This window comes from Leopardus geoffroyi, chromosome C3, assembly GCF_018350155.1.
Source record: "Leopardus geoffroyi isolate Oge1 chromosome C3, O.geoffroyi_Oge1_pat1.0, whole genome shotgun sequence".
Classification (NCBI taxonomy): domain Eukaryota; kingdom Metazoa; phylum Chordata; class Mammalia; order Carnivora; family Felidae; genus Leopardus; species Leopardus geoffroyi.
Genome location: NC_059338.1, coordinates 136,867,547 through 136,928,494, shown reverse-complemented (window position 1 = coordinate 136,928,494; position 60,948 = coordinate 136,867,547). Strand labels below are relative to the sequence as shown.

Below are 60,948 nucleotides of genomic sequence, written 5' to 3'. Positions count from 1 at the left end.
TAGGATTTTAACATGAATTTTGGCGGCATAAACATTCAGACCATAGCAGCTGGTTATCATCTGTCTCTCTCAATAGGATGTAAGCTCCATGAGTTTACACTTCATCATCCTCAGGGCTTGATGCATTGTAGGTGTTCAATAAATAGCAGTTTGGAAGAATGAATGAATGAAATGTGGATGAACTTCAAAAAGTTTATGCTAAATGAAAGAAGCCCGACACAAAGCTCACAAATTGTATGACTTCAGTTATATGAAATATCAGAATATATAAATTTGCAGACACAAAATATAGATTAGTCATTGCTAGAAGCTGGAGGAAGGGGGACTGGGGAATGACTATTTAATGGGTGCAGAGTTTCCTTTTGGGGTGATGAAATGTTTTGCAACTAGGTAGTGGTGATAGTAGGGATGATAGCACAACATTGTGAATATACCAATGTATGCATGCTTTAAATGTATGCTTTAAAATAGTGAATCCCAGGGGTGCCTGGGTGGCTCGGTTGGTTAAGCATCCGACTTCAGCTCAGGTCTTGATCTTGTGGTTCGTGAGTTCAAACCCCATATTGGGCTCATGCTGACAGCTCAGAGCCTGGAGCCTGCTTCAGATTCTGTGTCTCCCTCTCTTTCTGCCCCTCCCCTGCTTGCTCACACACACACACACACACTCTCTCTCTCTCTCAAAAAATAAACATTAAAAAAAAACTTTTTTAAATAGTGAACTTCATGTAATGTGAATTTGACCTCAATAAAAAAAAAAAAGCAAAAATTCAAATATGAATGAACAGTTGTGGAATGGTGAGGGAGGTCTGGACATCTCAGGATTTTGCTGTCTTCAGTACTGAATGGGGAATGATGAGAGGTGTTGTACCTTCCTCAGGCCACAGGAGGACAGCCTAAGAACCATGGTAAAGCTCATTTTCTTTTCAGGGCAGGGAGAACGCTCCCTGCAGCAAGTGTGGGACCTTCTCATTCATGCCATGTTTCAACAACCATATTAAATGTCTACCAAGTCGAGGCATGATCCACTCTGAATTGTACAGAGCCCTGTGACAGCACCCCAAAGAAGAAATCAAGCTGCAATAACAGGTCATGCAAAATCTCTGCATATCATTTTCAAATGATTTTCTTCCAAATAAATGTGATATGATAGATTTCTCATGATTCCTGAACTTTTTTTCTGGATGAAATTGTTGCAGTGTCTCAGAGCACAAGCTCTGGGTTTCGATCCTGGCTCAACATCTGAACAGCTAACAAACCTTAGATCAGTGGTGCTCAACCAGGGGTGAATTTGCCAGCTGCCCCTCCCCCCCCAGGGGACATTTGGTATAGTGTCTGGAGACAAGTTTAATTATTACAACTGAAGGAATGCTCTATTGGCAGCTAATGGGTAAAGGCCAGGGATGCTGCTAAAAATCCTGCAATGCACAGGACAGACAGTCCCCACAATAATTACCTGGCTCCAGATTTTGATAATGCCACTGTTGAGAAACCCTGTCTTAGAGCAATCAGTAAGCTATTTGGGGCGTTGGTTTTCTCATCTGCTAAATGGTGATACTAGCACTGGGCCTACTTACGGGTTTGTGGTAATAAGTAAAAAGTGAGCAAAAGGCTCAAGCATAGTGCTTGGCACATAATAAGTGCTATTTTTTTTTAAAGTATTATTAGGCTAGGCCTATGTCTGATTATCTTGATTACTACAGAACCTAATAAGACTGGGTGAATTTGTCTTCTGCCCCTCCTCCAGCCTTAGCTGCAAGCTTCTAACACAGGAGCATCACTGATCACTAGGAGATGGAGTACGTTCATCACCAGGCCAGAAAACCCACTGCGATAGTTGTGCCTGATTTAGCAAATAAAACTATAGGATGCCCAGTTGCATTTGAATTTTAGTAAAAAACAATTTTTTATGTAAGTATGCCCCATGCGATATATGGGGCATATGTCTTATGCTAGAAAACCATATACTTATACTATACTAGAAAAACTTTTTGTTATTTATCTTAAATTAAAATGGAACTGGGTAACCTGTATTTTATCTGATCACCCTACCCTCCAAGCACCTGCCCTCTGACAAAGAGAGTCTTTTACACACACAAAGAACGTCAATTTGCATAAGTTAAAGATTGAAACCATCTCTCTTTCCCTCAGAGGAACTGAAAGGTGAATGTTACACCCGCTAAAATTACAAATGTACCTCCAATTTTACAAAATGAGCCACTGAAAATTGAGCACAGAGGCCCCTCAAGTCTGCACAGAATAGCACTGTGGGGTTGTAAGGAGTCATGACTGACCTGGATTAGGGACACTCTACTGAAAAGTGGTAGTAGGTCCGCCTTGCCAGATTGCGGTAGGACTAACGTATAAAGCGCCCGGTACATAATAGGTGTTCGACAGTGATATCTTCAACATGGTGTCGACACATAATGGGGTTCTTAAATGTGGAGTGAATGGATGAATGCTGTACAGCATGAGCCAGGGACCATAGGCCACCATTCATGTTGAGGGGCTATCACCCCTCTGCCAGCCACTAAATCCACATCCCCTGGGTGCCTTTAATGCCACATACTCCTAAGAACCACTCCAGATCTTTGGAATCAGAAAAAAATGGGAGTGCAGCCCAGGCTATATCAAGTGGCTTAGCAGGTCTGATAGGCAATCAGGGCTAAGAACCACGAGTCCAAAATTGGAGGATGGCTCTGTCAACAGTGGTTCTCAAACTGGAGAGAAGATCAGAGGCCCTGGAGAGCTTTTTAAAACACAGATTGCTGCATTCTATCTGAGAGTTTCTGCTTTAGCAGGCAGGGTGGGCCTGAGAATTTGCATGCCCCCAGGTGATGCTGCTGCTGCTGTCTGATGACAATTTGAGAACAATCTCACTCCATCCAAGCCCCAGCTGCACATTATAATCATCAGGGGTGTTTTTAAATACCTACGCCTTGGCCCTGGAGAATCATATTTAAATGGTCTGGTGAGGGACCTGAGCCCCTCATAATTCTAGTGCCTCTGGGCCAGGGAATATCCGCTCTCTTAAGTGAGCTTTCTGCTCTAACTCCAAAGCGTGCCCTGGCACCAACAACAAGGGCTTCCCAGGGCCCCTTAGAAACTCAGTCTCTCAGGCCCCAGCCCATCTTAGACCTGTGGAATCAGAATCTGCATTTTAACAAGGCATTAATTCCTATCACATTAAAGTCTGAGAAGCATTGCTTAGGATTCAACCTAAATGAAACTTCTTCTAACAGGACTCCTCCTAGTACCTTTGTGAAGGTAGATCTCCAGAACTCTGAGGTTGGAAAAACACAGAGCTAGCACCACTCAGCCCTTCCCATCAGCCAGATAGGTAGTCAAGCATGCAAAAAATAAAGTCTTCCAGTACACTCATTGCCTGCCCTTGGAGTAAGTGTTGAAGCAAAATTTTTAAATGAAAGTAAGTAGGCGTCCAAATCCCAGGGGTGTAGAATCCTCATCAGTGACTTCCCAGAATCTGAGAGAAGCGGATTCCAGACCAGGACAGACTGCCTTACTTAGGCTTAGGGGCAGAGAATGCTACCAGTATTATAAGTGCAGTGTGCACTCGCGTTGCGTACAGATTATGGAGTTTATGTCCCAAAACGAGGTCTCAGCCACGCACCCCTTCATGGATTGGAAAGTACCTGGGCTAGGAGCCCCATAACTGTCTAGTATGATCAAGATTCTTAGCTCAGAGCCCAAAAGCCAAACAGTATCATTAGCAAAAATTTAATAAGTATTGCCTAGGGTGTGGGGAATAAGCCCCTCATATCCAATTGGTGAAAGTGTCAACTCATACAGAATTATTGGAAAGCAATGTGGAAAAATCCCTCAAAACTTCAAATGCCCATATGCTATGACCCACACTCCCACAACTAGATATGTATCCTACCAAAAAAAAAAAAAATTAGAAGATATGTATAAAGATATATACATAAGAATGTTCTTTGCAGCATTGTTTCTAATTTTTTTAAATAAGCTATAACATCTATCAAGAAAGGAATGGATAAATTCTTATAGAGCAGTAGTCTTCTGCACATTTATTTTAAAAATGGAAACTATAGGGGCACCTGGGTGGTTCAGTCGGTTAAGCATCCAACTTCAGCTAACGTCATGATCTCACAGTTCATGAGTTTGAGCCCCACGTTGGGCTCCATGCTGACAACTCAGAGCTGGAGCCTGCTTTGGATTCTCTCTCTCTCTCTCTCTCTCTCTCTCTCTGCCCCTCCCTTGTTCATGTTCTGTCTCTCTCTCTCAAAAATAAATAAGCATTTTAAAAAATTTAAAACAAGGGAACTATAGAGGCGCCTGGGTGGCTCAGCTGGTTAAGCGTCGACTTCAGCTCAGGTCATGATCTTGTGGCTCGTGGGTTCAAGCCCTGCGTCAGGCCCTGTGCTGACATCTCGAAGCCTGGAGCCTGCTTCAGATTCTGTGTTCTCTCTCTACCCCTCCCCCGCTTGTGCTCTGTCTCTCTCTGTCTCTCAAAAACAAATAAATGTAAAAACTAAAAAATAAAAATAAATTAAAAAAACAAGGGAACTATAAATGTTCACACATGAACAGATGCACGCATGCATGTGTGTGTGTAGTACAACAAATCTGGAAATGCACCACCAATCTGTAAACAATGATTGCTTTTAGGAAGTGAGGCTAGAATAGGGGAAGTAGATTTCACTTTTTCTGTATACATGTCTATAATTTTTGAATGTGTTATAAAAAGCATGTATTATTTTTATTGTTTAAAAAACATTTGCAACAGGTAAAAATGATTTCTTCAGAATTGTTTTTCTCTAGGTGTGTTTCCTTACATTAGCTCATTTAGTTCTGTGTTTCAGGCTTATTCATTAGACTTAATACAACATACTCTAATTGACTAAATTTGGGCTTTTTTAGAAAAAAAAATAATCCAGCCTGGATTCCTTGAGATTAAATCCAGGTGACCCTGATTGGCTTCTGGGTACCTTAGAGGGTTCTTAATTTTAATTTAGTATCAGGTCTTTGAAACTACATTTGTGTCTTTTAGCCCCTGCCCTTTACTATTACCTCTTAATAAGCATGTGGTTAACCAAAACTCCAAATTTCTTTTTAATAAAATAGTGCTAAACCAGGTCACCCCAATTCTGTATAATTTTTTAATATAAAGGTAAATGTTTACATTTAGTTTTATTAAATGTATGTTTTATTACCTACAGTCTGTTTTATTACCTACAGTCTGTTAACACAATTTCAGTCTGTTAACATAATTTTGGACCTTACTTTCAATTGCATTATATATTCCCCTAAATATCTGTTATTCAAAAATTTAATCAATGTGGAGATTATAAAATTTATAGACATGTCTTTTAGACAGTACTATTTTTAGCTTAAAGTGACCAAAACCTACTTAAACAAAAAGGACCTTTATCAGGTAGAGACCTAAGTATTTCATTGACCCCAAAGTAGGAATGACACTAGGCCAGAGAGAGAGAGAGAGAGAGAGAGACAAGGCAGGAAATGGAAAACTATCAAATTGGAGCATTTTACTCTCCCTCCCTAATCTCTGTCTCTTCATGCTCTTTCTCAATCTCCCATACCCACCCCTTACTCTCTCAATGCTTTCCTTACCCTCAACCCCCCATCTCTCCCACTGGCTCTCACCCACCTGTGCAGGTAACAACAGACCCACCAAGTGTAGGTCAAGGTGAAAGTACTTGCTTCCTTCCCCCACAAAAAACTCTTTACCCTGGATTTGCATTGAGGCCTCAGGCCCCTTCCAGACCATGGGCTCCATTTATTTCCACTGGCTTCCCCTCAATGTCATCCCCATTGACCCTGAGAACCACCTAGATATTGATAGTTTATACCTTCCCTCTAGCCCCAGGTTAAGGTCCAATTTCTGTTTCCAGGAAGTAGCAGTCTGGGTTAGGTGTCTACCTGGTCCAATCAAATGTGGTCAAGGGGACAAATTCTGATAGAATAAACATGGTTTCCCAGAGCCATCCTCTGTGGCTGGGTGCAATTTTCAAACAATTGTTATACTGACAACTAACTGATGAGTAAATGCCCCTAATTCGTCTACTCTAGAAATAGCAGTGGACACCAAGTCCAAATCTAAGAGGGGCTCTGAACCCCCAGATTCAAACTAGGGGGCAAGGCTTTGGAGGTAAAGAATGGAATATAATTTAGTGATTAAGTACATTGACTTTGGAGTCAAATTAGTTATTACATCCTAATTCTGCCATGAACTAGGTATTTTAATCTTGGACAAATTACTCAATCTCTTCAGGCCTCAGTTTCCTCACCTATAAAATGGCAAAAATAATAGCTAATCTCATTGGGTGGCTGTAGATATTAAGTGAGATTAGGGGCGCCTGGGTGGCTCAGTCGATTGAGTGACCGACTTCGGCTCAGGTCGTGATCTCACAATTTGTGAGTTCGAGCCCCATGTCAGCCTCTGTGCTGATGGCTTGGAGCCTGGATCCTGCTTTGGATTTTGTGTCTCCCTAGCTCTCTGCCCCTAACCCACTCACATTATGTCTCTGTCTCTCTCAAAAATAAATAAAACATTAAAAAATAATAAGTGAGATTATATATCATGCTTCCTAACTCCTAACAAGCATTTGATAAATATCAACTGTCATTATTTTTTTATTTTAAATTTTTTTTAACATTTATTTATTTTTGAGAGACAGAGAGAGAGACAGAGCATGAGCAGGGGAGGGGCAGAGAGAGAGAGAGAGAAGAAGACAGAATCTGAAGCAGGCTGCAGGCTCTGAGCAAGCTGTCAGCACAGAGCCTGATTAGGGGCTCAATTCCACAAATTGTGAGATCACGACCTGAGCAAAGTTGGATGCTCAACTGACTGAGCCACCCAGGTGCCCCTCAACTGTCATTATTAATATGATTACATCATCATTACCAATATGAAGAAGTAAGTCTGTCACCGTGTAATGAAAGGCAGTGGGTTTGACATAATACACATACATCTCAGCCATACCTTGTTTGTGTGTGTTTGTGTGTGTGTGTGTGTGTGTGTGTGTGTGTGTATATGGAAACTATAAGACAAAATATAGGCTATATATATATTACTCTATATAAATATAGGAAAATAAAATATATAGGATAAGATATATTAGTATATTTAGGATAACAAAAACATAATCTTCCTGTAAATCTAATCTTCCTGTAACACCTTGAGTGTCGGGGCACTGCTTGTCACCATGTCTCTGCAAGCACCTGCAAGGTTGTACACGGCTCTCTAGAACTGTCAGCCTTGTCACATACGGGCATGAGGCGAAAAGGCTCTGGAAAAATAGTCCTTTTGTTTAAAATAGAAACATAGAAGGAAGCCAAATTAACACACAAATTACTGAATATCCTGTTATTGGGAAGGGGGGGCAGGGGGGGAGCCCCTTCATTTCTAAAATGAAGAGAGTAATTGCTGGTACCAAAATTCATGTTTCCTTTTGGGTGAAATTCTCCAGCCAAGCTTGGCGTTAACAAGTCGGCAATTTCACTTCATCATTACTTCACAAAAGACTTCCAAAATCACTGCGGCAGACAGGCAAAATAAAAATGTTAAATACATCCTGGCTGGGAGGGGACTGAAGCCTCCACACTCAATCAAAGGTTTACAATAATAGGATTCATAAAAAAAAAAAAAAAAAAAAAAAAAAAGACAGATGGGATTAGAAAATGTTGCAGTGAAGACTCTGGAATGAGATGAGATCACAGCACCAGCCTGTCTTTTGTGGACCGGCACAATGATCCCCGAGCCAGACTGGATTAGGAAACCTCGCGACTAGGGGTTCAGAGAGAGGCTTCCGGTTCCCGGCACTTTGGGGGAGAGAAGGCTGAAACGATGCATCAGATTTACAGCTGCAGTGATGAAAATATAGAAGTTTTCACCACCGTGATCCCTTCCAAGGGTGAGTAAAATTGCCCTTGACTGTTTCCTTAGCGGCACCTTATGCCGGAGGGTAAGGACAATCACGTGCTGTTTTACTATGGTTTTCCTCGGGTCTCTCAGAGGGTTTGATGGGCTCTCTGTTTTGATGGTATTGTTATTGTTTAAAATAAGGTACATGGATAGACATTAATCATTGAGAAACAATTGATCAAGGGGGTGGGGTGGGAATGAGGGCGGTTAAATACTCCCAGTTTCACTTAATTGAACACTGGCAACCCAATACGCCACCAAATGGAAGTAACAGCAAGCCATTGTTTTAGGAGAGATGAAAACAAAATTCCCAGGGCAGCCAGAGAGATTCTTTCATGTTCTCCAATGAGCAAGTGGATTTTGAAATGAGAACCAGCTGGCTCAAAAGTATGATTCCGAGCTATGCTGTGAAATGTGAGGGGAAATACTCCCAGCACTGGCCTAAAGTCTAATAAAGTGGTCAAATCGTGCCCTGACCCAGGGCTGGCCTCTAACACAGATCCCAGGGCCATGCTCCCAAACTTCACCTCGAGCTAGCATTGCCAAAAAGTGTGACTCTGTAAGCCCTTGTGCTCCAGGGTGAATGGTGTCAAGTCCCAGGAAGGGCTTTGTGTTCGAGCTCAGAGGACAGCAGGTGTCTGGTTACTGGACAGTTCCCCCGTCCATCCCCTCCAAAGCTCAGCCCTCTCTCCTGCTCCCTCTGTCCCTCCCTGCAGCCCCTGCCTTGCTGGGAGAGCCTGGGACTCTGGCTTAGCCCTGGTTTCATTGTCAGACTTGAATGAAGGGGGCTGGATGTTTGCTGGTGTTGTGACCCCCTGTTCAAACAATTCCTTTCTTCTTCCCGTGTCAGCCACTGACAGGGCCACTGCTCAGGGGGGGGAAGGGAGAGATTCAGCCTGGTCACAAAGAGACAGCCAGCAGAACATAAATAAAGCTTTTGACATCTATTGCCACATACAGAGAGAGAAAAAAGAGCTAGGAGTCTGCCCACGTGCAGGAGTTGGAACTCTAGAGACTCTGAAAAGTACCTGAAAGTCAAAGCCTACCCTCTGACCCGGCAGTTGCACTGCTGGATACTTTTATCATGGACGGTCACAGTGGCATTGATTCTAGGAGAGCAAAACTGAAAATAAATGTCCTTGAGGAGGAGAGGGGTAAAATGTGGTATCATCATACTATGGAATATTCCACAGTTGTCAACAGGGATGAACTAGATCTATGTGTATACACAGATCTCAAAAGCATAATGTTGAGTGAAAAAAAAAAGCAGGCTGAAAAATTTTATATGTATGATAACAGTTACTACATCTGGAAATAAAAAACAACACTATACATTATTTATGGATGTATATCCAGAGAAAGTATGAAAACAGGCTGGAAAGATGCAGATAAAATTAGTGATCTTATTAGCCCTGGGGAGGGACGGAAGCAGAATTGGGGGAGAGTAGAAAGGGAATCTAAACTTGCTAATTTTTTTATTTCTTTTACACGAAAAAACAAATTGGAAGCAAATATGAAAATGTTAAAATGTCAATTTTCTGTAATTTTTTCCCATTTAACAATTTTTAAAGGGAGAAAAAAACCAAAGCCCAATGGCCCTTTTTAATTAAAAACTTATTCAACAATTCAAGAGCAATGTCACACTTCACCTGAATAAAATAATTTAAAATATGGCCTCTGATCCCATTTGCTTAGCATAGTGGTCAAGAGACAACTGCCACTTCCACACTGTGTGACCCTGGTCAGGCTACTTCACCTCTCTGGGTCTGAGTTTCCACTTTTGTAAAAGGGAGAGCTAGAATTTATCTCCCAGGGTTATTATGGAGGGAAAACTGAAATACAGATAAAATATATAATGCATCTAAAACAGCATGTAGTAAGCACCATTAAATATATCACTTACAAAATGATTTCTATTTTCATTCCATATTTAGAGCAATGAATATTCAGTCAAAGATAAATGTTTAATCCTATATTCCTTTCTTGCCATTTTCATTCATGGCCATCTCCGGGTAATAAACCAAATATTCGTTAGTATTCATGGACATGTCACTGCTCAGGAAGTTCTCTAGAAAAGGAGTATTTGCAGTTTTACATTGAACCATACATGGAAGAAGTTCACCTCTTTTATTTGTTTTTATTTTTTGCCTCATCTTGCCTTCTCCAAAGCTATCAAGCAGAGGGCTTTCAGTGAGAGAAGACTGTGCTAGGTCTTCTTAAGTCACTGCTTACAAGAGAGATTGGTAACTCTTCATTATGTCCCCACATTCTTTAACAGCAGAAATAGAAGTTGGCTTAATTTTATCTAACAAGTGTTACAGTCCTCCCTGGTATGCCCTTTTCCAAATGCTATCGTTTAGCATGACTAAAATGACCAAAACAGTTTCTGAGCACAGCTTCAGCAGCATGGGCAGTGTGGCCAATGGTTAAAAGTATAGGGCCTTGTTCCACAATCAGCTGTGCGGCCCCTAACCTTCAGTATCCACACCAATAAAACGTAGTTAATAAAGAATACCTAGCTCACAGAGTTGCTAGAAGAGTGAATGAGATAAGGCAAATTAGCCATCAGCTGGTAAAGCTCAATGCGAGCTATTATTACATTTATGTTATTGTATTATATCCTCCTGTCCAGCACACACATACATACATATATTGGGTTCAGCTTAAAGGATGGGATCAAGTCTATGACTGAGAATAAGTGTGGATTTTTACTTTCTGGAGAGAAAGAACCTTACTTGAAGGGAAAGATTTCATAGACAAAATTCACAGTAAATACCAAAGATAAAAGCTGTGGTTTTACCAAGAAGTTATACCAGAAGTTATTTCCTGAGCAACACACTAAAGTGGGTTTAATTCTAGGGTGAATAATACCACAGCATTCAAAATAATTCTTCTGAGGATAAACAGCAATGGGGAGGCATTCGTGAGGGGAGTCAGGGGACAGTAGGAAGAAATGGAGAAAACTCCAGAAAGAGAAATCCTGAAGGAATGCTAACTTAGAAGTTATCACCTATTCTTTCCACCTGCCTTCAGTTTGCAGAGATAGAAGAAAGAAAATCGTAAAAACCACTAATTCTTGAGAACTTTCGCTTTGCCGGGCACTGGACCAAGGGCGTTATAAAAATTAGTTTATTTAATACCTGTCACAGCCCTCTGAGATGGTTGCTATTAATTACCCTGTCTTACAGATGAGGAGAGTAAGGTGTGGAAAGGATGGGTAATTTGCCCAAGTCACGTAATTGGCAAAGGGTCCTGTTCCAATTCATCCTCACGTGAAAGGAATCGGGAACCCTGGCTATAAACCAGCACACCGTACTCCAGGTTTCCTGGCTGTAGGTGCTCTGCAGAAAATACCACCAGCCAGCACTCCTCTGATCACTTATCTGGTAGGTGACAAGAAGTCATCTCAGTTCTAGGCAGGGCAGTGACATGGAAGATTTCAGTTCCAAGTATATCATTTTAGCAGCAATATGGAAAACAGATGTCTGAGTATCTCCATTTCAACAAAGTACACACCTTTTCTCACCAACTAACATGTTTTAATGGTTGATTTTTTAAGCTTTTTACTGTGGTGATAAAACATACATAATATAAAATTTACCATTTAGCCATTTGTAAGTATACAGTTCTGTGGCACAAAGTACATTCACATTGTTGTGCAGCCATCACCACTATCCATTTCCAGAACTCTTCATCATCCCTGTTAAATAACAACCCACATTCCTTTCTTCCCCCAACCCCTTCGTAACCTCTATTCTACTTTCTGTCTCTGAATTTAACTACTCTAGGTATCTCACATAAATGGACTCATACAATATTTGTCCTTTTGTGTCTGGCTTATTTCACTTAGCTTAATGTTTTTAAGGTTCATCCATGTTACAGTATGTATCAGAATTTTACTTCTTTTTAAGGCTGAATAATATTCCATTGTATGTATATACCACATTCTGTTTGCCCATTCATCTGTTAGTGGACATTTGGGCTGTTTCCACCTTTTGGCTATTGTGAGTAATGCTGCTATGAATTTTAGTAACACCTAAAATTGTAACCACACCCCATTCTCCCCACTTGCCCCTCCCCACTCTAGGTGCAAACCCTCTCTGAGGCTACATCAGCCTCACCAGTGTTCTCTAAAACTATCCCTTTCTCTCTCTTTGCAGTGTCCAGTCCAGCCAGAAGAAGAGTCAAAAGTTCTCAACACCTCTTGACCAAGAATGTAAGGACAACTTCAGTTTTGATCCCTTTTGTTGGTTTTCAGTTCAAAAGCAGCATATAGCTTCTTCATTCCCTCTGCCCTGCTCTCAATAACCATGAAGTTTTTCTCTATCGCATACTGCTGTTCTGTATTTCCTGTCCTCCACTTCACCAAAATGATTGACAAATGTCAACTAGGCAGCAAACAGCCCCGTATTGGACTCCACCACCCCAATTCTGCCATTTTCCCCAGACACGTAGAGTAAATCTTACTCTCTTAAAAAATTGTTGTTCTTATTGAAAGAGAGTCCAAGAGGGGCGCCTGGGTGGCGCAGTCGGTTAAGCGTCCGACTTCAGCCAGGTCACGATCTCACGGTCCGGGAGTTCGAGCCCCGCGTCAGGCTCTGGGCTGATGGCTCACAGCCTGGAGCCTGTTTCCGATTCTGTGTCTCCCTCTCTCTCTGCCCCTCCCCCGTTCATGCTCTGTCTCTCTCTGTCCCAAAAATAAATAAACGTTGAAAAAAAAAATTTAAAAAAAAAAAAAAAAGAAAGAGAGTCCAAGATGTGAGTATAGCATCCCTGACCTAAGTGTTCTTCTATTGTTGGCAATTGGCTATGTTCCATTTTTTCACTATTATAAATAGCAGTGCAATTAATTTGTAGTAAATATTATTCTTTTGGATTAATTCCTTGGTGAATTAACAAGTAAAAGGATAAGAATAGTTTCATTTATCCATCCATCCATCCCATATTTGCATTCCTACTATGTGTAAGAGACACTGCTAGATGTGGAGAACAGTGATTTTTTTTAAAAAAATGGTTTCTGCTTTCAGTTTTGTCACATATTACCAGGAATTCTGAATGGCTGCCAGGCTTCCAGCAATGCTTTTCCATTTGCCTCCAACCTCACTAACATCAACTTTCATTTTTTTTGTATTATCTTTTGCTACTCTAATAAGCATATACATTACCTTAAAATTAGTTTACATGTCATTAAAGCCAAATGGTGCTGTAAATTTCTCATTTTACTTACAGATTTCTTTATACAAAAATTGTCAATACATCTTTGTACTTTCATTGTAAAGGTTGAACTGCTGATTGTTTCCCCTCAGTTATGCTGGAGTTTCTATTTCTATCACAATTTTTCATAGAACACCATTTTGATCTTCTAAGTATCTCAATTTTTTAAAGCCTCTTCTCCATTAAAAAGAATTTTGGGGGGCGCCTGGGTGGCGCAGTCGGTTAAGCGTCCGACTTCAGCCAGGTCACGATCTCGCGGTCCGGGAGTTCGAGCCCCGCGTCGGGCTCTGGGCTGATGGCTCAGAGCCTGGAGCCTGTTTCCGATTCTGTGTCTCCCTCTCTCTCTGACCCTCCCCCGTTCATGCTCTGTCTCTCTCTGTCCCAAAAATAAATAAACGTTGAAAAAAAAAAAAAAGAATTTTGGGAGGGGCACCTGGGTGGCTCAGTTGGTTGAGTGTCTGACTTCGGCTCAGGTTATGATCTCACAGTTTGTGAGTTTGAGCCCCACATCGGGCTCACTGCTGTCAGTGCAGAGTCTGCTTCATATCCTCTGACCCCCTCTCTTTCTGCCTCTGCTCATGCTTTCTCTCTCAAAAATGAACATTAAAAAAAAAATTTTTTTTAAGTGTCCTGGGAATGAGACGGGGTTTTAGTCATTGTTTTATAAACATTACTTTTTTAATTCCCAAAGTAATATGTGCCCATTATAAAATTTCAAATAATATGAACATATAAAGTATAATATCAGAAAATTCTAAAAAGCTGTAGAACAGAACAGTTAGGTATACAGACTTTGAGTCAAACTGCCTGGGCTTAAATTCCAGTCCTATCCATTTCTAGCTAGGTAACCTTGAGCAAGTTGCCCACCATACTGGACTCAATTTGAATGCTAAAGAGCATTCAAATGGGAATAATAGGAGCACACATCTCAAGAACCATTGGAAGGAGCAAATGACTTAATACATGTAAAGTGCTTAGCCCAGAACCTGTGACACATTAAGCATTCAATTAATATTGGCACTTTCTTTTTAAACTTTTTTTTTTAATGTTTATTTATTTATTTATTTAGAGAGAAAGGGCACGAGTGGGGAAGGGGCAGAGAGAGAGAGAGGGAGGGAGAGAATTCCAAGCAGTCTCCATGCTGCAAGCACAGAGCCCAACTCAGGGCTTGATCTCAAGAACCTCAAGATCGTGACCTGAGCCGAAATCAAGTGTCAGACATTTAACCGACTGAGCTACCCAAGGACCCCAGAGTTGGCACTTTTTAAGTGAAAATTTCCCATATACTAGCATATCATTATTGTGCTTCATTGCTCAATAACATACTGTTGTGCAATTTGCTTTTTTCACTAAACAATAAATCTTGAATATCTTTACATGCCAATTAATACATATAGATTTACCTCTTCCTTATGAAGACTGCATACCATACCATTATATGAATGTACTATATAATTTTCTACCCAAATCAAATCTGAAGTCTTCTAGATTATTTAACCAAATTACCAACAAATGGTAATTTTTCTCTCTACTAAAACAATGCCACAAGCAATATCTTTGAACGTATCTTTCATGCTCTTATGCAAATATTTTTGAGGATAAATTCATAGATATGAAAACGCTGGGTCATCACATCAACGCATTGTACTCCTTAAACTTACATAATGTTATATATCAATTATATCCAATTTTATTTTTTTTTAATTTTTTTTTCAACGTTTATTTATTTTTGGGGGGACAGAGAGAGGCAGAGCATGAACGGGGGAGGGGCAGAGAGAGAGGGAGACACAGAATCGGAAACAGGCTCCAGGCTCTGAGCCATCAGCCCAGAGCCTGATGCCGGGCTCGAACTCACGGACCGCGAGATCGTGACCTGGCTGAAGTCGGACGCTTAACCGACTGCGCCACCCAGGCGCCCCAATTATATCCAATTTTAAATAAGAAAATGCTAAAAGGATATGAACATTGAAGAAAATGTATAGTCATTGCCAAATTCTTAGCAACTGTTTTGAAGTACTCTTACCAGAATACCCAAGTCAATACTGTATGTCACAATGTTTTTAATCTTTGACAATCTGATAGGTGAAAATATCTTGCTTTAATTTGCATTTCTTTAATTATTAATATCATTCTTCATATTTTCAGGGATTTGAATATTTTTTCTCTATAGATTCCTAATTCATGTCTTCTGCCCATTTTTCTGTTGTACGTCTTTCTAAAATGACTTTTAAGAATATTTTATATATTAAGAAAGAAAAGGACTTTTAAAATTTTTTAGTTTTTTTTAATTTTATTTTTGAGAGAGAGACAGAGAGACAGGGCCCAAGTGGGGAAGGGGCAGAGAGGGAGACACAGATTCTGAAGCAGGCTCCTGGCTCTGGGCTGTCAGCACAGAGCCTGATGCAGGGCTCAAACTGACAAACCACGAGATCATAACCTGAGCCAAAGTCTGATGCTTAACCAACTGAGCCACCCAGGTGCTCCAAAAAGGGCTTTTAATGGATGGAAAATTTTCTTTGTGGTAGGGCAAGAGATTCTTACCTTTTTCCTGGTCCTTGAAAACTTAAGCCCACAGTCTCAAAGAAAAATGCTCCTGACTTTCAAGGAGTAGTGAATGTTACCAAAAATGGAAAGGGAAATCATTGTCTGCAGGTAATTTAGAATTTAAGAAAAGTTTCACAACACACTTTTCGCTCAAGGGGCATCTGGATTTGAAGGAGACACAAATCATTCAAGAATCAGAGCAGATCTCTTGGGAATTGGGAATCTTTGGTTCTCAACCAAGTTCTTGCTTTGAATTTCTAACCTTAAACAATGTCCCTGTCTGAATCACTCCTAATACCAACACCTACTGGCTTTATAATGATAGAACAGTATTTACAAAAGCTTTTAAAATGGAAACTAAATCATTATGCTTTCCAATAGTTAAGATTTAGAACCTAAATAAAGGAGACAACTCTCAGTAGTGATGATGAAGCCACACAGGCCTAAGATACACAAAAGAACCAAAACATGGGGCACAGTCTCCTGGAATATCCAATTGACTTCAACCGGGCACTGTAGAACCAGGCTCTCAGGTTTCTTGGGAGTGGAAATTTTTGAGAAAGACTGTTATGTTTATGGTTTACGACTTTCCCTCTCCAAAATATTTTTACTCAGAGAAAAAAATGACTCAAGTATATGAATACATATTAAAATTTGCTTTCGATTAAAAAAATAAAATCGGAAGCTAGGGTCTTGTTTTCAACTATGCAATCTTCTGGGTGAGACAACTTAATAAGACCCTCTGGCCTTTGATCTCTTCTCTAAATTTCTCACTTCCCCTAACAGCCTGACTCATCCTTTGCTTGCAAAACTTAGCCTAGCTGTACAGAACATTCAAATTAGAAAAGACAAGAAAGGTTTTAGTCTACCTAAGATGAGGAAAGTGAGTCCTAAAGAAAGAACTGTCGGATTTTTTGTTTCTTCATCCAACCGGCTCTTGGCTTCCCTTTGAGTTCCCAAGAAAAACAGTATTTTGCAACTGCTCAAACCTACCAATGTCTATGACTTTCTTTGTCCTGAAATTCTTATTTGTATCTATTCCCACTCCTGGGGCTACCATGTGGAGTCAGGTTCCTTCCTTTACAAATCTCTCTCCTCTCTAAGCCATCCTTAGTGCCACAGCATCACTAAGGTATGGTCAGTTAGGCCTCCCAGTACAATGGAGCCACTGCCACTGATTGCCAGTCCCAGGATAATGAGCAGCATAAGTACCACCACCAGGAAAGATGGAGAAATAAAATGTGTAAATGTCACATTCTTCCCAGATTTCAACCTTGCCGGGGAGAAATTGGTCTAGAAATCTACTGATTTTTCAAAATGCACTGAGCAATCAATTGTACTTGAAATTTCTTATCTGGATGTAGGCATTTCTACAGGTTTTACAAAAAGCACTCACTTAGAAGTCATGAAATCATGGCTCTCATCCTTGGCTCTGCCCCTTATAGCTCTGTGACTTTGAAGACACATGACCTCTCTTGGCCTCAGCCTCCCTATGTATAAAATTAGGGAGTTGGCTAGAACATTGCTATGGATCCCATCAGCCCTAAATCATGATGATTCTCCATCACTTAGGTCTCACCTATCTTTCCAACGCCCCACCAGCCCCCTAGACTTCAAACAGAAGTGTGAATCAAGGATGTCAGTAGATGGAATCCTGAGGCTTCGGTATTAGCCCATGCCTTCTGTTCTTCCAATCTCTGACCCAAGACCAGCAGGGGATCATCAGCATACTGCACTAGTACATTCCCCTACTTTCAGAAGGCAGTTTGCTAACTAGGAAAGGAAAATCCAACATTTAACCTGGTCTCCCCCTTCCCTCTCCTCATTCCCCGGTCTTACCCCTGTACTCAGGGTGCTAAAGAGCCTGCTCTCAGATCATTTTTTTCTAAGACCAGCAGCAATAGCAAGTTCAAACTGTGCCCTACAGACCAGAAAATAACCCAGGCTTTCAGAAGGCCACAGCCATCCATTCAGCTGTCCATTCCCTGGTATGGGCCCAATGTACTCCTCTGGAGCCCTCTTAGAGCTGAACACCTCTCTCTTTCCTTTCCTGCCATTGGCATCCTTTGGGGGCTGTAGAAGATACCCAGAAGAGGCACTTGGCCCTAAGTCATGACCTGGGAAGTAACCAGCCTCATCCCCATCCCCAGGAAACCTCCTGCATCCAGCAGAGGGCTGAGCAGCTAATGCCTCTATCCTTCCCAGTTCTCTTCTTCCCACGGTGCAGAGAAGGGACTGCAGAGGTGGTTTCTTGTTCCTGAAAGGGAACATTTGCTTCCCTTTCAGAGGAGGAAATGTTGGGTTTCCCCCATGGACTCCTCAGGCTCTCATTACCTGCCTTACTTTCTCCTTGTACAAAGTAGATCTGAAAACATACCAGTTTTCATTCCTCCTCACTTAGAAGAATGCTGACAGAATGAAAATAAAACCAGAAATACCACTGACAGCTGAGAGCCCTGTGTCAGTAATGAGGTTCAGGTCTCTCCTGTTCAACCTGGAGGTTCATGTTCCAGAGGAAGGCCTTTAGGCCAAAGATTACGTGTCCAGGGGAATGGAGCCCTGAACAACCATTAATCCAGAAATTTCCAGTATTCTGGGGCAACATCATGGCTAAGTACAGTGCCAAGGGTAAGGAAGGTAAGGGGAGCACAGAGGGGACTGTTACTACAGGGTGGTCAGTGCTGGACACCCACTGCTGTGCTTCACAGTCCCCAGTGAGCTGGTGCAAGGTGGATCCATGCTGCCCCCAGCTCAATGGAAACACCACCTTCTAATCATACTGCAATTTATAAATGTACAAATCAACACATTGTATACCTTAGGTACAATGGGAGGAAAAAGGAATAAATATTTGAAGTTATTGGGGACGGGGGGGGGGGGGGGTGGAGGGACCACCTTCTGCAGTGCCCAGAGGAGAAAAAGGACTAATCCTACATGCTCCTCAATTATCAGCTTTCTCCAAAGGCACAGAATGAATGAGTCTGGGCCCTAAAATGGGTTTGAGAAAAGTTAATTTCCTAATCCAGATAAGACCAAATTTGGGATATATTAATTTTCTAAGCAAAGGACTATTTGTGGTAAACTGAAGCAAAGAGTGACAGCTTCTCCCATTTTACTCTTTGGGAGATATGAACTGCTCTCTGATTCTGTAGATAAATATGTGGCACAAAGAGACAGCGCAAGCCATGCTAATAGAATCTCTACAAATGACAGGCATTTACCATGCCCCAGTACAGCAAGGACACACAAGAATATCGATCTCCTTTTCACATAACCACAAAGTGTCAAAAGTCAGGTGTGAACTCCAGTCTACATGACCCCAAAGGGAGTTCCCTTCTTCATCACTGACAATCTGAGAGGAGAAAACAAACAAAAAACAAAACAAAACAAAAGAACTTTGTTTTCAGTTGCATTTAATTATTATTCAACACCTTTTCATGTTTATCATTTGTATTTCTATGGTCAATTGCCAGCTCATGTTTTTTGCCCCATTTTTCTGTTGTTTTCTTCCTCTTTATTGATTTGTAAGAGTTCTACATACATGGGATAGATAATTCCTCATATGTAACAAATGTTGTATTGAGCCATATTCAATTCTAGTGTTTGTTGTTTTGTTTTGAACATGTATCTTTATCTGTCTGGTATTTACTTTAGTATGAGAAGTGTGAACACAGATTCATTTCCTCCAGTGACCTGACATTTATTCTAACACTATTAAAAATCCAATTTTTCTCCACTAAATTGAATTATAATCCTATTAAAATATTTATAAATTTAGTCTTATTTGCTTCAGCATCCTCCAAAAGCAGCACAGTTGTTCTGTATGGACAACTGAGGGGGATCTATCACAGGTCAGACTACAGGGCTGAGGTGGGTCCACCTAATTCACAGATGCCCCCAGTGCCCAGGATCTGGCACAAAACATGCCCTCACAGGATATCTGCTGAAGGAGCAAGAGAATGAGTGTATGCTAACCTCAGAGAAGCCATGGTGTACTACTGGAGATAACTAACTAGCTTCAAAGAAGTGAAGAAATTCAGAATGAATGACCCCAATGTCCTAGATATGTATAATACTATGCAGGGTATGAGCCAAGAACTGCTAAGGTTCCCTTCATCACTCCTGGTATTAAGATAAAATACAGTATTATTTGTCTCAACTTTTTACATTTAAATTATTCCAGTGATTTAAGTATGTTTGTTATAACTTTTAAGGCCCATTTTGGTGGGTCCTGATGAAAGGGATGTTTCTTTTTAATGCACTTCCCAAGATAACTATTCAGCAGGTGATCATTACTGAAAACACCTTAGCTCCTAGCATTCTGTCTGGCTTTCTGGAGTTTCCACTTAGTGAAGCACACACAGTGGAACTTCATCTCCCAGCTCCACCTAACACAGGCGTTCTGCAAGGAGGGGAAACGCGAGCAGGGGGGCTGTGCCTGCTCCGTCTTGCCAGCAGCTTCTTTCTTTTTAAAACCTCAGAATCAGTTGGGCTCCGAGTCCTCTCCCTAGCTCTTCCCTCTGCTAGAGCATTCAGAAAACTGTCCTCTGTGAACAAGGGTGTCTGCCTAGCGCAAAGACTGGAAGACCCTGATTTCCAGAACTGTTCTCATTTCAAATAGCCTGTTCTGTTACCAAACCAGGTGATGGCTCAGGCTCCTGACTCTGTGAAGGGCTGCTGGTGAGGAACCCCCAGAACCTTCATTTTCCTACACCATGGCACCATTTGGCATGCTGAAATTCAATAAAACAGTTGACTGTTGGAGGCCAGTTTACCCAAGTTCTCTCACTGCTGGTAGCATTCGCTGGAGTAAGGAATACTCCAGTAATTCACTGTTGGCACAAAGTGCATCCGAAGATCGGAGGAGAGGAACAAGCTGACTGTCCTTCCTCCTCCCGGCAGGTGGTGATCGAGTCAGACCTCTACACTCCGAGGCCCCTGGAGCTGCTGCCACATCGCAGCGACCGCCGCGACGGCGAGGGCCGCAGGTCGGGCAGGCTCCACGGTGCTCGGCAGCAGGGACCCCACCTTGCCAAGGCCCCAGCCAGACCCGGTATGTGCGTCCTGGATCGAGTCCCTAGAATCTCCCTGGGGGGCAACGACGCGCTTAGACCAGCAGCCACAGTGTCTGTGGCCTGGCTTGCATTTTGTCCAATAACCTCACGATCCTCCCTGGCGTCCTCCATCACGCCAGGTGAGCGCAGCACCTGTGGCGTGGGGCGTGCGCTTCCCCCGCCCCCGCCTCCCCCGCCGCCGCCGGGGCTGGCGCGTTATGTTCCTGCTCTGAATGCACCCGCTCTCGGGCCCCACCTACAGCTGCAACACTCCTGAAAAACACTCCTGGCTGTGTGTAATGGGCAAATGCTTTCATCTACCATCTTGCTCCACAGGAAGTCCTGCTGGATTCAAGAGGAGATGAAAATCATTATGTTTTGGGGAGAGAAAACCAGTATAGACATGACTCATGAAGAAACAGAAGCTTACATTATTTTACAGGCTGTGTGTGTAAATTATACAATCCTTCATAAACTGCCATCTTAAGATCTCAGAATTGTAAATGTGAATGACTTAGGGCTATTTCAACAATCTCTACAAAGAATTTAGGGCCAAATTTGTTTTGGAAACTGGAAACATTGTAAGTCTTAACCTTAAGCACTATTTTGAAAAATGGCTTCCACCCCAAGCAGTTAAACAGGATTCTGCATCTAGCCCACTGAAGTCTGATGGTATTTCACCTTCAATCGCTGGTTTAAGTTATTTATGTTATGTCCACAGCCTAAACTAATTCATAATTTAACTCCAAAAATACACAATAGAAAGTCTGGGATGTCCTTCTCAAGGCTTTTCAGTGTCAGCAATTTTATATAAGAACTGAAATAATACATCATGGAATATGTATCTTTATCCATCCATCTACTCTCTCCATAGATGCTGGACTGGATCTCTAAGATTTCTTTGATCACTAACACCCTGATCCTGTTTTTATTATCCTACATATAATAACAGATAAATCAAGCCATATTCTCTAGCTAAGTGATTACATATACACATATGTAGAGTGAAAGCATTAGGAAAACCACAATCTGCCTTGCAAATTAAGAGATAAATTTTTCTCTGTGTCTATATATAGGAGGGTGGGTGGGTGCATGTGTGTGTAGAAAGAGAAAAAGAGAATATCTTCGCTACAAAATCATAAAATGAATTTACAGCCATGCTTCTCGAATTTTAATGTGCAAAAGAATCACCTGGGAATCTTGTTTTCATGCAGATTTCAATTCAGTAGGACTTAGCAGGGCCCCAGATTTCTAAGAAGCTTCCCCATGATGTTGATGACGTTGGTCTGAAGACAATATATTGATTAGCAAGGATTTAGAGATGGTCTAATGGGTGGTTCTTGAAGTGGGGTCTCCAGAGCAGCAGAATCACCTGGGAACTTGCTGTAAATGCATATTTTAGATCCCACCTAAGACTTACTGAATCAAATTCTGGGCTACAACCCAATAATCTCTGATTTAACAAGCCTCCCAAGTGATTCTAAAGCACAATGAAGGTAGAGAACCACTGATCTGCAACCACCCCATGCCCATTTACAGAAAAGGAAACTGAAACCATAGAAACTGTTTGACTCAAAGTCACACTGCTTATTAGCAATAGAACTGAGAGTAAATCTTAGGTCTTCTAATTTCCTAGCTAATGCCTCTATACCCCCCTCATTTCCACCCCTAGAGAACAATGTCTTCCCAACTGTCTAGCTTTAGGGGCCACTTTCCTTCCTTTTTAAGTAGCCTGTGGAAGTTTAACTGCCCAAGTCAGTCTTTTATTCTGAAAGAAAACAGTAAGTAATGAAATGGAGAGAATCTGCCCAACATGTGACAGTCAGCTCATGCAGGGAATGTGCTAGTCAGGTTTAAAAAAAAAAAAAAAAAAAAAAAGATCGAGCTGGGCATGGATTCAATTCCTTCAGCTCCCCCAATCTGATAGACTCCAGAGGGGGTTGGGGGAGACAGCAGGTTTCTGAGTCAAAGCCAGACCCAGTGCTTTCCACGGGAAAGGCTTGGTATTGGCCTTGGGCAAGGAGTCTCCCATCCTCCCATCAAAAGGATGTGTGTCTCCAGGAATCTCAGATCTGGGGGCATGCTTCTTTTCTGAGCTACAGGAGAAGGTTCCTGGATGACATAGCCTTCTCACATGGGAGAAAGATTCTCTGAGGATCTCGGAAATTGCAGGAACTCTGAAGGAAGACGCCTTCACCATGAGGCCCTGAGCAGGTGAACCTCAAGTGCCTGGAATAGGGACACCCACCTCCTGGGCCCAAGAGAATTGGCTGTCTCTGGAATGTCTCTACCAGGATGTCCTCAGGCACCTGAGAATCAACTTGTTTAAATGGAATGCATCCTCCTCCTTCAAACCACTCTTCCTTCCTCAAGTAGGATGTTTTCCTTAACATCCCCTTTGTCCTCCCCATCCCTACTCCACCCCCTATGCCACATACTAAATACTGACAATGTCAATTCCTGGATGTCTCATCTCTCCCTCTTGGTACCTACCTCAGGTTACCTGGACTCAGACCCCTTCATCTCTGGTGCCTAGCACCCCACCCTGGCCCTCAGCCACCAGTCCCTCTCCCTATACAAGGCTACCAAAGGGGTCCTTCTAAAGCAGAAAAATCTGCCTCTGCCATCCTTCTGCTTCAGTGTCCTTCCCATCCCCACTGCCCTGCAGACCATGCCCAAGGCCCCCCAGAACCCCTCCTCTGCTGACCTCTCCAGGGCCACCTCCTGTGACACTCCTGTCCCTGCCTGTCCATACAAGCAGCAACCCTGAGCTGTGGGGTGATTCCGTGACTACTTCCTTATATTCAGTTTCCTGGTCTTTCCCTGACCCTGGATTGCCCTCCCTGTCTCTACCTGGCAAACACCTCCCAGAGTCCCTCAGTCAAGCTTCCCCAGCCCTGCAAGACCCCCAAAGCAGTCTGCCATTCCCTAGATCATCCTCACCTGGCTTCCTCTAATTGTTATGTATCTCCAAAGCCTCCATTTCCTCATCTAGAAAGTGCGGACTATTATGATATCTACCTGACAGGGTTATATGGTAAGGATTAAATGAGACAATGTTTATGTGTTTTACACTCCGCACAGTGCCTGACATAGTAAATACTCAAAAATATGAGCTGCTGTTATGCCAGAGCACTGTACGTTATGATGTAATCTTGGGAGTCTTGTAACTTCATTTTATTGGCATTGAAATGTTTTCTTCCTTGGGTTGGGGAGTGTTTTATCTCTATCCGCTATAGTGTGAAGAATGGGGCTTGTTCTGGAATGTCTGCCCAAGGAGAGAATTATATTGAAAGGCAACTTTCCCCCACCTGTTATTGGCTACCTCAGCTCAACAACTTGATTCTCAGAAGCTGCAGACGTCAGGGTAGAGATTATTCAGAAGTAGGTTGGGCCTCAGGAATAAAGGCCTAGCAAGAAGGTTCTCATGTGTCTTCCATAGCCAATGGCTCAGAACTCTGATAAACTCCAACCCTCCCACATTCTGAAGCAGTGCTTCCCAACAAAGGCAGGACGTCACTGCTCATTTCCACAGAGGGGTGTCCAGGATCAGCAGGCTGAATAGATCCCAGCTGTAAAGACTTAACCCCTGATAACCTCTTGTGATGTTGCACCCTAGGAGGGAAGGACAAGCTAAGGGCACATTCTCGGAGTACCTACTGCACACACAGTAGCAAAAGCTTCCACACACGTGATCTCATTAGACCTTAGTTTCGGCACCCCCTGGAAGAGTGCCAGGGGTGCAGATTACCCACTCAACAGTTGCCCCACTGCCTGACCCTACTGCCTGATTTTGCTGCTTGGTACGAAGGTCTTTAGAAATTCCCAGCTTGTGATCAGTTAGCTAATGAGATCATCGACACAGAACTGGGTGGGGGGGGGGGGGGGGGGGGAGTAGAACACAGAGTTCCACTGACTAATGCCTCCTCTGTTCATCCTTGCAGTGGGGATTTCAGAACCCAAATCATCAAATCTGTGTGGGAATCGAGCATATGGAAAATCTTTGGTAAGTAAAATAAGCCTGGTTAGTTCTATCTGTTGTGCTTCAAACTTCTTGCCCTGCCCTTGGTTCCAGGCCTGAAGATGGTCAGAAGAGCTTCCCTGAGGGCTCTTTGCTCCCCAAGTCTATCATCTTATAGCACACCACTGGATGTTGCTCTCTTTCTTGCCAGAAATTCAGCTTTTAGGCAAACAGAAGATATTACCTAGTGGACATCTCAAACATGGTGGGGAAAGGCGTGGTTTCTATGGTAGGCACATGCCAGGTGGAAATGCCTGACAGATTCCCAGGGGCAGCTGCAGGGGTAATGAGATGTAAGGGTCTTGAACATTGTGAAAATACAAAACACCAGCCATCTTAGGTCAGGACAACTCTGGAGGACATCTGCTCCATGTGAGGTTTTCTGGAAGCAGACTCAGATGTGGGGTATGGGGTATGAGATGTACATTAGGGGTCAATATGTGTGATAGGAAAAGGGAAGTAGGATTGAGCAGAGTCAACTGCTAAACCACCATGCACACCTGATACCTGCTGGCAGGAGCTCCAGGGCAAGTGTTACCCATCCAGATTGTCCTGAGTTGGGCCCAACTGGCCAAGCCTTTGTTTCCTCCTTGCTTTGTTATGGTATGTGAGCTGCCCCCCATGGAGTGTGGGTCAGGGTCAGCAGGGAGGGCATCCCCTGGGGTGAGAGGCCCTCTGCATCCTAGGCCCACCCAAAGGAGCTGAGAGCCATTTGCTGCCTGCCCCCTAGCAGCTGGGCAGCTTGTCTTTCCCTGAAGGGAGATAAGGTGGTGCATGTCCAGATCTAGCACAGAAGACATCTACATTGTCTTCTGGGCATGAATGTGGGTACTCTGCGTTAGCACAGTAGGAGTGGAATTCTGGCTAGAGGTGAGGTCAGCTCAGGCATCTTGGGCTGTGTGAGCATCAGCTCTCCAGATTGATAGATCATTCCATGTGAGGACCAGAAAAGATCCTGGAGATTGTGTGGGCCAGCCCCCTCGTCCTTAAGGAACAAAGTGGGCAGTGAGCACTTCATTCCCAGTGTGAGGAGAAAAATCTAATCTAAATACCTCACTTAGGTCATCCCTGTACTAGGAAAAACCCTACAAAGGGTAGGGATGGGACAAGCTGTTTCATCAGGAGCCCCCTGCCCCCACCTAGTACTTAAGAGAAACTGAAGATGGCTGAGCTACTACCACAGAATGCAGACTGTCAGGCTGCAACAGTTCTAACAGCTGCCCACAGCTCAGCCCAGAAAAGACTAAGGTTAAGGGGTAGAGGATGGCTCACAGTCTTGGATTACCTGCCCCCAGACTCTGGGCTGCAGTCAGACAGTACCCTTGGCAGAGAGGTAACTGCATTTGAGAGGCCAGAATGAGTTAAGACGGAATAGGGTAGTAATGGGGACACAGTTTCAAAGGAGGAGGGCAATACTAATGCAGAGAACAAGGAGGCAGGGCAGCATGACTGACCCTTTCCTCTGAGCCTGAGACAGTGCTGCTGGGGTCATGCAGCTCTTAGGAGGCCCCTTATCCCAGGGTGGGTGAAAGAGTGATTCAGAGCTTGCACAACTAAATCTGATTCAATGCTGCCATGCACTGGAGGAGGACTAAGGACAGTGGAAGAGGAGGGATGTATGTATGTATGTTCCCAGGGCTGGGCTGTTGGCCTGATGGGGAGGAGAGCTCCTGAGAGGCCACAAGGTGGCACAGTAACTCTGCCCACACATTTGGCCTGCTCAGGAGAGAAAGGGACTGTGAAATCATGATGTCCTTGACCTGGAATTTCCCAGCAATTCCAGGAATGTGGTGACCCTGAGCTTTCAATGGGGCTGGGGTGAAGGAACAAAGCATAGTGTATACCCATTGACTGAGCAAACTCTGGAGTTAGCCCTGGTTAGGCCCTCAGTTACTTTTCAATTCAATCCATGTTTCTTGAGCACTCACCACCTTCTTTAGGAGGGCTGCAGTGGGCCACCAAAGGGATTAAGTCCCAGACCCTGAAACACACCATGCCACATTTCTGGGGATCAGGAGACTAGACAAGCACATGACACAAGAAGAGAACGGTAGAAAGATAGAATTGGTAAAAAAAAAAAAAAAAAAAGAAAAGAAAAAAAAAGAAAAAAACAAAGACAGAATTGGTGAAATGCCAAAACATGTCACATAAGTACCCAGAGCTGCGAGGACACGGGACACAAGGGCAGAGAGAAACCATCTTGGGCCACCAGCCTGAGGAAAGACTTCCTGGAAAAAGTGGCCTTGAAGGACAGGCAGAGATGAGGCTCAATCCAGAGAGCAAGGAAAAGCTAAGGGAAGATGCAGAGCTGTGCATGAGCATGAGGACAGACAGGACCAGCCCTTCTGGGACCAGAGCTGTCACAGTACCCACAGGCATCCCAGAAGCTGGAGCCACATAGATGAGGTGGAGCCCAGTTTTGAGGAGCCTGGAAGTGTGGGCTGCAGAGCTGGCCTAGGTATGGCCTGCAGTGGGGAGGCCCTGCAAATCCAGTGGGGCTGGGATAAGTGGTGGGTCTGGTTGGAAGCAAGGAGGTCCCGGGTGACAGGATCTGAAGGCTGCAGCAGAGGAAATGGAGAGAATGGCACTGATGTAGGCAGTCTTTCAAAGCAAGAATCTGCAGGATTTGACAACAAAGTGGACACAGGCAACGGGAACATGAGGGGGGACAGGTTCTCAGGTAAGAACTCTCTCAAGTTCTCTAGGTCAGTGGTTCTCAAAGTGGGGTTCTGGGACTAGGAGCACCTAGGAACCTGCTACAAATGCAGATTCTCAGGCCCATATCAGACCTGCTGAATCAGAAACTGGGGTAGGCCCAGCACTGTGTTAACAAGCCCCACAGAGGAGATTTGATGCTTGGCAAAGTGTGAGGACCATTGTCCTAGGTGGTGGATCAATTTAGTCAACTGGCTCCAGTCAGTGCCAGAGTTGGGACCATGGCCACAGCCTCACATTCCCTTCCCCTTCCACACAACCCAGATTCCTCCGGTGGCCCGGATCTCCGTGAAAGCCCCGGCCACGCTAGAGGCAACAGCCACGGGCTCAGAGAACAGAGCTGTTCTGACAAGAGGGTAAGTGCTGTCTCCCCGCCTGCTGCCTGCAGGGCTCCCCACACAGTCCTGGTCCTGCCACAGAACAGTAACAGGTGGCCTGGTTTACAGACTCTCAAGATGCTAAAACAAAATCCATGCCAGCTTTAAATTACCTTTTAATGAGGGCAATAATCCTGGGTCTCTGCAGTGTCTTCTCAACTGTTTCCCTAGGATTAAGCTGAAGTGTTTTTGATGGTTTCCACTTCATTAACACCACTCTGTAGACTTAGAGAAGTGTCATTTGGGAGGGTTTTTTGGTTAATTAGATAAATGTAATTACAGGTCATATTCAGAGCCTGCTGGTAGGCACACTGGTCTCAGAAATGCTTCATAAATAAGGTTAAGGGCTCCTGCCCAAAGGTAAAGAGGTATGTAAGAAAAGTTTCTAATCGAGTTTATAACTCCCACGATTTAACTGATCCAGAACCAGCAGCTAGAATAGCAGGAGGGGATAATCCCCCCACCAGGAACTCCCTCACTGCCTTCATGTTGCATTAAGATGGCAAGCATGTATGCAAAACTCAAGTCAACATGTACATTTATGCCCCTGCCACTATCCTCCATACTGCACATAGCGGAAAAGTGAGTTAGGGAGTGATGAATGGGGTCTACTCCTTGAGGGAAAAAATTAAGTCTGGCTCTGTGAAATGACGGTCCTCCCTACCCACCCCTGGCTTTTCTCTTTAGATCCAGACATCTCAAGAAGATGACAGAAGAGTATCCAACCCTTCCCCAGGGGGCAGAAGCCTCCTTACCGCTGACAGGAAGTGCTTCCTGCGGTGTCCCTAGCATCCTTCGGAAAATGTGGACAAGGCACAAGAAGAAGTCTGAATATGTGGGAGCTACTAACAGCGCCTTTGAGGCTGACTAAAGGTGACCCTCCCTAGGTGCCCTACATTGGCCAAAGTTCACCGTACAAGGGAAGAAAACTTCCAGATGGGAACTGAGCCACATTCACCTCTGCTAGTAGCTGGTCCAAACACATCACCGCCCCTTACTAACCGATAGCCCCGGCTTAGGATACAGGCAAGGAACTTCCCTCGAAGGCAAAAGAAAAGTGTGCCTTCTTAGAATCGATAAAGCCATTGGTCTGAAAGTGGCTTTGGGAGGTCATGGAGTTTATATACCTATCTTTAAGCAAACCACACCACAATCAAACTTTCTCAACCCATTTTAAAGACCTCCAAGGAAGGAAGCAGGCAATTCTTCAGTCTTCCTTGTGAGTTGTTGTAATGTGTGTGATTTCTGGTATAAATATAAGAGCTTGATGTTTGAGGCACTTGTGAACACAGTGGTTCTTACTATTCCTCTTATCACATTTATTTCATCTTGACAAAGTACAATTTTTAATGACAAAGCACTATATATTTACTTCTACTTCTAATATCCATTTGACAGTATTGTCAAGATTGATATTGATCATTTGGCATGATTGCATGAATTCTCTATTCTTTTACATGCAGTTTTTCTATAGAAAAACATGATTAAAAATTAAATGTTGAATGCTAATGTTTTCTGAAGTGGCATAGTCGAGTGAAATTAATAATACCTTGCATTGGTATAATGATTTTGACTTTTAAAGTGCTTTCCCATCCAATATCTCTTATCTTCACAAAACCCCTGTTAAAGAAAGCACAATTAATCCCAATCTACAGATGGGGAAGCCAAGGCCTTATGAAGTTATGTGACTGGATATAGTTAGTGGTATTAGATACTAGGTCCTTAAGTCCACCAGACTCCTTGCTTTGCTTACTCTAGTAACTGAGTAAGGTTTTGAGGGACAGAAGTATGTCTCTGGGGGCAGTGTTTGAAAGGAAAATTTTGATCAAGTTGGAAAAAGTGACTTAAATGAAACACATTATGTAGTAGGTTGAACTAGAAGAAATTGCCGTTTCTATAGGTCAAAAACAATTGATCATTTATTTCATATGGTTCAACCTAATATGTAATATTGTGCTTTCCCTCTCTTAATGGAAATGTTGTCATCCCATCTTTAATATCAATAGACTTACAATGATAATGTGATAATGACAGCTCTCATTTGTTAAATGCCTACCATGCACGAGACGTGACACTGAGCACTTTACATACATCCTCCCTATCTTTCTAACAACTCTAAGTTAGATGGCCTTATCTATCTACTGGATGACAGTTTAAAGCAGTTACATGATTAGTCTGAAGGTGCCTGACCCATATGGGTGTCAGGCATCAGTGCCTGTGCTTGTATCCCTTTACACAGAATAGTTCAGAACAGAGAGAAGGATCATGGTTAGCAAACAATTTTCGTCTCAAATGCTAAACACAGCTGATGGGCAGAGGCTGCCTAGAGTGCTGTGTGGGGAGGAGTCTGAGATGAAGGAGTGTGGTGGTCCATTAGAAATGCCTGCCTGTGGAGGGCATTAGTTGCACATGTCCTGAATATCTGTCATCTGTAGCGTCAACTCTACCCCCAAAAGGCTTGTTTTCTAATTCAGAAGCTTCAATTAATCCAACCCATTTAACAAAATCAGACACTCCATGATGAAATTTAAGTCCAAGACTGGGCTGGAAACTGTCAGGTCTTGGTACAATGAAGAATTTGGCTGCGTTACCGGTCTCAGACTCAATGGTTATTCATAGGCTACTGCTCTGTGGCCACATGTTGCCTTTTGCTGAGTTACCTGTTTCCATGTCTCCAGGTCAACTGTAAGGAGGCATGGAGGAATAAAAGCCCTGGGCTTCTGGGCTTTCACCTTGCTGATCCCTGCCCTTCAGCCATTGTTTTAGACTCTCAGCACCCAATCCTCACGTTGGAACATGACTTGAATATTTGGGCATTGAGTTCTCTTTCAGTGAGGGCCTAGTCTCAATGGACTAATAGTCCATCACAGTATAGATAATGGGGGGGGGGGAGGGGTGGTGATTTATGCTGGACCTATCAGAGTATCTATTCTACTATTTATTTTAACTTATTTAATTTATAGCTGATGTTCTCTATTTGTATGTGGCACCTGGAGATTTCTGTAGGATCTAACTTATAAGGAACTAACTTATTTTTAATTTAAATATTTCATGATTAAGTGTTTGCCTGGCATAAAACATCCTAACTGACCAGTTCAAATAAAAATAAAGTATGCTTTGTTTGTGACCTCAATAAACCACCACAAGAGTATGAGGCTCCCTCATAGACTGAGAAACTTTCACCAAGGGAAAGAATTATGAATCTGGACCTCACTGCTCCTTTACCTAAATGAAAAGGATTGTGAGAAAGAATCCAGAATGTTCTTTCCATCCTAAGGCAGTGTCTGGTTTTGATATTACAGGCCCTGCCCAACGGTCAACACTAGGGCCATTTCTGACAGGGCTTGGCCTGGCATGACCCATCCTCTCTGGGCTCACCCTCCTCCCTGATCTTGAGCCCTCAGTCCCACCACAAAGTCCAGGGGGGGCCAGTGGCCATCCTAGCCTGCTGGTCTCTCTCTCCCCTGAGGCGAGGGAAGAAGAGCCTTTCTCCTCTGTGCCCACCTCACGTTCAGCCTCGCTGGAGACTGCCCCATGACTCACGTTGCAGCCACTTGCAGGACGCTGAGGCCAGCTGCAGACTGCTGTCCAGGATGACGGAGCCCGGAGCCTTCCTGTGCCAGAGGCAACAGGGTTTCCAGGACATTTAGGGTAATAAAATCGCCTCTGTTAGGACCAAGTCCAGTCAAATATTTCAGTTCTTACTTGTGTGCTCTCTGGAAGTCCCCCCACCCCTCCCAATACTTGGGTTGCCTTCAGAGCAGGCAGATGGGCAGTGGGCAGGCAGAGCAGCAGCAGCCAGAGCCCAATTTTAAAAGGAATCATGTGATGTGTTGTCTCTGACTCTAAATTGGCAGAGACCTAGGGACAAGCAAGGAAAAACACACGAAGATAACTCGCCTAAGGATTCTAATTCTTAGGAATTGCATGTAGTTTTTAACATAAGAAATGTCAGCCTCTGTTGAGAGGCTGGTGGTGAATGCATTGCCAAAGTGCAGAGGAAGAAAAACTTCATTTTGCAGACAGGCCATGTGCCTAGAAACAAAGTTTTTTATTTTGGGGGTTTTTTGGTCACTTTGAACCTGGCACAAGACTCACACCTATTAATATCCTTTGTTGGGAGGGAGCATGTAGTTTGGGGAAAGGCCATGTGCTATCAAGGGAGTGGCAGCAGAAGAAACCTGACATGGGACTTGTTCACTGACAGGACCCATGTCAACCTGGTTCCTAGCCCCTAGTCAGGATCTGTGGGGAAACCAAGTAGATAGACTCATAGCATTTCACATCATAAGTCCTTCCCACACCCCTGGTGCTCCTAGAGACCTCATAAATCTCGAGTCCTGGGCAGAGCCACTGGAGCACAGGTTGTCATGAGGCTAAACTCTCCTCCCAGGGGGGCAAGCAGCCAGGCCTTTACCTGATACCCTAAGAAGCATATGTGCTTTTCCAGGAAGAATGGGGAGGGGAGGAGGAATCTGGACCCCATCTAGCCCCCGAAATAGCAGGGCTGGGGGGTGGTACCTAGAATTCTGGGCAAGTGCTGATCAGCATTTCAGACTCCATCCACAGAGGAGCAAATTGAGTTTCCTAATCTTTGACAACCTAGGACCCAGCAATTCTTCAAAGAGAGGCCCTACTCCAACATGAACCAGGTTTTTGCTTGCATCACAATCCACAGAGCTCAGGATTCTACGCAGCTTAGCAATTGCAGGGAGTGGGGGAGGGGTTGGGGTGGGCATCAGGAGTTAATCAGCAGCCCCTGATGAACAAGACACAGCTATTTCTAAAATCAAATGCCACAGCTAATGCTCCAAATGTGATCACATTCTCTGGGTGACAATCTTCCCATATAGGGCAAGAAGCAAAGCCAACAATGTCTCCCATGTCTGCCCACCTCCACCCCCCTTCATCTTCCCAGCCAGCATCAAAACACACACACACACACACACACACACACACACACACACACCCCTGTTCTTTCTGTTGTTTCCCCACAATCTGCTCCTTGACATCTGGGGTTAGAGCCCGTGTGGTGCCCTCTGCCAGCCCAGGGCTCCCATCTCCTCTGTCTCACAAGGAGCCTCCCATCTTGGATACCCCATGCTCTAAACTTACCCAACTGCCAGAAACTCACCAGCTGTGAGAGCTTGAGAAGCTGTTGAACCTCATGGATATCGTTTCCTCAGTGTTTGAAAAGAAAATGTAGTATCTTCCTCCAAATATCCTAGAAAAGACTAAACAAGACAATTGGCATCAATATACAAAGGTGCCCCCAAGCATGGTGGTACAAGTGTGGAAATATCAGAGCGCTTCCCCACTAGCTGGCAATGGCCAATGCCCAGAGCTCCCCAAGGCGCCACACTTGCCCTGGTTGCCCAGCCCCCTCCTGGGATTCTTGCAGACCTTCCCCATGGATCAGCAGCTGAGGTGGTGCCTGGTGCTACGGAGGGGGTGACAGAGGCTTCAACACCCACTCCGTGCTCTAGCCGCTGTTTGTTCTCGCTAGTTGTCTGCTTAGGCTATGCCAGTCGCTAAAAACTTATACTTTCTCTTGGAGACTAATAACCTTAAAAATAAAACTTCTGGTTCTTTAACCAGCAAAAATGCGTTTATTAAGGAATAGCAGAGAACTACAAACTGGGACACGGAAGCCATGCGAACAACACAAGCAAGTTTAGGGAACAAAGGAAAGGAACGCTCTTTTATAGAAGGCGGCTGTTATAAACAGCAAGCCCATTGGAATAAACTGGGAGTTTGAAGTATAGTGGCTTCTCATTGGCTGAGTTATCACTGTCCCTCATTGGCTGGGCTGTTACCGAGGGGGAGAAGAAAGCTTTCCTTCCTCCTGCTGTTGTAGTGAAGTGGTATCCACAAGCAAAATCCACCTTTTCCTATTGAATTTGCAATTGAAGAGAAGTGGAAGGGTGTGAGAGCCTCCCCTCCTGAACCTCCTGACTCCATTTTAGTGACGCTTTCTTTAATTCATTTTCACAAGACCGTGGGTTTGAATATGCTTTTCTTGTAAGTTGAGGCATAAACTACATAATTGTAAGGTAAGCTAAGGCCTGGAGCAATAGCCCTTTAAACTGTAGTCAATCATTTATGCCTTAGGAGAGTGAAGGAAGGGAGAAGAGGTTTTCTTAGGAACCTGGAGGTAAGGTGAAAGGAATGGGTAAAATGCTGAGGAAGGAGTGAGCATCTAGAAAGGGCCCCTCATGGGGGAGCAAATTCAGGCTACTTCCTCTACTTTGTCTATAGTCCTGCTTATCCCCCACCAGCATTTTAAATACCTTGGGTCCAAAGTGCAGTGCTCCCCAGAAGCAAACTTCCTCCATCAAGAAGAAAAGAAATGGCCACCACAGGTGGTCCTGCAGTGTCTTATTTGCCAGTGCCCTATATCCTGGACACACCTGGACAGGTAGAGTGGTAGGGATGAACACCAGACTCAAGACAGGAAGCCTGGTTCTTAAGACTCAACTCCACACTGACTTGCAGCGTGCCTGTGTGCATGGGTGTCTTGATCAAGCTGCCTGAGTTTCTTTGAGCCTCCATTATTGCTCATCTGTGAAACATAGATTAAATTACCTGCCTGGTGGACCTCACAGGCTGATGAAAGACCAGAAGAGAGCTGGTGCATAAAAAGGCTTTATAAATTGTGAATTGCTCTTCTAACATATGGTGTTATGCTAATCCACTCCATTCAGAAAGAAACAGAGCCGGGAGTGAGAAGTGACTCAGGAAGCTCAAGACAGGAATGAGGGCTGAAGAGCTAGTCAGCAACCTAAAATAGAATCATGTTCAGAGCCTGGGGCCAGACTGCAGGGCCAGGCCCACCAGCAGCTGGCAGCCAGGAGCTCCAGGCTGGCAGGGGCCCAGGCTACCTGCTCCCTCGACATGGCCTGTGGGGCCAGTGCTCGCAGCCCCGTGGCTGTGCCTCGGCCAGGTCAGTGCAGGCCAACGGCCATCGGCCATCGGCTCACAGGCAGGAAGTGAAGGGCAGTGACAACTTGGGTGACTTCACTGTGAATTCAAATGGCTTTCCCTCTCTAGATGTCCCCTTGCTGCCAAATGCTGCCCTGGCCTCTTGCCCATATTCCCTACCAGCGAAATTAGCCTGCAAATGAAACCTACAAAGTACATTGGCCCAGGGGACCACAGGCCCTGCCCACATGCTCCCGCTCCAGGAAGGAAGCTGGCCCCTGCCCATCCTGCCCCAACCATGTTCCAGCCCTTTTGTTCCAAGGCAGGTAACAGACACCTGTACCCACAGGACTAAAGACTGAAGACCTACTGAGGGATTGGGGTCTGGAGGCAAGCTGGCCTGCTTGGATGTAACTAGGCAGGGATTTGATGTTTCACAAACAAACACTGCTCCAAGGCATTCCTGCTGCTGGCTCAGGCCAAGGAAAGCAAGGTAATAACTCAAGGAACAGTGACCTCATCAGGAAAGCAGGCTCCCCAGTGTTTCACACACACCCCACATCCCCAAACAACCCAGGAGACTGTTTGTCATGAAAAGTCCCACAGAGGCCTACCCTGTAGAATGAGCAGGTGGCCAGTCTGGAAGCAGGCTGGGAGCAGGGAGGGAGCTTTCTTTTCCTACTGTCTGGAGAAACCACCATTCCAGGGCAGAGGGGTAGGGACTGGAGGCTGGGGCAGGGGGGTCATTTTCCACCTCAGGGTCCTCCCTCTTGCCACAACATAAAGAAACCAAAACAAAGCCAAAGCTATCTGTCATCTGGGCTCTCTAGGGCCCTGGCCAGGCTCTGAGCCATCATCATGCTGCCTTGGGCAAGCTTGGGGAGCGGGTGCTGTTGAGTGCATTCAGCCTAGCCCTGTCTCACTTCCCCCATCTGTTGCTACTTTGTTCTTCCTCAGGATGTGGCGAGAGGTGGAGATTAGGGGAAGAAGTAGGAAGTGGGCAAGAGAAGGAATGCCTGGATGCTCTGGCTGTTTACTCTCTATTCCTCCAGCGGGAGGAGAGGAAGGGCGGAAAGCCATCCTGGCTTCAGAAACTGGAGAAACTCACTTGCAGTTGCCCAGGGCTGTGTGCCAGGGTCTACCTGAAGCCACAGGCTAAACCTACATATCTCCCTAAGCCCTCCAGCGGGGCGTGGTGGACTTCATTACATTAAGATAAATACAGGTGTATTAGTCAGAGCAAACACTTATTGGGTGTTTACCATGTTCCAGGCACTGGGCTAAGTGCTTAAAGTACCTCAGCTCCTGCAGTGCTGCAAACAGTGCTATAATATAGTTCTTTCCTTTACTCCCTCCCTTTACAGAGGCTTAGAGAGTTCCCACAGCTGTGGGTGGCAGGCCTGGATATAAACCCAGGCAGCCTGACTCCAGAGCCCACTACATGCACATGTCCAGTCTGTTCAGTGCTCTAAAGGGCCTTTCTAGGGGCGAGTGCCATGTGTCCTGGCTCAGGAGCCTGACACACAAGCACCTGTCAGCTTGCCTTGAAGGGGCACCTGCTCAGTGGAGGCAAAGTTCACTCAAATATTTCAGTTAAAGCCTGAGGTCTCTTTGAGTGTGTTGTATCAAACAACAATATAAATTATATATGTTATATAAAACATCCAATCTATATAATTTATTTTTTAGATGTAAAGTAAAATATAAATCATGTATATATATGTATATGTATGTGTATATATATATTCATTCTTCCTCTTGCTCTTCCCTTCCTAAATAACTCAGTCCTAATGTAGCAGTTTGGCCCCTTAGAGCAAGCTAGGTATCCATGCAGGGTGAGGGGGCAGAGCCACAGTGACCCAGTGAGAAGGCAGGCTGGATCCTTTTGAGGTAAAAGACACTACTGGGTCAGTTGGAGAAACTCGAGTGGGGTTTGCAGATGGCAGTCATGTATCCATGTGAGTTTCCTGATTGGATGAGTCTTTTGGGTTTTATACGGTAATGTCTTTTGGGGGGGGGGGGGAGGAGGATGCCAGAGACTTACTCTTTTAAAATGTTCTTCTTTGGGGCGCCTGGGTGGCTCAGTCGGTTAAGCGTCCGACTTCGGCTCAGGTCACGATCTCACGGTCCGTGAGTTCGAGCCCCGCGTCAGGCTCTGGGCTGATGGCTCAGAGCCTGGAGCGTGCTTCCGATTCTGTGTCTCCCTCTCTCTCTGCCCCTCCCCCATTCATGCTCTGTCTCTCTCTGTCTCAAAAATAAATAAACGTTAAAAAAAAAATTAAAAAAAAAATAAAATGTTCTTCTTTACTATTTTTACCTTTTCGTTTACTTTTTTTTTCCTTCAGCTAAGACAGCCAAAGAGATGATTTGTTGTACGTGGGTTACATTCAGCCACAAATGAAAATAGAATTAGTCCTGAGAGTCACAGGTTCAAGGTAAAGGACCAAAATGGACTCTTTTAGTATGAGGAAGGTGGATCTCTCAAAGGTGGATGGATGTTCTAGATGCATTGAATCAAGTTCTAGAAAGTAGGCATGCAGTCCAACAATTTGTCCCTCTGGCTTTCCTTATTTCTGCTGGCTTCCATGGGTGCACAAGCTAGCAATTTACTTAGACTTCTGCCCCATCTTTCTTCTTTTTAACTTCAGTCTGCACATTTGCTTCTTCCTCCATTTGGCTCTCATGGCACAGAGGTGTCCAATAAGATGGTGCTAAGGCCAAGAGAACCCTTTTTCATTTATTGTTAAAACAAACTAGTAATGTATGCATATACTCTCACTGTGAAAAAAACATCAAGCAATACAGAAGTTATTCATTAAAAAAATAAAAGTACCATTCCCTCCCTTTCAATTATCAGTGCCTTTGTCAGAAGCTACCACTATTATCAAGGTGATATCTTCATAGAATACAAATATATAAGGGAGAGAAAGAATCTTCAAGTCCTAATCACAAGAAAAAAATGGAAACTATGTGAAGTGATGGATGTTAACTAAGCTTATCGTGGTGATCATCTTGCAATGTATGCATATATCAAATCATTGTGTTGTACACCTTAAATTGATACCATGTTATATGTCAATTATATCTCAATAAAACTGAAAAAAGTAAAATAGCCAAGTAAAAATAATAAAAAAATTTTTTAATTCTCACTACACACACACAAAAAAATACTGTTGTGAAACTTTCATTACATCGGTTGTTAAAGTCAAAAAAGGTTAATAAAATATAGTTTGCTTTTGAAAAAAAATATATAGCCAGTTGACTTTTACATGTTTCAGAGGAAAGCAGTTATTTGCACTGTAATGCAATGTGGTATGTGTGTAATGCGTGTAATGCAATGTAATGTTGGGATTGTTTCAGCATATCTTAAAAATTAACAAGAAAACACACACAAACCAAACATAAGCCTTGAAAGAAAATTTGCTCTTAGGTTGGAGACCCCCAGGGCGTATCTCCATGGTCTTCTGCCATTAGAAGCACTAAAGTAAGGGTATTTGGCGAGTCTGGCCATACCCAAGCCAAACTGTCTAGAAATACCAGGTGCTCTGAGTGTCCCCAGGGAGTGGAGGTTTCCTTCCTGCTGGATCTATGCTCCCTGGGACAATTCATGCCCTCCAGCCTCCACTTCGGAGTTCCAGCAGAAAAGACGACCTAAACAGCAATGCCTGCAGGTTCTCCACTGCCCAGACACTCGCACCCCTGCCTCCACCCACCACTCCCGCAGCAAAAATGCCTGCAAGTTCTCATCACACTTTATTGATTGCAACAATCACCCTAAAGAAGAAGTGGTCATTGTACTCTGGGTTTCCTCTCCAAAGGCAGGAACTTTTCTGGAATTAGTTAATATTGATGGAGAAATGTCTTGGGAGGGAGGGAGGTATGAGAAAGTGCCAGGTCTAATGATGATGTCCCCAGCCTGGGACTATCCAGGCTCCTAGAATGGTGTCCCTATCCAGTTTCTACACCATGAAGATCATGCCTACCTGCTCCTCTGCGTTCAGAGCAAAGGGCATGGATATTTTCCGCATTTCCAATAATCTGTTTCTGTCGGATAGTCTTTCATTTTAAGGACCAAGAGAAGGGTAGAAACTCCAGCCTTCCTGACCAGAACCACAGCTAATTTTCAGAGGAAGGAAATGCTGCCTGATGTTCCAGCCTGTTACTCAGCAGGTGAGCTGATTACGAAAGACAGTTGTCCCAGTGTCCAGGGCAACAGCACAAACAGTGCGGGGGGTGTTCAGGTCAGTATTCCTTCACATAAAATTCCTACCTCATGTGTGCTGAGAGGGGGCAGAGCACAGAATAAAACAGGTACGCTTCTTGATGTGAGAACACTTCTCCAGTCTTGGAACACTTCTAGGCCCCTTACTTTGCCTAGAAATACAGTTAATAAGAAACCGTGGGCCCAATTCCCACCTAAGTCATTTATACAAGACCTTCAGAATGACAGCCTCTCCCTCACATGAAACTTGGATTTGTGACAGGGATTTACGAAGCACATCCTCCTCCACAATTTAATACTGTTTTGAAATGCAACCCCTGCCTTCCTATAAGACAATAAAAAGCAAATTTATCCTAAGGAAACACCAAATTTAATGGTGCCTATATAGGAATTACTGGGCAAGCAAGAGGAAGAGGAAGTTAGGAGATATGAGCTAGCAGAAGTGAGCTCAGGGAATCAGATGTGAGAATGTGGGAGGGCAGGTAGAAAGAAAAGACAAGGAGTTTAAAGAAGTTTAGAATCAGAAAGCAGGATGATTTCAGACAGGAGAAACTGACCATTCAGCAAACTATCCTGGACATGGAGAATACAAAAACGTAAAGATAGTCCTTGCTTGAAAAATGAAACAGTCTAGTGGAAGATACCGACCTAAACCAATTCAAAAACCCCATGATCCTAGTCACAGTTGAGAATTTAGAGGCCAAGGAAAAATAAAGGAATAAGCATCTGGCTGGGGGAGTCAGGGACATTCAAGCTGGGATGAAAGGAAAGGATGATACAAGTTTTGCCAAGAAAGGAAAAGGGCCTGAGGACCTTCCAAAGGTAAGTCAGTTACAAAGAACTTGAAGCAAAGGGCAAAGAAGTCAGTTCAGGGAGACTCCTCTTACTATGAGAGCAGATAGCATCCTGGGCAAGATGTCTGGACTCTTTGTTAAGGGCTTTGGAAAATGACACTACAGATCAGTCTAAACTGAAAAAGCATGGTGAGCAGGGGAAGCGAGGGAGAATGGTCTTAATTATACTTTGCATAAAATCTGAGGCTTTCACCTCAGATTACTTGCCTATAAAATAGAGATAATAATATACGTGGTAAGGATACCCACTCCTCTAACATGTTTTGGGGGGAGTGATCACTACTCTTTTTTTTTTAAGTAGGAACCCAATAAATACTTGTTGAACTAAAAGTTAACTATATCAGTTTACCTAGAGGAAATCAAGACAATCCATCGCTCTCCTGGAAAATAGAATTCCTAAGAAAGTGGGGTTGGTACTATGCCCTCCAAAGGAGGGAATAAGAGCCTGCCTCGCCAACCACTCCTTTTAACACTCCTGCCTTGCCAACCATGTGAGGGGAGCTACAGTAGAGGCATTGGTGGTGGCCTCACAGACATCCATGGGAACATGAGGCAGATTACCCTGGAACTGCCAAGATCATTCCTGAATGGAGAGGTGGGAGGCTGAGAGGCATGGTGCTTGTAGCTGCAATGATGGAGGCTCTTGCCCAGAGTGTGCCACTCCATGGCACCCTGGCCCAGGAAAAAAACGTCACCCCATGGCTGGTTGTGCCTCTTAGTAGAAGAAACTCTGGGCAAAAGACATGGAACCAAACTTCAGGGGAATGATGCTGTTATGGGCTGAATTGTGTCCCCCCTAAAAAGTCACAGATTAGAGTCCCAATTCCCAGTACCTCAGAATGTGACCTTATTTGGGGATAGGGTCTTTACAGAGGTAATCAAGTTAAATGAGGCCATTAGGGCGGACCCTTCTTCAATACATGTCCTTGTAAGAAGGGGAATTTGGACACACTTGAAGGGAACAGAGTGCAAAGAGATGTGGAGGGAAGACTACCATCTACAAGCTAAAGAGAAAGGCCTGGAACAGAGACTTCCCTCACATCTCTCAGAAGGAATCAACCCTACGGATACTTTTATTTCAGGCTTCTAACCTGAAGACTGTGAGACAATCAATTTCTGTTGCTGAAGCCACCTAGCCTGTGGTACTTTCTACAGCAGGCCTAGCAAACTAACACAGGTGCCAGCCCTGCTCCATTCTCTACTGCGGCCCCCTTCAAGTGGTGCTCAAATTTCAATAATGCACAGATAGATTCCTTTTAAGGGTGGAGGGGGACATTCTCTTGCTCCATACCTATCCCATGGCAATTTAAATTATTTTTTAATTATCTCTAAAGTAGCAAAAATAGTGGTGCCTGGGTGGCTCAGTCAGTTAAGCATCCAACTTCAGCTCAGGTCGTGATCTCACAGTTCATGAGTTCAAGCCCCACATCCAGCTTAGAGCCTAGAGCCTGCTTCAGATTCTGTGTCTCCCTCTCTCTCTGCCCCTCCCCCACTCATGCTCTGTTCTCTCTCTCTCCTCTCAAAAGTGAAAAATAAAATTAATAAATTAATAAATAAATATTAGTAAAAATAGTTACAAACATAAAATCAAGCATACATTTATATTTTCTGCTCTTGTAGAATTAAAAAAATCAAAACAAAATGTTCTCTGCATTAAGATTATCAACTGAAATAAAATCCCAGAATTTAAAAATTCTTGTGGCGATCTTGGTGGTGTCACTTTAAGGAAAACTACCCTGAAGAATTTATATGCTGGGAAGACTCTGTGTCACTATAAAGCAATGCCAGTGGGTGGACATGGATGAAAAGTCCCAGGAATCGTAGAATCAGATGGACAGCTGGATGGATTGTGCACTAAAGCTGGTATATCTCTAAGGAAACAACTTCTCTGTTCCCCTGCAGAGAATCTTCTAGATGTTAAGAAACTGATAGCTTCCTACAGTTCAGGGCCTGTAGTCAAATGTTGAAGCCCTGAGCAAGTAGGAGGCTATGGAGGAGATATTTGGGATGGAAGTAGGCAGGCTCCCCATGTGTGCTTGTCCCCTTCCATATTCACTGTGTCTGCTTTGTAGCAGATTCACAGGCTTGGTTTATTAGAATAATTAGATAAATACTTTTTAAAGTGCCCCACATGTTAGGGGCTGAATTGTGTTCCCCTAAATTCATATGCTGAAGTTCCAACCCCCAGTACCTCAGAATGTAACCATATTTGGAGATAGGGGTTTTACATAGGTGATAAAGGTTAATTTAGGTCATAAGGGCGGGACCCTCATCCAATAGGACTTATGTCCTTATAAGAAGAGAGAGAGAGAGACACCAGGGGTGTACAAGCACAGAGGAAAGGCAATGTGAGGGGCGCCTGGGTGGCGCAGTCGGTTAAGCGTCCGACTTCAGCCAGGTCACGATCTCGCGGTCCGTGAGTTCGAGCCCCGCATCGAGCTCTGGGCTGATGGCTCAGAGCCTGGAGCCTGTTTCCGATTCTGTGTCTCCCTCTCTCTCTGCCCCTCCCCCATTCATGCTCTGTCTCTCTCTGTCCCAAAAATAAATAAACGTTGAAAAAAAAAACTAAAAAAAAAAAAAAAAAAAGAAAGGCAATGTGAGGACACAATGAGAAGACAGACACCTGCAAGCCAAGGAGAGAGGCCTCAGGAGAAACAAAACCTGTTGACAACTTGATGTCAAACTTCTGGCCTGCAGAACTGTGAGAAAACAAATTTCTATAGTTTAAGCCACCCAGTCTGTGGTGTTTTGTTATGGCGGCCCCAGCAAATTAATCCCCCTACCCCCTCGACCCTCGCATGCCACATGGATGATCTCTCCAAGCCAATATCCCCCAGCACACTATTTGTTCATGATATGGGTGGGTGTCTGACCACCCTGCAGAGAGCATCATGCTGGCTGCTTCGGGAGTTGTGGAAATCAGGGTTGGATATTTATGGAAATGTTTTATCTCCTCTACCGAACTGTAATTCCTGAGAAGCCAGGACTGTGTCTCACTCTGCTATGACCAAGAGCACACAGGGGTCTCCTATTCAGTATGTGCTGGATATATGAATGAAAAACAGAAACATATGAGATCTAACTTCATATTTAGAAACAAAGAATATACACCAAAATATTTATAGAGATGGCCTCTGAAAATGGGATTATGGATGATTTAACTTTTATTACTTTCACATCAGTGTTTTCTTGATCTCCTACAACAAATGTGTATTGTTATAATAACATAAAATAGGGAATGTTTTATTTTGCTTTGCTTGTGGTGTTTGAATATCAGAACTGTTGCTCACTGAGACTCTGACAACAGAATTTAAACTCATTCCCTTGCTGATTGCACCTAGAAGAAAAGAAGGACCCTCGAGAAGACCTGAGCCACAGGGACTTTTCCCTCGGTACCCCTGAGACAAGGGGATTTCACTTAGAATAAAATCCCCAAATTATCTGCCAGCCCTAGTCCTGCTATGTGAAGAGAAGATCCAATATCCAAGATCGGCTGAGAGGGAGCAGGCAATTTGACACCAGGGCCTGGGTGGTGCCTGCACTGGAGGCCACAGACCAGCTTTCTAGACATTCATGTTGGGTGGTCCAGGGAAATGAAGCCTGTGTCCATTCGTGGAGCTTCATAAGGACTTGGTCACCCTGTCTTCTACAGAACACGTCAAAGTTTTGCACAGACCACAGTTCACTCTTAGGCAAATTCAGCCTGTACTGTGTAACGTAAATGGTCCAGAGACCCTCCAGCCAAAATGATCTCTTACTTTGTCCAACAAGAGGCCCTCAAATCCCCACCACCAGTAGCTGCCCATAGTCAGGCATCATCTACAAAAGGATTCAAGGGTAACAGCTTATTAAATATTTTTTTTTCAACGTTTATTTATTTTTGGGACAGAGAGAGACAGAGCATGAACGGGGGAGGGTCAGAGAGAGGGAGACACAGAATCGGAAGCAGGCTCCAGGCTCTGAGCTGCCAGCACAGAGCCCGACGCGGGGCTCGAACTCACGGACCGCGAGATCGTGACCTGGCTGAAGTCGGACGCCTAACCGACTGCGCCACCCAGGCGCCCCTCAAGGGTAACAGCTTATTAATCCATTAGCACATAAGTGCTCAGCAAGGAGTCCCAGGGGACTGAGATGAAGGCATTACATGTTGTGATACAAGGAAGAAGTTGAGTAGTATCTATTACGGTTCTTCCCAAACATGAGCAATGCACAGACTCCTTTTAAAGGAAAAAAATCACTTGTATCCCCAGGGCTGACTCAATTTAGTGTTATTCTGGGGCAACGTAAATATGTGCAAACATATAATTAGGTAGGAAAATAGACCTTAAAATATGGAAATGTATGTTGAATATGGAAAATGTAAATATTAACAAAATCCAAACTATTCCATACTCTCATGTGACACATTGAACTGTTCTGCTGAAGCTAATTCATGGCACACAACAGGAATGCAGTGCTGGTCACAGCAGCAAAGTTATGCTAGAGAAACTTGAGCGTGCAGGGCTCCTACCACTTTCTACTTGAATCACCACGAAGCCTCCATTGTACCAGCTGCTGTCCAAACTCTTGGCTCCAACACATCATTTACATATTCCATCTTCCTCCATTCTTTTTCTATTAGACAATTAAAGATATTCTTACCTACTTGACACTGATGCCATTATAACATCATCAACAAAAGCCTGACACTAAGAAGGGATGGTCATAACTTCAGTAACAAGACAATTACCCAGATCACCAAGGAGGTGTTAGATTATCACAAATGAAAGCACATATTTGAAAATTCTCACTGATGCCTCTGTTCGACCTCCAGTTTGAGAAACTTTTATTCATAAGGCACACTACTATCCAGAGAAAATAAATACAGGTGGAGAACAAGGTTGAAGGAAACTTTTAAAAGAAAGCAGCAAAAGACTATGATTAGGTGCCTAAAAAAGGTTGAAAAAAGAGCAGAAGGAACTGAAATAAATTGGGAGATGTAAATGAAGAGAGAAAAACAAACAGAAGCTACCTGGTTTGATTCTTGAAGATGATCATGATTTTTGGTCTGGTTTTGGCTAGGGATGCCTCTGGATTTCTCCTAATCATCTCGTTATAAAGTAGTAGTTAGAACATGTGGTTGAATCAGACACCTCTGAAACAAGATTTCAGTTCCATAATTTCCCACATAAACTCAGGAAGTAGCTTGGCTTCTCTAAATCTCGGCTTCTTTCTCTGCAAATAGGGATAATAATTTCACCCTCCTCAAAGGATTGTTTTGAGGATTAAATGAAATAATCCTTGTTTAAAAAAAAATCACTAATAGGGCGCCTGAGTGGCTGAGCTCATTGGGCATCTGACTCTTGGTTTCAGCTCGGATCAGGATCTCACAGGGGTTCGAGCCCTACATGGGGCTCTGTGCTGACAGCATGGGGCCTTCTTGGGATTCTCTTTCTCCCACTCTCTCTGCCCCTCCCCATTTTGTGCTCTCTCTCTCTCTTTCTCTCTCTCTCAAAAGAAATAAACTGAAAAAAAAATTTTTGATCTTATATTTTAAAGAATTTTTCTTAATAAATACCTATTCATAAAATAAAATGTTATAAAAGACATTGAAGTTACTTATTAAAATTTGTCAACAAACAACTACTATCAGTCATTATCTAAAAGATCTATCTAGGGGTGCCTGGGTGGCTCAGTCGGTTAAGCGTCTGACTTCAGCTCAGGTCACGATCTCGCGGTCCGTGAGTTCGAGCCCCGCTTCGGGCTCTGGGGCCTGGAGCCTGCTTCCGATACTGTGTCTCCCTCTCTCTCTGCCCCTCCCCCATTCATGCTGTCTCTCTCTGTATCAAAAATAAATAAACGTTTGAAAAAATTTTTCATAAAAAATAAATAAATAAATAAATAAATAAATAAATAAAAGATCTATCTAAACTTATACCATTTTCCAATGATTGGCTCCTCACCTATCAATTCACTGGACCAGATCTCCTGAAAACCACATTTTAGAATTGTATGAAATTTTTTCTTAAAATTACTTCACTTTGTTAAATACATTTTAAATATTCAGCAGGAGGGAAAGATAAAACTTCTTCTACATGGTTTAAAGAATTGGTAATTGCTGGGTTATTTAAGCAATTGCAAGTGATTTGATGCAAAGCAACTCATACAGAAAAGAGAGATGCCAAAATTAGCAGAAACTTGATTTCCAAGGAAATAATTTTTGGTTAGAAAAAAATAGTCATTGGAACTAAGTCAAGAGATAGGCTCGTGTGTGTGTATGTGTGTGTGTTCTCCTCCAGAAGAGGAAATATGAAGTAGTCCTACATCTAAGAAAAGAGAATTTAAGGGCTTCCTTGAGATGAGCAAATTAGTTTTATCAAGAGTGCATTAAGTGGTTGGAGGAAGCTAACCCCCAAGTGCAGTCATGAAGCAGGAAGGCCATCAATGCTTGTCAAGAAGAGCAACACAAAAACTGAAATCCATGTCACTAGCAAAGAGGTCATAGGCAGCCAATGGCCCAGGACTTACAGGCAATGAGAAAAATCATTGCTGGCTAACCATCTGATTTCTCTCCCAAACCTACACACTCTTGAAAGTAAAAGTGAACATAAAAATAAATTAAAATTATATACACTTCGAAATATTTATTTTAATGGACAAATTGAATTTATTATATGAGTGGACCTATATAATAGTTATATTCTGAAGTAAAATTCTTTCTTTAAAATAAACAGCCAATGACCATGTATATTAAAGCAAACTAAGAAAAAAAATGTATTCATATGGATTATCTGAAGACTAAAAATAAAATCATTCTCAGTACATATTTGTGTAATCAGTTACTTAGTCATATCTTTCTCATTGAAAAAATTTGAAGAGTGTATTTTTTATTACATTCTTATAAGTTTTACTTGATGAAGTTGCCTGCAATTTTCTGCAAAGTTGTATTTTATGATTAACAAATTTTAAACTGTGTACATCTTCAATTGATTCCTCTATGAACAACAATATTTTTAGCTGGGAAAATACTCTCTACAGGTGCTCAAATACCTGGTAAACCAAGAACAAATTCTGCTAATAGAAGGATTCACTGTTCTAATTTTCTCTACATTGAAATGTATAATTTCTACATTGAAATGAATAATTCAGACCAAATATTTTCATGGATATTATCATCTTTCCTAAGGTCAAAGTACATTTCTTTCACAAATATTTTAATAAATGTTGCAGAATTATAGGCCTTCTAGCTATCATTCCATTCCACTACAGAATCTAAATTCATCCAATTAAAAGTAGGGGTTTTGTCAAAAGACTGCACAAGTCAAAATTCTCCAAAGCATCAGCACAATTATAGATTTTTTAAATTAAAACTTCTACAACATTTAAGGCTTCTATGTTTAATTGTTAAACTTCTCCTTTGCCTTGTGAGGGTAAATTTCACTATTGTCCTATTTGCAACTTTGTTTTCAATAGCTGCAATTTGTTATAAATTTCCAATTCTGAAGTTTTTTGGTCCTTCATTGAATACTTTGATTAAACATTTAAAACTTATTTTAATCTAAATGCAAAGGACTCATTTACCAAAAAACATTTCTTCTGCTACTAAAGAAGCCACCACATTAATATCAATGGTTTCACTTTTTGAATACTTACATGAAACTTGGAATTAAAAGTGACTGAAATTCATCTAGAAGAAATGGAATTTGATCTAATGAAAAGTCATGCTTCACTGAGTGATCCATAAATGCATCTTCTACAGCTATATCATCTTTCTGCCCAGTCTTAAAATTAAAAAAAAAACTTTTGAAATAGATGCTGATGCATCCTCAGTAGACCTGTGTCTTCTGTTTTTCCTGTGGCCACTATGGCCTTCCATTGTGGACAATAAATGTTGACACTTTGTTCAAGTTACATGTTACATCAGTTACATGTTAGAACATGTTACAAGTTACATCAGTTATCTTGAGACACATAAATTGGAGTGTCTAATTTTTCATAAAACGTGAACTTTTCATTTTTTAGTTGACTATGGCAGAATGATTTATTGCAAAAGCAAAAAAGCATTCCAAGTGTATGAGATTTCCCATGCTGGTATAACATATTAACACAAACTTAGTGGCTTAAAACAAGACGAGTTTATTATCTTGCAGTTCCAGAGGTCAGAAGCCCAAACTCAGTCTCACTGGGCTAAAGTCAAAACATCAGTTAAACTGGTTCCTTCCACCTAATTAAAAAATGGGCAGAATACATTAACAGACAAATTTTCCAAAGAAGACATACAGATGGCTAACAGACACATGAAAAGATGCTCAACATCACTCATCATCAGGGAAATGCAAATCAAAACTACAATGAGATATCACCTCACACCAGTCAGAATGGTTAAGACACAAGAAACAACAAATGTCGGTAAAGATGTAGAGAAAAAGGAACCTCATGGGAATGCACACTGGTGCAGCCACTGTGGAAAACAGTATGGAGGTTCCTCAAAAAATTAAAAATAAAATTGGTGTGCCTGGGTGGCTCAATCGGTTAAGCATCCAACTCTTGATCTCAGTGTAGGTCTTAAACTCAGGGTCATGAGTACAAGCCCTGTTTTAGGCTCCACACTGAGTGTGAAACCTACTAAAGAAACAAAAAAATTAAAAATAAAACTACCATATGACCCAGTAATTCCACTAATGGGTATTTACTCAAAGAAAGCAAAAACACTAATTCCAAAAGATATATGCATCCCCATATTTATTGCAACATTTTTTATAATAGCCAATTATGGAAGCAACCCAAGTGTCCATTAATAGATAAATGAATGAAGAAGGTGCGTGTACACACACACACACACACACACACACACACACACACACCATGGAATATTACTGAGTCATAAAAAGAATGAAATCTTAATGATATCTTGCCATTTACAACAACACAGATGAATCTAGAGAGTATAATGCTAAGTGAATTAAGTCAGAGAAAGACAAATACCATATGATTTCACTCCTATGTGGAATTTAAGAAACAAAACAAAATGAACAAAGGGGGAAGAAGAGACAAAAAAACATTCCTAACTATAGAAAACAAACTGATAGTTACCAGAGAGGAGGTGGGTGGGGGCATGGGTGAAACAGGTGATGGGGATTAAAGAGTACACTTATGATGAGCCCTGAGTAATGTATAGAATGCTGAATCACAGTAGTATACACCTGAAACCAATATAACACTGTATGTTAACTATACTGGAATTTTAAAAAATTAATGTTTTTAAAAAATTGGTTCCTTCTGGAAGCTTTGAGGGAGGATCATTTTCCTTGCCTTTTTCTATTTCTGGACTCCACTTGAATTCCTTGGCTCATGATCCCTTCCTCACATCATTCCAACTTCTTTTTTGGTGGTAACATCAGTTACTGACTCTGAGCTCCTCCCTCCCTCATGTAAGGATCTTTGAGCACATCAGGCCCACCTGGATAATCCAGAATAATCTTCCCATATCAAGATCCTTATTTAGTCACATCTGCAAAATTCCTTTTGACATGGGAGGTGATATATTTACAGTTCCCAGCGTTTGGGACATCTTCAGGAGAAGGAGGGCATTACTCAGCCTACCACACTAAGCAATGTAAAAACTAAATGCAGATTCACACAGTACAATAAATGACACAGCCAATGTAGCAGGAACTTTCAGATACTCCCTATATGCTCTGAGTGGAACTTCTTAGCCTTTATTTCCTAAACACATCTCAAGTGCACCTATGTTAGCCTGTATTTCCCCATACTTCACACTGGCCACATGGACTGTCAGCCTGGCACTTGGAGCATACGGCATCCCACAGGCCAAAGCATGGGTCACAGCACAATTGATTCGCACACCAAGGGACCAAGAGTGATCAATAGCAGGTACAGCAGCAGCAACGACCACCACCTGGGGCAAGAGGGCGTTAATTATCCCTAGCTGCTGTTGTCCAAGAACACTTCATGTTCTCAGCAAGCATGCTGCACACTGTCCTTGAAAACAAGCTGCTGGTTATGCTGCATCTGGAAAACTGGAAGAAAAGTGACCGGTGTGCCTTGCCGTCTTTCAGATTTAACCACGTGTTGAAGGAAGAACTCTGGCTGCTGTGCTGTATCTCACACACTGCTTGCCAAGGCCAGGCGCCACGGTAGAGGCTACCAAAACCATCCCTTCTTCTCTTGGAACCAGCAATATTAATACCTCCTTTTTAATAAGGAAAATCCGGGGGCGCCTGGGTGGCGCAGTCGGTTAAGCGTCCGACTTCAGCCAGGTCACAATCTCGCGGTCCGTGAGTTCGAGCCCCGCGTCGGGCTCTGGGCTGATGGCTCAGAGCCTGGAGCCTGTTTCCGATTCTGTGTCTCCCTCTCTCTCTGCCCCTCCCCCGTTCATGCTCTGTCTCTCTCTGTCCCAAAAATAAATAAACGTTGAAAAAAAAAAATTTAAAAAGGAAAATCTGGAGGCACCTGGGTGGCTCAAGTTGGTTAAGCGTCCAACTTCGGCTCAGGTCATGGTCTGATGGTTTGTGAGTTTGAGCCCCGAGTCGGGCTCTGTGCTGACAGCTCGGAGCCTGGAGCCTGCTTCAGATTCTGTGTCTCCCTCTCTCTCTCTGCCCCTCCCCTGCTCACATTCTCTCTCTCTGTCTCTTGTCTCCCTCAAAAATAAACATATTAAAAATAAATAAGGAAATAAAGTAAAAAGGGAAATCTGAGACAAAGGCTAATCCAGACAGGATGCCAGAAAAAGAGGTATCATAAAGACTGTTCCAAGAAAACCGGGACCTACGATTTTGCTCTAAAAAGTGAAAGAAAATTTAATATTTCCTTTAAATTTTTTCAATGTTTATTTTTGAGACAGTAAGAGCAAGAGCGGGGGAGGGGAGAGAGAGACAGAATCTGAAGCAGGCTCCAGGCTCTGTCAGCACACAGCCCGACGTGCGGCTTGAACCCACAACCGTGAGATCATGACCTGAGCTGTAAGTCTAGCACTTAACCAACTGAGCCACTCAGGTGCCTCTAATAGTTCCTTTAAATTAGGAAAAAAGAAAAGCAAGCCAAGATTTACCTAAGTAGCTACTGGTAATTAATAATCAACGTTAATGACAACGGAATTTAACCTGTATTTACTTTAGATTATGGATCTCTTTATGAGAATAAATTCATAGTAGCTTATTTTACAAAGAAGATACACATTTTCAAGGAAAACATTAAGAGAATGGACTGTAGGATCCTTTATGATTTCTTAGTTATTCACGAACCAATCAAACCAGGGCAGCTATCCAAATACCACTAACTACCCGGAAAACCAGCCAGGCAATCAAAATCTAGTAAGTGATAACAAATAGTAACTCCCCTCAGGCCCAAACTGACCCTCACTGTGTTTATATCTCATACCTGCTTTTGCATGGAACCCTCATGATTGCACATTCCCTTTCTCCAGACTCTGCCTGCTAGGCTTCCTTGGCCAGCCTCCCCTAGGTTTTCATCTCCTTAGGTTCTCTTCCTTGGTTTCCTGGCTAGTTTCTCCTCCTCCGCCCGCATGCTGTAACTGTAGGTCCCCGGACACTGAGGCCTCAGCCCTTTGCTCCTCCTGCTTTACCATCACCCTCTTGGAGCATTACCTACAATCCATGTAACTAAAGATCCATATCCTTTCTTGATACCAAACTCCAGACCCCCCAGTTCTTACACTTTTTTTTTTCAAGTCTGGCTCCAGATCTCACTATTTTCTTTCTGTGAATTCTAATACATCACACGATCTGAAATATATATATATATATATATATATATATATATATATATATATATATATCTCCTATGCTCTTCCCTGCACATTTCAGCCAGAGTAAAATCTCTTCAAGTAGAGGTAAGGTTTTTCATTCATTCGACAAACATTTATTGAGCGTCTACTATATGCACATACTGTTTTAGATACATAAACAGACAAAACAAAGATCCTTGACTTCATGGAGCTAATATTTTAGTGGTGTGGGGTGCAGAGATGCGGGACCATGGAGGAACAATGAACAATAAACTAATAACTAAGTAAATTGGATACAGCATATTAGTAAGTAGTAAATGCTCAATGGCTGCATGTGGCTCGTAACTATCATATGGGACAGTACAGATCTCATGTCTAATTCCCTGGATTTCATTTAATTTAATCTGGGGGGAAATGTCAGAAACAAATCAAGTGGCGATGTTAGCAGTCATTTTCTCAAATGCAAAGCAGCCCACTGCATCCACATTTTTATACCACGATGCAGGTGGTGGGAGTAAGCTGGGGTTGTTGCTTTGTCTGTTGCTCCAGTTACACAAAAAGCAAACAACAGAGTAACTATATTGGCAAATTCAGGTGCACAGGCAGCTCCATCAGGTGTCCCAGGGCTTACACCCTCAGGGTTCAGTCATCAGAGGACCCCTTTTCTCACTATTAAAAAAAATGCAAGAAAACAAATTGTCTCACAGGCTTTGAAGACCAATTACAAAGGAGATGTTCCAAAAACATTTGGGAGATGATATCACCAGAATCAACGGACTGCTGGCCAAGGTTTTGGAGAAAATAACCCACATTAGAATGTACAGCTTTCATATGATCGTCATATTACCATCTGATCAGAGGCAGAAGCAGACTATTTGCATACAGATTTTGTGACGCAGCTATTTTGACAGGACAACTATTTGACGAAGCTGCATCAAAACCACCCCATCAACCAACCCCATGGGCACACTTGACACTTGCTCTGTCCCCGTCACCATCATTTATGGAGGATTTTTGCTTTACTCTATTACTTTCTGACCTGTATTAGTCTTTTATTTCTTTTTAATGAAAAATTATATACAACATGCAACATTTATATTAAAAATGTAGGCAGTTTATATTTATATGTGCTTGTTATGGAATATTTTTAAAATTGTTTTAAGTTTATTTATTTATTTTGAGAGAGACAGAGACAGCATAAGTCGGAGAGAGACAGAGAGGGAGACAGAGAATCCCAAGCAGGCTCCACACTGCCAGCACGGAGCCCAATGTGGGGCTCAAATGAACACACGAAACTGAGATCATAACCTGAGCCAAAACCGAGTCAGACAACCGTTTAAGGCACCCAGGTTCCCCTGGAAGGACATTTTTTGAAAGACAATGATCCATTACCTCTAGGGCAGGATGTAGGGCACAGGGGACCAAGAATGGGGAGAACATCACTCCTCACAACATATCTTTTTGAACTCTGAGTATTTTTTTACTATATGCATCTCTTACTTATTTTTTTAAAAACCTTTTTCTAAATTTATTTTTTAGCAGCTTTAGTTTCACAGGAAAAAAAATAGGCAGAAAGTACAGAATTTCCACGTACTCCCTCACCCCTTCACACCCTATTATGAATACTTTGCATCAGTATGGTACATTCCTTCCAATTGATATGCCAGTATTTATAAATTATGAAAGTCTACAGGTTACATTAGGGTTCCCTTGATGTTGTACATGTGGCTACTATAGGCCCAGCACCTGTTCTCACAAATAGGTGCTATGAGGTAGCCCTCCCTGCAATCTCATTTTCTAAATGAGGACACACAGTCTCAGGGAGGTTCAGGAACTTGCCGAAGGTCACACAGACCCTAAGTGTGTCTGTGTGTGGCCTCAATCCTAGACTGGCCCATTACCCACAGCTGTAGTGTATCTGAAAGAACTACACAAGAAGCATGAAACCATTTGTCTTTAAATTTAACAGGAAAAGAAAAAGAAAAAATTTCTTGAAAATGTTTTCAAATGATGGCTACATGACCATGAGCAACAATAACCCCTCTTGAAAGGGGAAATAATTTGGCTACTTGTGGTTAAGAAATATTGCCCCACCCTCAATGTCATACCTACCAAGTCAGTGAGCTCCCTACTTACTGTGCCCTCAGGTTGAGTCACATGAATGTACCAGGGATGGAAAAGAGGGGAAATTCCACTCAACGTCGGAAGTCCTGGTTCAGGAATGAGTGACTCAGATGCCACCGACAAACTCCCTGCCCAACCAATCAGCCTTTTTAAGGAGGCACATGCTTTCAGTGCATGCTTAATGGGATTTAAGTCCCTAGAGCCCCAATTTTTAGCATATGGCTAAATTCTGGGCCCCAAATCTGCAGACAAAATCTTCAGAAAGTTTTCAGTGATTTAGTTTCCCTTGTTGACTTCATGTCTTCAATAGCCATGAGTGAAGTGCCCACAGAAGACTGAAGACACAGAAGAGAAGGCAGGTGGGACAGAGGTAGAGCTCTGGCAATAACATAATGGGATGACCATGAAACAGATGAGGAGCAAAGAGACAGGGGCCCCGAGGAGGACTTGCTAGTTTTTTTCTGGGGCTTCTGTCTTCAGGGAGATTTCTTTTGATATATACCATAGCTATAATAAAATGAAATCCACCAAATATGCCTTGAGAACAGCACAAAGAAGATATTATGGGGATTCAAAATGAGCAAAGTGGTTTGAGAAACTTAGTTACTATGCACAATTTGAAAATTATGTGTAGATCCTTGCTTCTAGAGGTGTGGGCCACACAGCTGGAGCATAGGTATCACCCGGGAGCTTGTGAGAAATCCAGAATTGCAGACTCTGCCTAGGATCTGCATTTTACTAAAACCCTCTGGTGGTGTGGATGTGCAGTTAAGCTTGAGAAGTACTGGTTTCGAGCCCATACAGTTCTAAAGCTTGTCTTAAATATGTTTTTTTTTTTAAGGTAAACAATACGCAGAACTAAACTCTCTGTATTGTGAGATTAGCCTAACCACAACATAATCTTTCAAAATTAGTCCTTCTTTTCCCTTAAGTGCATCTTGTATTTCCAATTCTTCCTTTATTCAATCTGAGAGGGATGCAGGTGTGTGAGGCTCAAAAAAGAAAAGAGAAGGAGAAAAAAATAGATCCTGTCTGGGAAGCAGACAGGGCTGGCAAGCTACCAGCAGATTCAGTTCTAGAAAAGAAAGCCTTTGTGCTTTGAGGTGGTCTGAGGCCATTTGCTCTTAGATCCCTGTCTCACCTGGCCTGGCAGCTGTCCTGCTGTACTGTCCTGCTGTACCATTTTTATGCTGGTTTCATCTCATATGTGGATCCAGAAACATTTGCAGGGGATACCTATTAAGTACCTGTAAGTACCTAACATGAGCTAAATGCTGTCAGGTACATAAAGGAGTGGTCAAAGATGTGTAGCAATAATTCTAAGAATAGGTAGAAAGCAAGTAGTATCTCTCAAAAGAGAGAGAGAGAGAGAAACTGAAGACGATGAATGTTCAGATAAGGGAGAGGAAATTCCTGGCTCAGGAAATCCTGGAAGGCTTTGTGAAGGCTTTGTGAAGAAGTCAGCAGACCCATCTGGGCCTTAAATGATGGTTAGGATTTCAAGAGGTAGACACAGAATTAGAGCACTTTAGAAAGAACAGCTAGCCCAGAAGAAGTATGGGGGCGGGAAAATGAAGCGTTTCTCTGAGGAGATGAGAGAAGCCGACTGAGGAGTGTGAGGGAGCAAGCCAAGAAAGCAAGGCCAGGAGTTCGGGCATAGTCCCAAATGCCCAAATGTGACAGCAGGAAGTCACTGAAGATTTCTGAGTAGAGCACTGACATGACCATATCTGTGCTTTGGAGTTTTTATACGCCAGGCATTCTTTGCAGGTGAGGGAGTGAGTGGGAAAGGATAACAATTTATGAGACTTCTACTGCTTCCTGCAATTCCCAGTGGAAGACATAGATGTTACCCCCTTCCTTCATAGTCTTCCATCCCCACACTCCCCCCACTTCCTTACGACCATGCAGTCAATACCTGCTCAGCATCTCGAAGTTAACAGGGGCTGGAGTGGAGTCCAGCACCCCTCCCCCCACCCCAAGGCCATGCCCGAGGGCTGGGAAGTGGCACGAGCCCTGTTCCCAGGGAGATGGCCACAGAACACAGGTGTGTTATGACGGTAAATATTAAAGGCTCCGATTTATCACAGCCTGGGGTTGTGATGACTACCACTGGGCATGTTCATCATCAGAAATGAGAAGATGATCAGATTAGAAACCCCACTTGACAACAATCTCCTTTCACCTGTACTTGTTTCTGTTTGTTCTGTTTCTGGGTATGTGCTGTTCTGAGAAGAACATCCAGGCCCTTTTCTGGTGAACTTGATTCCCCTGAACCAGCTGTTTCTTCTTTCTCACATCACAGGACTTGGGAACTGGATAGGACTGCAGAACCATTTTGCCAATTCCATCATGTGTTGGAGAGGCTGGGCGACTTACCCAACTGCTATCAGCCAGGCGAGAACAGGACCTTTTAAAAATATACAAAACGTACGGGTGCCTGGGTGGCTCGGTAGGTAGAATGTGCTCTTGGTTTCAGCTCAGGTCATGATCTCACAGTTCGTGGGTTCAAGCCCCACATGGGGCTCCACGTTGCCAGTGTGGAGCCTGCTTGGGATTCTCTCTCTCTCTCTCTCTCTCTCTCTCTCTCTCTCTCTCTCTCCCTCCTTCTCTCTCTGCCCATCCCCTGCTTGTGCCACCTCTCTTTCTCTAAAAATAAATAAACTTTTAAAAATGTTTTTAAAAATAAACAAAATGTAAAACCTGGAGGAGGGCCCCTAGCACCCCACACACACACACACACTTGGAACGGAAGTGGGGATGCTTCCCCATCATCCACGTCCACAAGTCTGTTGGGTGGGTGCCCAGGAGGCCCAGCTCCAGCCTCAGTGTGGGCTGCAGGCCAGTGGGAAGGCTCCTTTACACCAGGTGCCAAGGTCGGCAGACCCTCTGACTGCAGAAGCAGGAGACCTGCCCGCAGGGCCTGGCCTGGATGTCCCCACCCCTGGCCTGACTCCCATTTTCACTCCTCTTAAAAACAGAAATGTAACGGAATTATAAACTATTTAGAAGGGAATTCAACATTAAGAAAACGCAACTTCTTCTGCTTGGCCTAGACCAAAATACAAAGAGGTTGGTGTGAAATCACTTCCTCAATGGGAACTAAGTGAGACACGCTCAGTGGCTTCCCAGCAGAGGTGAGGAGTTATCCTTCTCCGAGTCCTTGTGGAGAACCACCACACGTGGGGAAATTCCCTGCTGAAGTGTTCAGGGCTTATTGCTGCTCACAGACACCTTCTCCAAGTCACGGCCACAGGTCTCACCATATCAAAATATCCCCTCAGGCCTTAACTGCCTTACGCTTTGATTTAAACTTATAAAGGAGAGGGGCGCCTGGGTGGCTCAGTCAGTTAAGCCTCCGACTCTTGATCTTGGCTCAGGTCATGATCTTACAGATAGGTTGGTGGGATCCAGCCCTGCATTGGGCTCTGGGCTGTGGAATCCCTCCACGAAGCCTGCTTGGGGATTCCCTCTCTCCCTCTCTCTCTGCTCCTCCCCTGTACTCTCTCTCTCTTTCAAAATAGAGAAATAAACTTTAAAGAAATAAACTTATAAAAGAGAAAAGACACGGTGAGATAAAAAGACAACAAACATTGAAAGTTCTTGGCAGATTTTCCTTTGACTTGGGCTTTGTCTAATCACCGGTGCTAAAACACAAGGCTAAGAGCCAGAATTCATTTCCAGAACAGTGCCAGTCAACCGGAGGGCAGAGCCTTGCTTGGCTCCTGATTTTTAGAAACAAGGCAAGATTCCCAGCTTCAAAACAATCTCGTACTAGAAAACACTGAAGCCAGGGGCGCCTGGGTGGCTTAGTCAGTTAAGTGTCAGACTCTTGATTTTGGCTCAGGTCATGATCTTGCAGTTTGTGGGATCGAGCCCCACATTGAGCCCTGCATTGACCCCTCTATCGGGCTTTGCACTGACAGTATGGAGCCTGTTGGGATTCTCTTTCTCTCTCTCTGCTCCCCCACCTGAAAATAAATGAATAAACATTAAAAGAAAAAACAAAAAACACTGAAGTCAGAAAGACTGGGATTCCTGAGAGTAAGATAAAGACAGATCAGAGAATTGTGTCACCCAAGCAGCCAGCCTGATGAGGGAGGATGAGGGCTGGACAGTAAGAAAGTCGTCTTTTTCCTAATACTTATGTCAGCTGTGTCTAGTTGAAATATGATGCATTCCACGTATGGAATTTTAATTTTTCTGGAAGCCACATTTTAAAGAGCAAAAAGAAACAGAAATTAATTTTAATATTTCCACTTAGCACAATGAATCCAAGATATTATCATTTCAATATCTGGCCAATATAAAAATTATTAGGGATATATTTTCCATTCCATTTTGTACTAAGTCTTCAAAACCTGGTGTGTATTTTACCCTTATCGCACATGTCAATTCAAACCAGCCACATTACAAGTGATGAATAGCAACACGTGGTTAATGGCCACTGTGTTGAACCCCTCAGAGTCAGAGAACTAAAAATAAATGAGAAAGATAATCTAAGGACACCACTATTCTGAAAAGAGGCTGCCTGCCTACTGCAGTCGAGGCAAAGGGGGATGGCTTCTCTGGGAAGATGCCACCACATCGTCGTCTTTATGGAGTTTATTTCATCTTTACCCTGACCCTGTGAACTGGATATTGTTCTCTCCTGATTAACAATAAGGAAACAGGGTCAGTAGTCTAAAGGCTGGGCCAAAGTCCCCGGGGAATAAGTGGATATAGGATTCAAGCCCAGGCCTCCTGACTCCTCATGCTGGCCATGCAATGCTCTGGAAGAGCCCCGCTTCCAGGAGACAATTCCTGAAACTCCAGGGGACTCTCTGTGACATCCTTCTGTCTGTCTGCAAAAGAGATTTTACTCTCTTTTTAGAAGACCAATGACACATCAACCCAACAGAGATGGGCATCTGTGTATATTATCCAGGATGGTTTCTAGAAATGTGGGGTTAGGTGGGAAGGTGGATTCAAGCAAGGCTGGCCATGGACAAACATGTCAGAATTGTTTTTTGGTATCCCCCCTGGAGCGCCTCCTCCCTTCACCCCTGCGCTGGGCTCTTACCCTGGATTCACTCACTATGGACCTCTCCCTGCTCCTCATGCCCCATAGTACATTTGGGCCAAGTGTCTTTACCTGCACACACTGCTCTCTCTGCTTAAATGATGAAGTATGCTCATGTGTTGGACTCAAAGTCACCACAGCAGATATAACAGGGGCCTTTTCTGGAGAGAACACCTAGACCTGAAGAGAGTAAATCAGTGGTGCAGATGTTCAGAAGATAGAGAGGGATCTTCACATCATTCATTTCCTTTTAAGTCTACTGTTCCAGGTCAGTGGTGCTCCAGAAATGAATGCCCCATTCAAACCTAAACAATAGGGCATTTTCCATTTCGTCTAAATAGTGCCCAAGCCTCAGACTGGGGTAAGCCCCATTTACTGGAATCAGTTCTGTTGCAGACCTAGAGATAGGATCACCCCAGGTGGTAGGGCCATGAGGCATGTGGCTGCGGATAGAGTAAGGTTCTGTCCACTTATCTCCTACCAACCTACCCCCCCTGCTCCCCACTCCCTCACTCCCACACACACAAACACTCCACAAATCAACACCTGGTCAAGGAGCTGGCCACATCTCCTACCTGTCAGGTGTTGCTCTGCCCATGAATCCTGGCCTAAGACATCAACGGGGGGGGATTCTCTCTGGGAGGTCCCCGTGTCCCTCCCTCCTCTTCATTACCCTCTCTCTCTGCAGCTCACACAGCCTGGACCCAGTACAAACCCATCCCTCACTGACATCCTTTGCCTTCAAAGAGTTCTCTGAACAATGGCCAGCCGGGCGCTCACCCGAGTGCAAACAGGGCTCTGCTCTCTGCTCCCTGAAAGGCCATATGGAAACTCCCCCTCATTTGTCCGCCACATCTGACAGAGCTAAAGTCTTTTATCTCAGAAGGAAAGAGCTCAGTTCTGAGCAGCAACCACGCCCCTAAGCACACACAAAGTCAAAAAGACATTTGTCCAAAGGGCCTGTCACAGAGGAGAAGTCTTGTGTGTGTGTGTGCTTAAAGAATTTTCTCTTCCCGCCAAAATGTCTGTACCAGCAGCAGCAGCAGGTCCGTGGAGAGCCTGCCATCTGACCTGCTCCGCAGGTCCCTAATTGCGTCCCATCTGGTGTCTGGCACACACAAAGGCCACCGGCCCAGCCCCGCCCCCGGCCTTTCTCTGGGCAGTTTTGTGCATTTGTGCAGCCTGGGCTAGGCCCACCCTGCCAGGCCCGACAGGGCGCACTGCTGGCGTGCGCCAAGGCCCAGGGGCCTCCCAGGCACTCAGACCGGCTGGCAGCTCAAGGGAGGAAGACAAAGGCCGTGCCTGGCTAGGTGGGCCTGTGCTTCAGGGCGGGCACCAGCATGGTTTGTCAGCCCAGGACTGACAGGTGACGGGGCAGGGGGCGGGGGTTATGGCTCTCAGCCAGAGAAAGAGGATGGACCAGCCCCAGGATGGACCAGCACCAGGACCCCATTGAGTTGGCAGTATGCATTAAAATGCGCTTGCCTCTGACTCAGCAATTCCTAACTCCTAAGACTGTCCCAGACTGCAATTCAGAAGGGCCCAAAGACAAAGATCTCAAAGGTTCCCAGCACCACCTTTTCACACGATGGCAAAAACTTAGAAACAATTCTAACAATTAAGAATGGGTTGGGTTGCATAAATTGTGGAACGTACACATTATAAAATACCATGTAGTGATGAAAGGTGATGCTGGAGGCCTGTGGATGTTGGCATCCAAGGATATCCACAAAAACATTCTTAAATTTAAAAAGCAAGCTATAAAATAATATTTATGATATAATCCTATGTCATTACAAAATATTTTTATGTAAATTGATATATACATGCATGTATGTGGGTTTGTCTGTATGTAGAAAAAAATATATGTACCAGACTGTTAACTCATTGTTTCTGGATATTGAGTTTATGGCTGATTTTTCTTTCTATTTTTGATCATCTGCATTTTCTGACTTTTACACATTTTCTATAATTATATAACAAAGAAATTTTAAAATGAATGCTGGAGACCACTCTTTCACTTACTTATAAATATTATTTAAAGCATGGACTAGAGGAAGTCATCTGAAGGAAACTATAGAGAAGGAGTTCCAGGGCAGAGGACTAGGAACACCAATATTTAGAAGTTGGGCATAGGAGGAGGAAGAGACAGGAAAGGAAAACAAGAAGG

The 60,948-nt window shown here is 43.4% G+C and overlaps 1 protein-coding gene and 1 long non-coding RNA gene across 2 annotated transcripts; one reads left to right on the top strand and one right to left on the bottom strand.

Annotated features, from left to right (window-relative positions):
* Window positions 1–7,376: 7,376 nt before the first annotated feature.
* Window positions 7,377–30,967, top strand: VXN (vexin). The gene is made up of 6 exons (XM_045455044.1): window positions 7,377–7,913; window positions 12,085–12,140; window positions 20,585–20,735; window positions 24,681–24,742; window positions 27,737–27,828; window positions 28,537–30,967. The coding sequence occupies exons 1-6, from the start codon at window positions 7,847–7,849 to the stop codon at window positions 28,718–28,720; spliced, it is 612 nt and encodes a 203-aa protein (XP_045311000.1). The 5' UTR covers window positions 7,377–7,846; the 3' UTR covers window positions 28,721–30,967.
* A 914-nt stretch (window positions 30,968–31,881) lies between these two features.
* LOC123586126 lies at window positions 31,882–34,363 on the bottom strand. The gene is made up of 2 exons (XR_006706611.1): window positions 33,253–34,363; window positions 31,882–33,083 (listed from the first exon to the last, which is right to left on the bottom strand). It is a non-coding gene; the product is annotated as an uncharacterized LOC123586126 (long non-coding RNA).
* Window positions 34,364–60,948: the final 26,585 nt, after the last annotated feature.

What these genes read in the sequence shown, in the direction of transcription:
- VXN (XM_045455044.1), top strand. Translation starts at nt 7,847, where the DNA reads ATGCATCAGATTTACAGCTGCAGTGATGAAAATATAGAAGTTTTCACC. An exon ending in CACCGTGATCCCTTCCAAGG is followed by an intron (nt 7,914 to 12,084) that starts GTGAGTAAAATT and finishes CTCTCTTTGCAG; the next exon opens with TGTCCAGTCCAGCCAGAAGA. An exon ending in AACACCTCTTGACCAAGAAT is followed by an intron (nt 12,141 to 20,584) that starts GTAAGGACAACT and finishes TCCTCCCGGCAG; the next exon opens with GTGGTGATCGAGTCAGACCT.